Raw genomic sequence first — 72089 nt, 5'->3', positions numbered from 1 at the left:
GCCTCTGCTCCAAGGACAGCTCTCTGCGGCGACGTTTCCAATACTCAAGGATGGTTTTCAGCACTCCCTAAGTCTTCCCTTCCTCTGGCTCAGCTTCCCTCCTTCTTTCAACTGCTCCTGAATGATGAGGGCTGCAGTCCTCTCCCCATCCAGGTCACCCTTTACTGGATGCCTTCAAGTTGGTCTCCATCCTTCAAAATAACATGGCATCAGCAGCAGCTTCCAGCTGTGGGCTGACCAGGGCCAAGTACAGCCAACCCACTCATTTTTTCGTTCTTTACACAGCCTAGGAGAGCAGGAACTCATCTGGCAGCCCACAGGGAACTAGTCCAGCTAGAACCACAACCTCCCTAGAACTCTCAGATCTTCTTGGAGCCCAACTTTAGCAACAACCTAAGGCAAGGGCTAGACTGAGGCAAAGAACTTCAATGAAAATGATCCTGTGCGTGGATGGGAGATACTATTAAGCATTAATAAGCACAGCTTTAGACAAACCTGCTCACTTCAGATAAAAGAGGTAAGAGAGTTCTACCCAGAAAAACACAAGACACTGGAGGTTAAATGCTTTCCTTTAAAAGCCTGGGTAACAATAAAATCCCTCAACAACAAATAAAATTTAAAACCACCACATAATTTTCACCATCTCTTTCCCCTCTACCAATCCCCTCCCCTATACAGACAGACAGACACAGACACAGAGACACACACACACACACACACACACACACACACACAAGACTGATGGATGTGGACACCCATGAAAGGCTTCTCCCTCCTCCCTGTAACATCTCAAAGACAGTCTGTACCTGCATCACTCTGAAGGCACATTTCTTGTTCTGATAGGACCCCAGCAGGGTCAGAGAACTCCACAACTTCACAAGGCCACTGCAGAAAAGTCAGATCATGTCAGAAAGACAGGAAGATGTATTTCTGCTATGCTTCCAGCATCCTTAGGTCTGTGTGTCTGTCCTAGCAAGCGCTTCTGCCAAAAACTGTCTTAATTTGAAATGCTAAATCTTAAAAGAAGAAGAATGGTGCACACACACATATCTATCTATCTATCTATCTATCTATCTATATCTATATATATATATAACATGAAAAAATTTAAACTCAACTAGTTTCTAAAACATTTATATGTATATTTAGACATTTCTAAGTTTGCAAAATGGGCCTTGTATTAGAAATAATACCCAATTCAAATGTCATTAGTTTCACTCCCCTTAAAATACATGCTCCTAGTGGAGAGAAATGAAGCATCACCCTTCTTATGCCTACTACAATGTTCTTAATAGATACTTGAAGATGACAATGAGGAACACCTTCCTTCCAGCCTCAGGTAAAGTACCACCTTTTGCAAAACACCTAGCTCAGTCCTCCTTTTCCCTTTGTGACTAGCCCTTGCTGTTCATATGAAGTTGTTTTCATGTTACCTCCCCAACTACACTGTAAGCAAGCTTAGGGCAAGGGCTGTCTTTTGCCTTTCCTCGAGCTTATCACAATGTCTGGAACACAGCAGGCACTGGACTGACTTGCTTGCGGTTCTGAAAAGTGCATTATGAGGGGAGAGTTCACCCTAATTCCCCACCACTCACTCTGTTCCAGAGTCTACATGTTTTTAAAAGGCTAAGTGGTTAATACCTGCTACAGATTCTCAGGATAGCTGACAAGGTCTTTTCTTCATATGTCAATACATCAAAGGGTAAGGCAGCACCAACCTATACACAGAAATGATGCTCTTATTAGACAATTACTAATCCCCATTAGGAAATATTTTCAACATTCACATTTTATCAACCACTGGGAACACTCTTGTTAATGGTGAAAGAAGACTAGATTCCAAGTTAACAATTAACTAGAAATTGCGATATTCAGCTTTTACTTTTTCCTTGCAACATTCTATGAAGAGAAATGGGGACAAATCAAGAATACTTCAGCGCCAATTTTCAGTATTAAAAAAAGTAAGTCATGGAATAATATCAAGAGATATCTTCTCTGGAGTACCTTCCAAAATCCTAGAAGCATTAAATGGATTAAAAAATCGAAGACTCACATACCTCTCCAAACAAGTCCCTCAGGGCCAAAACAATCAATTGTTTGAACTGTGCATCAGTTAATCTAAATCCGTGATCTTGAAATTCACTATAAAGAAAAGCAGGCATTTAAAAAAATCCTATTGTTCATCTTCAGATCTTTAAGGAACAAATGTAAAAGAGTAGTTAGAAAAATGAACTTACAGTTGGACTTTCATGTAATGGTACTCAGAGGGATTTTTATATACGATTCTTTCAAATGTGGCAGGTGAAGGCAACTTGTTTTTACTCAAGTGTTTCATAGTATTGATTAAACCTAAAGAAAGAGAATCAAAAGTATTCATTTCTGAGTTTTGAATTATTTCCAAAGCTTTATTTTGAATGCTAATTTTTGTGGCCACCCAGTACTTTTCATGGGTCAGAGACATAAGCCGATAGGTCATTCCCTCTACCACCAGCCTTAACCCTTCTTTTCATCAACAGACTGGGAGCCAACTGTGGCAATGAATCTCTCCAAACTTAAGGAGGCTGGTTCTGGGACAAAGGACAGAATGGAAGCAATCTTCCCAGCCAGGTGGAACCCAACACATGTTCCAGAAGCACAAGCTTGAAGAACCCAGGGTCACCTGGCAGACTTGTCTGAACTGACACAGAGGGAAGTGAACAGAACCAGGAGAGCAATTCATGGAAGAACACTGTAAAGAAACATAATTTTGAAAGACTTAAAAACTCTGACAAGTACCAACCAACCCCAACTCCAAAGGCCTGATGACCCATTTCCAGAGATGTGACTGACTCAGGGTGCAGGAGATGCACAAGATGTATATTTTTGTTTTACTTGACTATACTTTTGTTGCAAGGGTTGTATTTTTGTTTTACTTTTTCCAAGAGAGGGGAGGGGCACAGAAAAAAAGTGGGAAGCTAATAATAGAGCTCCCAAAATCAAAAGAACTTTAAAAAAGAAAGGCACAAAGACAGAAGGCAAGAAGGCAATACACACGATCAGAAAAGCTTATTAACTTATACAGTGGATTACTATACACTTAAAAAGGAAAGCAACAGGTCCACAAAAAAGAAATTTTGTTTCCCGTACACGCCACTTTTCTATTCTTCATATATAGAAACGTTTAACTTATTTGACGTTTAAGTTCGGGGGGGGGGGAGTTTTCTTTATCTAAAAAATGAAAAACAAACAGAGCCCAGAGTGACCAGCAATGCCGGGATGAGGCATGCTGAGCAGGGCTTGGGGCCCTCCCAGGGCCTTAGCCTGAGAGCTGGAAGGGACCCCACTCACGGCCTCTGAGGAAGGAGGGTCGGCCCTGGGTTCAAATGCTGACTCCGACCCTCTGATGCCTTTTACCATCTATGCAGCGCCTACTGCATGGCGCCCGGGCCGCTGGCTTGTGGCCTCCTGAGTCCTGAGACGCGGGCTCCCGCATTCATTCATTCCACACGCATTTATGAAAAGCTGACTGTGTGCCAGGCCCTGGGGATACATGGCCAAACGGAACCCTGCCTGCCCTCGGGGCCTCAGTTTCCCCCTTGGAGAAACTCGCGCGGGGAAAGCGCTTCCAACACTTCAAAGGGCCACGGGCACTCCCGCGGCCCCCACGAGCGTTCCTCACCCGCACAACGGCCGCAGACTCACGCGTACTCTGAGCCCCGCGGAGCGAAAGAGGGGGCGGGACGAACCACCCCAGGAGCCCACAGAACCCCAGCAGCCCAAAAACGCAGCTGCCGCTCCAGGTTCTGTGCCACTGCGCCTGCGCGCTGGACAGCTGCGCGAGCTAGACGGAGCGCCTGCGCCGTAGCGAGCTTGTGCGCGCGCAAGAGAAGGTGCGCCTGCGCAAGAGAAGGCGCGCCTGAGCCAGAAAGCGTGCGCGCCTGATTCGGAGGACACGCCTGCGCAATGAAAGACGTGCGTGAGAAAGCGAGCCTGCGCGCTAGACGGTGCAGCATGCTCTTCCGGTTCTCCTTAACGCAGGGCACCACGAGCTTAGCGGCCAACCGTGCTGTACACCTGGAGTCCCCACGTTTAGCTCCTCTCCCTAGAAGACAGAGAATCTCAGCCGAAAGACCCGCTACGAGCCTTTGTTGTTATTCCCCTACTTGTGACTGACGCTTCTGCGATTGAGGATGACCCAGTGATTCTCACGAAACTCACGGTTCGCAGTTTTTCAGCCAGACCGCCCTAGCGCTCTTCCGGAAGCACGGCGAGGAGGCAGGATGTGACGTCACCGCGCCCCGGCGTCTGTCTCTTACCTTCCGGGTTAAAGAGGAAGTGAGCCTGGGCTTGAGAATGTACGAAGGTCGCGGTGGGGAGAGAGCCTGCACCGCCACCAGGGGGCGCCTCCGTTGGGACCTGGAGAGAGAGAAAGGGCTTCTGACCTCGGCCATCCCATCCGTGGACAAATCGGTCTCACCAGCTGTTAAAGGGGAACAATAAACAGGGCGGGGAAAGGGCGGCGCCCCCCCAACTTACCCTCTCTGGAAGCCTCAGTTTCCTCATCAGTCAAATGGGCCTAATAAGACCCAGAGATGTTGTGAGGCTCAGATGATACGTGTGCACAAGCAGATAGCCACCCCTCTGTAATTTATAGCCCTGAGGTTCAGAGGTAAAGTGACTTGCCGGTGGTCACCCGGGACGGATCTGAACCCAGGTCTTCTTGGCTCCAAATCCTGCCTCTGAGGAGTCCCGGGGCCAACCTGCCTTGCCCGAGATAGGCTCCCATTTAATCCCGTCCGTGGCTCGTGGGTACCAGGTTGTTTGCATTAGACTGTAAGCTCCCCGAGGGCAGGGGTTGTCTTCTGCCTTTCTTTGTGTCTCTGGCGCTGAGCCCCGAGCTGGGCTCTTCGCGGGCGCTGAATAAATGCCTTTTCATCTCGGACCACATGTCCTCCCTCCCAGCCGTGCCTTGTAACCAAAGCCCCCTGCGTTACACAGAACTCGGTTGTCCTTGCCCTTTCCTTCACATAAGTTTTCTCATCCTTCCCGACTTCTTCACATTCGTTATTTCATTAATACTCCGACTCCTTTAGCCGTTCTCCGATGCACTGAACTGCTACTTTGTTTCCTCTTTGCTGCTACAGAAAGGGCTCCTCTGAATATGGTGTGTTGTGTGAGGCGTTTGTTTCTGTCTTTGATCTCCTTAGAGGAATAATCCTAGCAATAGGATTTCTGGGGCATCTTCATCGCTTTTTTTTTAAAAGCATAATTCCAAATTTCTTTTCGGAATGGTTGGACAATTTCACAACTCCACTAACTTTGTCTTAAAGTGCCTGTCTTTCCACAGCCCCTCCAACATTGACTAATTTTCTACCTTTGATCATTTCTACCGATTCAGTCAGCACGAAGTACAGCTTCACTTATTTTTATTTTAATGCTCTATTATTGGTAATGATGAGGGCAGATTAGCTTTAGCATTCAGCTCTGTTCAGTTCAGCAAACAGCCTTGTGAGGATCAATAAGATCATACTTAGGAAAGTCTTGAAAACCTTAAAACTCTCCATAAATGGTAACTATCATTATTATATATACTCGGCAAAACAATATTATTGCTATGTGCCAAGCACCGTGCTAAATGCTGAAGATACAAAGATGCCTGGAATGCACTTGCTCCTTAACGCAGCCTTACAAAGTCCTCCTCCTTTAAGAGGAAACTCAGCAGCCTTGGATTTAACTACTTTGTACACAGTATATCTGTGTTTATTCACTTTAGGTGATACTCTGTAAATATTTATATATATACAAGCTAGCTGCCAGATAAAATGTAAGTACCTTTAAAGTAGGAATTGTTACATTCTTCTTTCATCCTCTGGGCCTCAGTTTTCTCATCTGTAAATTAATGGGTTCCAACTAGAAAGCTTCTAAAAGTCCTATCCAGCTCTGAGTGTGTGATCATAAAGAGCCAGTGAGGCATAAGAGCTGAATGTGCCTGCTGATAGAGGTGGACAGGTGGCAGAAATCCTGTATTTGAGACAGAGGTTCTAGGCTGGAATGCCAGCCTGCCATTCACTTGTGTGACTTTGGTAAAGTCACTTTCCCTCTCTGTGACTCAGTTTCCTTATCTGTAAAATAAAGGAGTTAGTGACCTCTGAGGACCCTGCCAGCTCTCAATCTATGATCCTCTTTATTTGCCTAAAATGCGCTTTTAATTATAAGGGTGGGACTGACTGGTACTTCCTCAAATCACCCCACTTCACCTAAAGGAGGCAATAAATTGTTCCATAAATCTCCATTCATTTAGGTTTTTAAAATTTATGCTTTAGACTAAATGCAAAAAATCTTTGAAAGCCATTGGATCAAATGAAATAAGACCGGATGTTGGCTGAGGGATTTTGTTCCCCTTTATATGGGTGGATGGGAGGAAACAAGCATTTATTGAGCACCTACCATAGGCCAGCGTATGTGCTAAGCACTTTACAAACATTATTGCATTTGCTATAAGCATGTAGGTACCCGAATTGTCCAAGAATTAGCCCAAAAGTATCCAGCTACTCTGTCTAGACTGATAATCATTTAAGATCAATTGAGCCTCAATAAGGGCCAAAAACCTGAACTAATCTTTTCTTCCTAAGTGAGCTAAGAATGCCCCTTCCTGGGTCAACAGCTAAAGCTGACCAAGAGCATTCTTGTGTTTATGACCACTAAGGTACCTTTAACCCAGACACTACTTTGATGGTGGTAAAAGAAACACAGATATCCCGGAGCTGACATTTGCCTATCTTATTTAAATTTCCTCTCATGCTCTGGTTAAACATATGGAGACCATAAAACTGAGTAACACAGACATCCTGAGTCAGAGTTTAGATGTCCTCCAAAAACTGCTTGATTCAGTCAGAGTTAAAGCTCTGGCTCCATGTAATATGTCACTAACTTATGGAATAAAGCAATATGGATTTACTTGTCACCTAGCTTGTTGTCTCTTTAACCAACTTTCAGATTGACAAGACCTTAGTTATTTACATGTTATCTCTCATTAAAATGGGATGTCCTTGAGTTTGGGGACCTTTTTTCAAGTGGGGAGGATGCTTTCTTTGTATCCATAGTGTGTAGCACAGTGCCTAGCACATAGTATTTAATAAATGGGTTTGGGTTTTGTTTTTGTTTTTTGCCAACTGACTGGCTTCCAGACTCTGAATTGCCCAGGACCCTCTGGAACACACTACACAGGTAGTTCGTGAAGTCAGCTGAAAAGTTCCTCCATGAGTACTTAAAAGGTGTTTGAGAGGGGCAGCTAGGTAGATAGAGCACTGGCCCTGGAGTCAGGAGGACCTGAGTTCAAATCAGACCTCAGACACAACTAGCTGTGTGACCCTGGGCAAGTCACTTAACCCCAATTGCCTCCCCCCCAAAAAAAAGGGTCTGAGAAAGGAAAAGTGTGCAGTGCAAACCTTTGTAGGAATTAAAATTAGGCTTGAGCTACAGGAAGCCACTGGACCTCAGAGGCTCTGCTCCTGTCTTCAAATGTATTATCTCTCTGTGTCCTAAGGAAGACAAAAGTCCTCATTTGTTCCAACTCAATGTCCTCTCCACAGTGGCATATGATAGATGGCTTTACCTAAGTACAAGTAGTTTTCTGGGTTTGGGGAAGACAGGATTATTTAATGGAAATACAAGGAGTGGGAACACGATCTTGGGCAACAAATCTGGAGCTGAAAGGTAAGAGGAGGCTCCTGGCCCCTGTCTGCTGGCTGTGTAACCTTGGCGTGGGGCCTATCCCCTCCCTGACCTGGTCCCTTGGTCTGTAAAAAGGGGGCAATAGAAAAAAATTGAAATGAGGACGCTGCCCAGGGTTGTTGTGAGGATTAATTAATAGAGGTGGACCTGACTGTGCCCATATCATGTGGTAGGGGTATGATTCTACCAACAGATAGAATGGAAGATAAGGTGAAGTCATTCCTTTGAGCATTATCTCCAAATTGGCAGCTTCAAAGGATACACAGACACAGAACCGTGGCAGGGTTTCATGAGTCAAGGTGATGGACAGACCCAAGCTCTGTGCCTTTGCAGGAAACCCCATACAGAACAGACAGCTGGGCAGGTGAGGGAGAGGAAGGAGTTCTAATCTGTTGCTGCTAACCTTAAGGATCTTATGCATGCAGTTTCTTCCAAGATGAAGTTGTGAGGACCATCCCTTCTCCTTGGGCACACACCCTTCAGTCTGCCCTATTGTGACATCTTTTTTTCCCCCATCTTCCTTTCAAAGCTACCCTGGATGTTTTAAAAATCTGATTTTACCTGGATGAAAATGTTGAGTTAAGGAGCACAACAAACCTCCCCACCTCCTGAACAGGATTATTTTCCTACCATGACCCTCATTCATTTTGGAGGAAAAAAAAGAAGAGTGAAACCTGCCTTTCTACTGTGAGCTCTGTGAAGGCAAGGACCTTCAAGGAGAACTAGGCAGTGAAATCTCTTAGGGTTTCACACTGCACGATGAGTTTTCAAAATGGGAAATACTAAATCTAGGAATGTCAAATATTTGCTACACACATTTGCAGGTTGGATGAGGCTGGAAAGCTTATTAATGGGGAACTCTGGGCCCCAGAGAGGAGGATGAAGTCATGAGGTCCAGAAAAGTCTTATTCCCCCAGCTATGACCCAGTGCCACAAGCACTTTTATCCTTAGTCCTTGCACTTAGATCTTGCTTGTCTTACCTTGTTAACAAGAGGACCAGCAATCACACAGAAGCGTAGAGCTTTCATATCTTTAAACAGATCTGTTGTCTCAGTGACTCAGGAGGTCCCTCCAGTGAAGTATAGATTGGACCCATTCAGGTTTTCTCATCTGATGGACAGTGATCTTACTGCTTTCAAACACATGATCTTATTTGACCATCACAACCCTACTGTGAACATAGAATAAAGCCAACTCTTTGAAGAGTAATTCAGTTCAACAAAGTCCCAGCTAAAATCCCACCTTCTGCAAGAAGCCTTTCCTGACCCACCTCAATGGCAGTGCCTTTCCCCTGGGATTATCACCAATGTATCCTTTCTACATAGTTGTTTGCATGTTGCCTTCCCCCCCCCCCCCGCCTTAGACTGAGCTTCTTAGGGGCAGGGAATGTTTTCCACTTTTTTTTTTTGGTATCTCGATGTTATAGGACAATTTCTGGAACACAGTAGGTGCTTAATATTACTCTTCTTGACTTGTTTACTGGAAGTAAACCACAAGTATTTGCTGGGGGAATGCTCTCTGCCCTCAAAGAGGGTACATTTACTGGGAAAATTGAGTGGTGATGGAGAGGGATACCACAAGTACCCAAATAAGAAAGTACAAAGTATATACAAAGTAATACAGAGTCATTTCAAGAAAGTGAGAGCACTAGTGTAGCATAGGAGATGGCACAAGAACTGGGCTTTCAGCAAAGCAAGAGGTGCTACAAGGTGGAGGTGAAGACTGAGTGCATTCCAGACAGGAGCCCACTGCAGACTTTTCATTTCAACTGAAATCTCACCTTCATGGAGATTGCCCCAGCCTAAGTCATCGGACCTCCTCAGTACCCTCAGTTGCCTCTCCTCTCTGATGGGAGAATGCAATGAACTCCTTCCAAAGCCTTGATTTATTGAGGGCTCAAAATTTCCAGCCAATTCTTCATTTACGTCCAGCTGCTCTGCTTGGGTTTCCACCCCCTAACATCCTATACCCCTCCTCTGGCTACCTCCTTCCTGCTTTTCATTGGATTGAAAGCTCTTTCGAGGCAGAGACTGTCTTTTTCTTATTTGTATTTCCAGTACTTAGCACAGTGCTTGGCACATAGTAGGAGCTTAAGTAAATGTTTACAGACTGTTGGCTAGTTGATGGAAATAAAGTTGGTAGTAGAGCTTGAGTTCAAGGCCAAGTCAATCACACTGTCTTCCAGGTCCTAGAAAGCAAAGGCCAAAGTTTTGTGATATGTCTGGGGTCAGGGTCTCGATTACAATAAGGGTCCTCTCAAATGACAAAACTTAGATTCACAGATTTAGAGCTGGGAGGGACCTTAGAAGCCAGTGAGTCCACTTCCACTCATTTTACAAATGAGTAAACTGAGTCCCAAAAAGGTTCAGTGATTTGCTTCAGTTCACGCAGGTGGCAACAAAGGCAGGATTTGACCCCATGTCCTCTAATGTCAAAGACCTTTCCACTAAAAAGAAACTGCCCTAGCCCAGCATCACTTTTGGGGTGGGGGGAGAGTTGAGGACAGGGAGACTCAGTCTTCCTAGCTTGCCCAGGTCAGAAGTGAAGCAGCTGCTTATGGGCCCCATCCCACTGCTGATCATCACAGAAACTGTCCTGCTCTATTTCCAACTGGGCAGGTTCACTCTTAGGTTGCTTGGTAACTATATGCACTACCCCCTCCACACTTCTCCCAGGGCTCAGAACTTCATAGCTCAAGCCATCCACCTTCTTAGTAGCAGAGATCGTAAGTGTGGGCCACCCCACCACCACTTTATAAAAAGAGAGGATCATAGAATCACAGCTGTAAGGAATGTTAGAGGTTATCTATCCAAAGCCCTCATGCATCAGATGAGGAAACAGATCTCAAGTGGTTAAGCAGTCACACTAGGGATAAGTGGCTGAGTTGGGATTTAAACTCTGGTCTTCTAAAGACTTCGATCTCAAAAGAGAGTTGGTTAAGGGCTCTATGAGAGGGAACTAATAGGACCAGGAAATGTTATCATCCTGTCCTTAAACTTGATCATAGCCCCCAAAAGACTAGGATTCCAATAAATAGTCAAAAGCTGGAAGCCATTCCTGCAACCATGTCTGTCATGTCCACAAGAGGGTAATGTTTTCCAGTTTTTGCTTGTTTAAACCCTGGCACTGCAGACCATCCATGAGTAAAAAAATTGAAAATAAATTATTGTTAAGGAGTCAGTTTTCCACGGCAATGATGTGAAATAGAGAGAGTGTGGGAAGAATTTAGGTTCAAGTCCCGCCTCTGGCTGTGTGTTCCTGGGCAAGTCATTCCACCTCTCGATCTAGACAACTCTCTAAGACTCTAATGTGCAGAGAAGGTGCCATTCTGCATTGACTTGGGAATTCCCTACACCAATAAGATCATAGGTCGAGCCCCTATTCCTATCCCTAAGGAAATGGTAGGAAAGTACCCAGATGTATCCCCACAGTACAACCCTGATTTTGAGATGCTCCTTGAGAAGTCTTCTGTGGAGATGTTTAAGAAAACAATAAAGGGCAGCTAGGTGGTGCCCGGGATAGAGCACTGGCCCTGGAGTCAGGAGGACCTGAGATCAAATCTAGCCTCAGACACTTGACACTTCCTAGCTGTGTGACCCTGGGCAAGTCACTTAACCCTAACTGCCTCACAAAAAGAAAAGTATAAATAATTAGGTTTTCAAAAATGATTCCAGATTAGTTTCATATTAGATCAGCAGTTGTTCACTTCTTGTATGTCATGGGCCCTTTGGGCTGTGTGATGAAGACTATGGACCCTTCCCCCTTTCTCAGAATAAGGTTTTTGATTACAAAGGAAGCCAATTATGTTGAAATACAGTTATCAATATTTTTTTAAGTTCACAGATTCCAGATTGAGAATGGACCAGAACTCTCTAGGTCCTTTCCATCCTTTCTGCTTGGATTTCAAACCAGGAGATTGAGCTTGGCATCCCTTGTGATTCCAGAACCCTATCCCTCCTTCCTGCTGTGTCCTGTCCCACTATGTTTCCAACACTCTCAGTAGGGTAGTCAAGAGCAGATTTCATCCAGCCCTTTGGTCCTCTTTCAAGGACTTGCTGTATTATGGAAAGCTGTGCTTCAGAACATGCTTAAGAGACAAGGGCTTAGCTAAGATGAGGTCACTGCCCTATAAATCAGGAAAGAGATATCGGGGGCTAATGCAACATCAAAGTCCAAAGTAGAGAATCACCTTAATCTAGAATACCACAACCCTGTCAGTCCTGCCTTGGGGCACACATACAGATTCTGGCAGTCAGTAAGTGGTCAGATCCTGGCCACAGATGTCACTGCTGCTACTCGTCAGTTACTTATGTTGACATTTGTCACACAAAGAACTTATGAAATTGTATTTGCCCAGACCTGACTCAATGCAATCCTTTCTGAATTCAGACTTTTTTGTCTCTGGCCTTCTAAGCATTCATGGCTGTTCAGAAAGAAATCCGATATTTCCAAACTGGACCATGGCAATTAGACTGTGCTATTTGTATACTGGCAGTACAAGAATATCCAAGAACTGAATTCTCCCCACCCCGGCAGTCTCTGCACAGCAAGAAAGCTCCAACGATTTATAGGCCCTGAGAAGTCCATGGAAGGAGTTGAGCATCTATACTAGACCAGGAAGTAATCCCCACTCAAATCCTCACACATCAGCAAAGGTATCTACAGAAATGCAGTGAGCATCAGTGAAGGAAGAAATCCACAGAACTCCATTTCCAAAGATACTTGGGCCTCAGAGATCATCCCTTATTGGGAAACTTCTTAGCACTCCATTTCCCATGAGACGGTGTGACTGGATACAAGGTGATGGTATCACAAGGTAAGGATTCTGTTTGGTGTAAATGTCTTCTGAGAGGCAGGAAGTTTAAAAGTGGAGAGGCTGGGACTTGGGAGATACAAATTACAGTGTGTATGAGCCAGGAATGTAGTTCTGGCAGAATCCTGATGACCCCACGAACCAAGGCAAAGCAAAGACCTGTGTAACAGGGGACGACAAAGGAAGGACTTGAGGAGACTTTCATGTCAACCACTGGGAGCAGAGATGAGCCAGGAGAACTGAAAAGAGTTTTCTACCTGTGACATGCGGTAGATGACAGAGCACAGGTCTCAGAGGCAGGAAGACCTAAGTTCCAATTCTGCTTATGACACTACCTTTATCTCCCTGGGCAAGCCATTTTACTTTCTCTGTGGCTTAGTTTCCTCATCTGCGAAATAGGCATATTAGGATCACCGACCTCATAAAGTTCTTGTAAGGATCAAATGAGTTAATGTACGTAAAGCACTTTACAAATCCTAACGTGTGATATAAATACACAGTATAAATAAAACACTGCTGCTTATCACCATTTCTTATTCAGCACATAGTCTGTAGGAGAATGTATTGCTTTAGGGAATGGCTGCTGAGAATGTTTTTAATGTCTTTTATTACCTTATTGTGCTTTTGTTGTTCTGGGCCTATAATTTCACCAGTATAGGGAGCTTCCTGATATGGAAAATCTCTCCACCTGTGCAGATTGTTACCTGCCCTGCAATGGCTAGTCTTCCAGGTTTCCTTAGAGGAGCACTGGGAGGGGTAAATCACTTGCCCATGATGGTACAGAGGGTCTGTGTGCATCAGAGGCAACCCCGAACCATGCTTGTCTTGGAGGCCAGCCCTCTATCCTCCATGCCAGTGGGATCAATTCAAATAGAAGGTCGGGGAGTCACCAAACCATGCCTAAGGATCCCTGCAGGCTGCACATTGACTTAGAAAAGGTCAAATACTAAAGCTGAAGCTTAAATACTTTGGCCACATAACGAGAAGATAGGACTCACTGGAAAAAACCCTCATGTTGGGAAAGATTGAAGGCAAAAGGAAAAGGGGATGGCAGAGGATGAGATGGATAGAGAGTGTCATGGAAACAATGAACAGGAACTTGGACAGCCTTGGAGACACGGTGGAGGATAGAAGGGCCTGGTGTGCTTCATGGCATCATGAAGAGTTGGACACAACTGAACAACAAGAAGATATTTATTTTGTGAAATATTTCCCAATTGTCACAGACGCCTGTGTCCATGGCAGTGTTTATTTTCCGGTCGAGTATGAGAGAGAGAAAGACACATGTGGGCCAGGTGGGAGGCATAGAGAACAGACTCCATTTATTGATCTGAGGTTTAGGGTTTTTATACCCCATTCATGGGAACAGAACCCAGAGTAGCAAAGGCAAAAGTATCAACAGTAACCAGGGGGAGTCCCCCCCGAACCGTCTCCTCGCTTCCCAATTATCTTTCAAGGTCCTTATGTTCTCAAGAGAAAGACGGAGCAAGGAAGGGGTTGGAGAGCCTACATTCTGACTTAGGCAGCGCTCGGACAAAGGACACGCAACAGGTAAAACCCGGCATGGCCTACATCCTCAGACTCATCGGTGCGAGCCCTCTACACCCCATTATATTTTAATCTGGTTCGGGCAGCATGAGGGAGTGTTGTGGGCCCCCTGAGGCCCACCATCTGTGTGTTTGACACCTCTCCTTTATGTTAGGCTATCTCCCATTTTCCCTTTTCTATTCTGATAACATGCTGGGTTTTTGGTTTGTTTGGTTTTTTTTGGTGAGGCAATCTGGGTTAAGTGACTTGCCAACAGTCACACAGTTAGTAAGTGTCAAGTGTCTGAGGCTGGATTTGAATTCAGGTCCTCCTGACTCCAAGGCCAGAGCTCTATTGACTTTGCCACCTAGCTGCCCCGCCACCCCATGACATGCTTTCACTGATTCTGTGCTACTCTTTGACTGGATTTTTGTTAGCATTGCATTAACTGTGTATCTAGTTGAATAAGAAGTTCCCTGTTACACAGGAAGTACACGGTTTGTGAGGACCTAGTGCTAGCTGGCGCATGGGGCACAGAAAGTTTTCCAGGCCCTCTATATTACCTGTGAAATATTTGGCCCCTCTAAGCACAATATCAGGGGAGGAGCCCTGGGTCATTTGAATAACCATATCCAAAAAGCCCCAGGTAGATGTGATGGGTTGGGGAGACGATTTGAGGGAATATGGAAGTGGCTGGTCAAGCTTCTGTGCCCACCAAGGAAGTACAGAGGCAAGCAGCATGAACCCCAGCCCTGGACTAAGAAAGGGGAACATCAGACTGGGGATTCACTGTGACCCAACCTGATGTCAATGACAGAATAGTTGGAAGAGGAGACACAAGGCCACCCTTGTGTTCCTGAGCACAGGTAAAATTTGATGACGTCAGAAGCTCTAGAGGGCAATAATGAAAGAGGAAGTAGAGGCTCTCCAGTCTGGCTTGGCATCCCCTCTTTCACACTGCAAAGGGTCCCCCTTTCCTTTGGACTGCGGTTGGGAACCTGCGGCCTCATGTAGGTCCTCAAATGTGGCTGACATTTGGATTCAGTTAAAGGGTTGCACTCAAGGACCTAGAGGCCAAAGTTTCCCCACCCCTGCTTTGGACAAAGGATATAGACACCCCCCCCACCCCAGAACAATAAAGAACAATAGAGAGGGTGATAAAGGGAACCTTCACAGCTGGAGAACAGCAGAAGGAATGATGACTGACACCACCACCTGGAAGCCTTTCCAAATTCCATCCCAAAGAACTTGGAGATGCGATTCCTGAACCACTGTGGATAATCTCCAGTGAATCAGGAAGAATGAAAGAAGTCCTGGGCTGGACACAGGCAACATTACAATGATTTTCTGAAAAGAGAATAATAATAGCATAGCTAATATTTAAATAATATTTTTCAGTCTGCAAAGCACTTTACCTATGTGATATCATTTGATTTGATCCTCAAAACAGCCCAATGAAGTAGGTCATTATTATTATTATTATTATTATTCCCATTTTACAGATGAGGAAACTAAGGCTGAGAGAGGGAAAGTGAGTTGCTCAAGATTATACAACTAGTAAATTGAGGGAATATTCAGACATAAGCCTTCCCTGGCTTCTTCAGGTTTTCTGGACTCCAAGTTTGGCCTTCTAAACTATAAATCCTTCAAACTATAGTTGATTCCTGGCAAAAATTCCTGGCCCAGGCTGGCAGTGGCCTTTCTTGAGCATTCTCACCCAGCACTGCCAACTACTTCATGCACTAAGGCCCAGAGGAGATCCAGACCCGCTGAGATCAGTCTAGGCTCTCATGATGCTCACTGTCCTGGAGTTACCAGCATTGCTGCTAGGAGGTGACCCTCAAACCTGAGTCACTTTAATCTGCTTCTCTCCTCCCAGCTATTTGGCCAGCATGGGTGTGTGTGTGTGTGTGTGTGTGTGTGTGAGATTTGGCATGGTCCCACCCAGGTGGTATTTTCTCCTTGTCATCCAGGTGCTGACACCACCAGCTTTTCTGAGAGGGGACCCCACCCACCCTGCCCCCTCTAAGGGCTCCATTTGTCTCTTCACAACTTTCACCTAGGGTTCCTAGGTCAGCCCCTTGGGGTCAAGCAGAGCGAGCCTGGCCCATCTTCCTTGTGACAGCCCTTCAGACCCTTGATAAATCTATTGTGGACCCCCAACTTTTCTCCAGGCTAAATAACCCTAATTCCTTCCATAGATCTTTATTTGGCTTGAAAGAGAGTTCCTTCACCATCAGTTTACAGCTGGACAAGATCATAGAGGTCATTTAGTCTGGTCTTTCATTTTACAGATGAGAAAATTGAGGCCAAAGAAGTAAAGTGATTTGCCACCCTGATCACCTTCTTCTGGACGTTCTTCAACTGATCAATGTCCTTTTGTGGAACCTAGACCCAAACCCGATAGTCCAGATGTCATATGATCAGGGCTGACTACAGATGGACTATCACTGGCTTTGTCAGTGTTGCTGAAGGCCACTCTTGCATTCTTGGCTACTATAACATACAGCTACTGATGCAAAGGGATTTTTCTGAATTTAAAACTTTTTCAGATGAATTGCTATCTAGCCACATCTCCCCTATCTTGTAGCTGGGCAATTGATTTTTGTTTGTTTGTTTGTTAGGCAATTGGAGTTAAGTGACTTGCCCAGGGTCACACAGCTAGTAAGTGTCAAGTGTTTGGTTTGAGGCTGGATTTGAACTCAGGTCCTCCTAACTTCAGGACCAGTGCTCCATCCACTGTGGCCACCTAGCTGCCCCTGGGTAATTGATTTTTTGAATGCAAGTGTAGACTTTACATTTCTCCCTCCCCTCTTATTTGTTCTAATAGCCCAAATGTTTCTGAATACTGATTGACATCCAGTAAGTTAACCACCCTTCCCAGCTTTGAGTTAACTGCAAATCTGATAGAAATGCCATCCATATACCCGAGACATTGACAAAACCATTAAATAGCACAGGGCCAAGCACAAATCCTTGGGGCACACCACTAGATTACTCCTTCCAAGTTGACATCAAACTGTTTGTAACAACTCTTTGAATCCAACCACTTAACTAGTTCCAGATCCATCTAGAGGTATCATGACCTAATCTGCATCTCTCCATCTTTTCCATTCTTCCATAAGAATAGCATGGGAGACTAAACTGAATGCTTTGCTACACATCTAGATATATTATCTCTACAGCATTCCCTTGATTTGCCATGTTTTTATGTTTTTCTTCATTTCTTAGGGTTCAGAAACCCTGAATCCTCCAATTAGGCATGTTCTCATAGAACATTCCCATGGAGATCAAGGGAGAATGAATGTAGGTTACTAAAAAGAGAGCCAAAATTATCTCTCTCCCTCTCCCTTCCCCTAGGACAAAACAGTCAATGATATCAACTGGTCCATCAGCTTTCCCACACAGGACAAAGAATCTTACTACTCTAGCAAGTGCTTGCCTTCTAGAAATGAGGTCACTCTTTGATTTTAAGATTTGTACCATGGGAGAAGACCAATCTAAGCAAAACTGTGAATCAATCAACCAATCAACAGATGTTTATTTAGTGCCTACTCCTGTTCAGTATTAGGCAAGAAGAGAGCACGGAGTGAGACATCACTTTGGACATTGCTATTGCAATCTAGCCTGAAATGGTAATAGTGATGGTGGTAAGAATGGAAAGAAAGATGAATGAATTGAGATCGCTGCCACATTACCCATTGGGGGAATAGGTCATACTCTCACATAAGTGGACAAGGGTGGTGGCAGAGGAACTGGGAAGGAAAAACTTGCAGACTTGGAATTTGGAGAAATGAAGAAGAAAAAATCAAAGATGAGTCCACTTACAAATTTTGAATGTGAATGAACTGAAGGATAATTGTGCTATTAACATACATGGAAACTGGGGAGGCAATGGCTGATCAAGTGGAGAAAACAGGTATAGCTATTAATTTTACACCCAGAACAACCAAAATAAATTGCCCAAGGCAAGTGGCAGGAAACATCTTTATTTGAGATACGTTTGTGTGGAATGGACCCATGGCAGGGAGACTCTGGGTCACCAGTCTAAGACTAATGCTGTGGAAACCTGTGACAGGGGAAAACAGAGTTCATATAGGCTCAATTAAATTTGCCCCAGGGACTGGGGTGGTTTAGGTTCAAATTAGGTTTGCCCCAGGGAGTGGGGCACTTTAGGATTAAGTTTTGGTTTTTAGATTACTTTTTTCCCCAGGAGTTGTGAAGAAGGATGGCTTCCAGCAATAATAAGATGCCTGTGGGTGGTCCCTTGAATAGACTTTCTGATAGCATAGGACCAGAGGATGCTCCCAACAGTTACCTAGACTAGATAGCACACCATTGAATTACGTGACATCTAACATAAATCTGCAAGAGATTCAGCTGATAATTTGTTTGGGTTAATTCAGCTCTTTTAACTATTGCAAATTGAAACAAAATCAAGGCTGGCAAGCATATTTTTGTGGTATCATTTTGTCTGTGTTTTTCGGGGAAATTTCTTGTATTGTTTAGTATTGTTTGTAGATTCTGTTACCTTGGAAGATTTCTAAAGAGAAAACGCAGCCAGCCAGAAAACCTGCTAAAAGGCTGTAGCCAAAGAGTGCAGTGTGCTGGGGAAGACTGAGGAAGTGTCATACCTGCAGCAGGGCGAACTGCCATTTTAGGCTTTCAGTGGGAGACTGGGTTTTAAAAAAGTGCTTAAAAACATCTCACTAGATTCGGGAGGTTTGGAGATTAATCATTTTAAGATGGCAGGGGAGAACTCCTGGGACTTTGGGTCATTCCAGGAATGCATCCCCTTCTGAAATATCTTAATGAGCTTTGGGCTATCACGCTGTAGAATTTGTTCTAAGGAAAATAAGACTTAAATTCTATTAAAAAAAATTTAAGGGTAAATAGCACTTAGATCACTTATCCTCAGAAGATTGATAGAGCTATTATTTTAGTGGAAGGAAGACAGCTAGTTTGAGAACAATCTCAAAGTGAAGGGAAAAAAATGGCATGCAGTTTGTAGTTTAAATTTACCTAGTACTTAACCTGTCCTTGACCAAGAAAAGATTATTTAAATCAGGGATGCCCAAAGCCCCCCATTCCAGCTCAGAGACCCTCTTCTGACCTCCATCCCAGATCAGACTCCATCCTTCATCCCAGTTCAGTTGACCCCTATCCCAGCAGAGATTCCTCTCTGTCTCACCCAGTTCAGAGACCCTCCCTCTCTGACTGTTAACCCCTCATCTCAGATCAGGTTCCCAAATGAAGGTGTTGAGGGGCAGCTAGGTGGTGCAGGGGATAGAGCACTGGCCCTAGAGTCAAGAGGACCTGAGATCAAATCTAGCCTCAGACACTTGACACTTCCTAGCTGTGTGACCTTGGGCAAGTCACTTAACCCCAATTGCCTTAAAAAAAAAAGCTGTCCAAATAAAGGTGTTGGACATCAATAACAAAAAAAAAGTTGCAAAAATGCAGGGAAACCTGAGTTACATTCTGGCCTCAGAAATTTAGTAGCTGTGCTTAAGATCAGGCAGTTACCTTAAGCAAGTTATCTTATCTCTTATCTCTGTTTGCCTTGGCCCCCCCCCCCCCGGGGTTGTCATGTCATTCAAATGATATGATTGTGAAGTGCTTACCAGAGTGACTGGTATACGGTAAGCACTATCTAAATGTTGACTATTGCTATTATTACTATTTCTTTAATTGAATGTAATCACTCCATACTTGATAACTCTCCACTAGACTTTAGATGTGATTAGTATAAAATACCAAAGATAATAAGATTAATGATTTCTATGGAGGATAATTTGGAAATGTATTCAATGAATTGATGTTACCTGACTGGTAATGTGTTTTGTTCTAGGTTTTCAATATATGGTAATGTAAATGTTGTTTTATTGTATTTCTAAATTCTTTTATACCGTGAATTTTGAGAGACCATTGTATCAGAAATGTTGTTAGAAAAACACTTTTTTAAAAAAATCTGGATGCTGTTAGATTATGAGTTAAGTGTTTAAAAGAATGTTGATATATAAATATTTGAAAACTATTAAATATTTGATGGGGCATATTTTGTTTTAAAGCAGAAAATAATAATATATTTACTATCGATAGTGAGCTTTCATTTGACAATTTTTACCTAACTCTTATAAAGATTATAAAAATGTATAGGGTGGTTTAAAGATGTAACTTCAGTATATTAAAATGAGTCAACTATCAGGAATTTGCTGTATTCTGAAACCAGAATATGGTTAGCTTTAATTGAAAAGCAAAGGATAAATGAAATGTAACTGTTACAGAAGTATGAGAAAATGAATAATATTCGAGCCTTAAGTTGTGATTAATTTGCCATTTGAGGTAAAAGTTACTGGGACCATAATTTGCTATTGTTTTGAGTTTTGATAACAGAGATGGTTGTCTGAATTGTCATGAAGCCAATCATAGAAAATGACATGTGCTACAGTCTGAGAACTGTGCCCGGGAGAAGTTTTGGGGACCAACCTTCCATGCATCCTCTTGACTCAGTTTTTCCATTGTGCTATTTCCTTTCTGAATAGGAAATTTCCTCACCTGGTTAATCCTGAGCTTGGCTTTTGATACCCAGTTTCTACACAATTGACTGTCAAATATGACTCATGACTGGAATCAAACAGAGCTAAGGGAGTTTTTCCCTTGTTATGGTGGTCAGGCTCTGCCCTTGAGGGGACGTGTCTTGACGTTGTTAGAGCTAAGTCCCTCCTTTTCCTTTCATAGCAAATTTCTATAATCAGGGCAGGTGAGCAGTAGAATCACTATATTAGGTATAGGGGACATGGAAATTGGGGATAGGATGGCTAATTCAGGGGAAGGCAAGGCTGTAGCTCTTAATGTTTGCACCCTGAGCAACCCAAACAAATTGCCCTGGGCAAGTGGCAGAAAACACGGCTCTATCTGAGGTGCATTTGTGTGGGTGGATAGAGAGACAATGGTGGTACAGTGGACAGAGTTGATTTCAAAGCTAAGAACTGAGTTCAAAGACCACCTCTGACACATACTGATCCTGGGCAAGTCTCTGAAGCTCTGAATGCTCTAGGTAGTTATGCAGAGAAGGTGGTGCCCTGCAGTAGGACGTGGGAGTTTTCTCACTTGAGAGTCTCCCTATACCAGTGACATCATAGATCGAATTCCTAGCACTTTCTCCTGCCCTCATAGAGCTTACAGGCTAGTGTTTAGCAGTGAGGCCACTGGAGATTTCAAGAGTGCACCATATTGCAGAGTGTTCAGGCAATAGTCGTTTGTAGGGAAATGGAGACCATGAGTGTAGGTAACTGCTTCCAGAAAATTGGCAGTGAATGGAATGTGGAAAAATAGGATGAATGCAGTAACAGGGCATACCTGCCTAGGCACGTTTGCAGATAGAGAAGCTTGTCTTCAGTCTTTTCATCCTTGATTATTTGTGTCACTATCACTACTCACAAACTGCTCCCCACATGACCCCCTCTCCCTATAGCTGCATCTTCAAATAGCATTTTCCCCCTGATTTTATTTACACTCTCTGCCCTGTTCACAAAAATAATAAAAGGTTATTGGTTAGCCTCTGCACTAGATGAGTTCTTTCTTCTCTGAGCAAATATATACGTTCCTTTATTTGTCAGTCAATCAGTAAACATTTATTATGCACCTACTATGTGCCCGGCACTGTGTTAAACACTGGGGATTCAAAGAAAGGCACAAGACAGTTCCTGCCCTCCCAGGGCACATAGTCCAATATGCCAACAACTCTGTACAAATAAAATATACATAGGGTAAATTGGAGATCAGCAGAGGAAAGGCACTAATATTAAGGGAAATACAAAAAAACTGAATACTCTGTGTCTGCAAGAAACTTATACGTTCTAAATCTACTCAGATAAGGGCAAAAAGAATTGGAAGAAATATCCCATCCACCACCGATCAAGCTACGAAACTGCTTTTTTCCCTGGGGTCCTTTGAAGGCTATGTCTTGGACTACTAGTTGACCATCGAGATGCCTTCCAACTCCAAAATTCTGTCACTTTCCATGAAGCTTTATCAGGCTCCAGCATAACGTTTCTCAGAAGGGCCTTTGTAAGTTGCTCTCTTCCACATCCCCTCCCCCAACTTCCAACGGCTTTTGAAATCACAGAGATATGAAGGTGGGATCTGTCCATGCCTCATTCTTCTAGACACAACAGGGCCAGAACTGAAGGTAAATGGAGACCTTTGAAAGCCCCTCTTGGAGCTTTGTCCTAAAGTGTTTCCCAACCACTCTGTTCATGTGTTTAATCACAAGAACAGCATAGCAGGGCTGAAGGCTGTTCCCTGTGGAATTTGTTTACCATTTAAGACTTGAGAGAGCCATGCTTGAATTAGTTGTATTATGGGTATAGTTTGGGCAATGATTAGATATGACAGATTTTTAACTCAATTTGGATGTTAACAATCCCTACGCTAACGACGTTTCAGATTTGTAGGATTTATCCAGGAGGATATGGAGTTGTGTCTAGGACTGTGATCGCCAGCTTCCCCTGGTGTGAAGAGTCCCAAAGAAAATTCTGTCAAACCTTGCAAACTTACAGAAGCCTAATCTGTTGGAAAGCCGCTGTCGGAAGATATGAGTGAAGTGAGGCAAGAGTGAAGGATGAAAAACCACGTAGGTGTCGTCTTCCCCAATTAGAATGCAAGCTTCTTGAGGGCAGGAACTGTTTTTGCCTTTCTTTGTATCCCGGCACACCAATAAATGCTTGCTGATTTACTGACTGACAGAACGATATCCACAATGAAAGCAATAATGTGAACAAGTAAAATGAAAGACGGCTGAACTCAGATGAATCGCAGCAATCTTGGTCCTAGAGAGCAGATGCTGGAACTGCTGGCCATCGCACAGTAAAGAGGTGGGGGGCCTGGGGGACACGTACTGTCAGACCGAGGTGCTTTTACCTATCTGTTCTTAGTGAAATGATACAAGGAAGGGTTCTGTGGTCTTTGCTACCCACTACACCGTGCTGTGGTAAAGGTATGATAATGTTTTAAAGCAAAATCTGTGCATTGGACAGACCAAGCTAAACCAACAAGACTTTTCTTGGAGCGTAAGGTTCAAAGCTGTGGCGTCAAACCCAAACAGAACCAGGCCATTAAACCATCCGTAAGTATCCCTACAGGCAGCACATTGACTCAGAAAACCACATATTAACAGTATCTATATTCTATCATATTTTTATCTATTCTGTTAAATATTTACCAATTACATTTTAATCTGGTTTGAGCAGCATTCAGGAGTGTTGCCCAGGCCAGGGTTCGAGTCTGGTCTAAAATGATGAGCCTCGCTCTGGACAAGCCAGCCTGTGGACAGCCCTTATCGCGTGGACAATATGATTCAGCACCCAGCTACGCTGTTGGAACTGGAGGAAAGAGGATCCTTAGCAATTGAGGGGCCCAGGATAGCTGGGAGTGTGGTCTAGCAGTAGTACTGGTTCTGGAATCAAAAGACCCCAAAGTCAAATTCTGTCCCTGACATTTATTACTTGTGTGAGCTTGGACAACTCTCCTAACCTCCTGCTTCCTCCCATGTGGGGGAGGGGGATGTTGACTGGTGACTGAGCACTAGATCTATGATGCTAAGGGTCAGAGTCCAACACAACCACGAAGGACCCTTGCCCTAGGCCAAGCTTTTGTTGTGTAATGTTTTAGAAAAGATTTCATCACGGTCTGGGAAAGACAGCTGGGTTAGCCAAGGGCTCTGCATGGAGCAAGAGGCCAAGTGAAAGACCTTCTGTGGCTCTTGCCATTTCCCCTATCTGTTTTCTCTAACACTAGTTAGTGGTTTGTTTTTTGTCTGTTTGTTTTTTTGGCTAGGCAGTGGGATTAAGTGACTTGCCCAGGGTCACACAGCTAGTAAGTGTTTCGTGTGGGAGGCCACATTTGAACTCAGGTCCTCCTGACTTCAGGGCCAGTGCTCTATCCACTGCACCACCTAGCAGCCCCACTAGTTAGTGTCAAGGAAACAGAGAGCCATATCCAATGGGAAAAAAGAGGCGGGTTTAGAATCAAGAGAACCTCAGTGCGAATCCTGCCACTGCCTCTTAACACCTGGTGTGAACTTGCTTCCTTATCTGTAAAATAGAGGACTTGGTCTGGATCGTAGCTCGTCCTTTGGTCCCCTTTCTCGAGAGGACCGGTGACATCAGGAGGATACATCTTGACATGCAGGTGAATTGAAGTGAGGGAGGGCTGAACCAGTGATCTCCAAAAGGAAGGGTCAGGGCTTGACCTCAAAAAAGCCAGTGTAGGCTGACCCCAGCCCTATGTGATCAACTGAAGGAAAGGTGAAAAGATGGGAGACTAATCCCAAGAACACTCGGGGCAGAGGTTTAAACTGCAGCAAAAACACCAAGGTTTTACCTATTTCAAAGCAACCTACAGAAGATGTGCTCCTGGGAGGGTTGCTGGAAGTGAGACCAAGGAAGGCAATTTAGTGATTGAATGAGGGAACCAGAATCAGGAATCACAAGGTCCTAGATAGATTGAGAGCTAGAAGGAATCTTGGAGATTGGCTGGCCCAGACCTCTCATTTTATGGACGGGAAAACGGAGCCCCAGAGGTAGAAAGTGGAAGAATTGGGATTTGAGCCCAGGGCCTCTCACTCCAAAGCCTGTGCTATCTCTCCACCGGCCCACACAGCTCCCCCCTGCCTCTGGTGCTTACATGCTATGTGACCATGGGCCAGTCATTTCAACTCCCCCTGACTCCCCCCCCTCCTCAGGCATCTGTCTAAAACTCAGTGTAGAGACCAGGTGGTGCTCTGTACCAGTGAAGGGGAGCTTCCATACCTCTTCTATCATCAATCTTCAATGTATTAATGAGAGCATGGAAAGACAGGTCAGAATTAGCATTTACAGGCAACAGAAGAGGCCACAAGGAACATTTTGACCAGACTTGTTCTTTACTCCAGACAGACCATTTCAGTCAGCTACAAATTACAAACAGGATACAAAATGAGACTTAGAAATCACCCAGACTGGCCACCCACCTTTTCTATAAACATACTCATTTCCCTCGATTTAACAAACACATGAGCTCACTTAGGAGTCTGAAAACAGAACCACCTATGCGGTCTTGAATGATTTCAGATTTGCTTTGTCATTTCAGGAAAATCTTAACGGCTGTTACCCTTGTCATCAATTCCATGACTGTGCAGAGAATTCATAGAATTCAGTAATATAAATGCATTAGTGACACCCAAGGATTTTCAGCAGCACGGGTTAATAGGAAAGAAGCAAGTCCCTTGTTTGTGTGTGATGGAACCTTAATGTGATCATTCACATTATTACCTAGAGTATTATTGCTTAATTTGCTGAGTAGGCCCCGATTCTTTAAAAATGAATGATTCCAGGGACATGTCTGGCAACCGGGTCTTCATTACCCTCCAACCTGTCTGTTCTCTGCTGCTGACCTGTGCCCACTGCCAAGACAAGCACCATTAGAGCTGATCCCAAGCTTATATCTCTCTCCTCTCCAGCCACTGTAAACATTTTAGATTAGAAAGTCCCGGGGCTTCAGCTCACAAATGGCTCTCCTGTCTAAGTCTCCACATACAGCGTCAATGAATTAGATACAAGCAGGAGTAAGTGTTTCACTGAGACGTCTCCTACCACAACAGGTTATCGTGCAAGGTGAAAGGTTCTAACAGAAATAGTGTGATGTCTCAGTCAGTAAGGAAGGTCTCTTGGGCTTGATATGGACTTGAAGGTTACGGTCCACTATGGGTCGGCTGTCACAAAACTGGCCCTGCGTCATCACCTGGATGAATGTAAAGATTTCTCTATCTATTCCATGGCTCGACTTCTTTTATCCCACCTGATTTTTGACTTTGACAAAAAACATTACGGAAGCAGAGTGCCATAGTGCTAATGATTTCGAAAGAGGTCATGATTCTGGTTTCCACAGGGACTTTGGCACTTCACCTGTGTGTTGGGTACAGGATCCCTGAGAAGCGAACAGAGCATCAGATTTCTGAAATCTGAGCAGATCCTAGGGAGGGGCTGGATCCCAAAGGAAGCTCAGTCTTGCTTCTTGCTGTTGGCTGCACTGTGCAGGGAAGATAAGAACTCCACGATGAGCTTGGCCGTCTTTCGGGGCCGCTCCATCACCACAGAGTGGCCACAGTTTTCCAAAAGTTCCACCTGACAGTTGGAGATTCCCTTGGCTAACAAGTCGGCTCCGGACACATCCAGGACCTGAACAGAGAAAGAACTCAGGATTATGGGGAGATCTCATTACATTCTCACTAGTCTAAGAGTTATAAGACCTGGATTCAAGTCTTCCCTATGACAATCTACTGGCTGCCTCACCTGGGAAAAGTCATTTAACTTTACAGGGCTTTAAACAACTTTCTCATAATATAAATTATAGGGAAGATGCTGGTCTGCATTGATAGATGGAGTTTCCTCACTGGGACTTCCTTACACCAAAGACATCAATCACAGCTTTGAGGAATACCATACCATTCAGAGCAGATCTCATTGCCTCTTAAATCAACAGTTTCTAATACCAGTGAAATAATAAAAACAAACGGAAAAAAAAAAACAACCCAGAAAAGAACAAAGAGCAAAACTCTCGTGACAGAAGGTTTTGAAACGGGATCCCAGATCTAGAGGTAGAAGGGACCACAAAGGTCATCTAGTTCAACACTCTCTTTTTACAAATAAGGAAACGGAGGTAGAGAGAACTGAAGTGACTTGCTTAAAACCACCAAGGGTAAGCAGGATATGAACCTGAGATCTCTAACCCCAAAGCCAATGAACAGAAGAGTTGTTTTCCTTCTTCTTGAGGTTTTTCTTGCTACTAATCACATTCTACTTAATTTTTGTCACAAACATTCTTTTTTTTTTTTTTTTTTTTTGGCAGTTGGGGTTAAGTGACTTGCCTGGGGTCACAGCTAGTGTCAAGTGTTTGGTCTGAGGCTGGATTTGAAATCAGGTCCTCCTGACTTCAGAGCCAGTGCTTTATCCACTGCACAAACATTCTTTTTCTGAACTAGATTAAAGATTACTTCTACTCTCTGAAGGTCCTTGGTCCTGCCCTCATTTCAGACAAGACAGCCATTGTCTATATCTCAGAAGGCAAAAATCAATCCCACCCTCAACCCAAGATCCTTAACAGATCTCAGATTTAGAGCTAGAAGTAACTTCAGAGGTCATCTAGTCCAGCCTGCTCTTTTTACAGGGGAGGAAACTGAGGCACAGAGAGTTAAAATGGTTTGCCCAATGTCCTCCAGGTTATAAAGATAAGGAGTAGGATTTGAACTCAGGTCCTCTGACTCCACAGTCAGCACTCTTTCCACTATACCAATGAAATCATTACAGCAGAAGCTGCTCTAAAAAGAATGCAATGTCAAGCCAAGACATTGGGGCACAAAATACTGGTTTTATGGCTTTCATTCTCAGAGAGAATGAAAAACACAAGGCAGAAGTAATTAGAGAAACATGGCATAATGCTCAGGACTAGGTGGTCCTGTTGCATGGGACCACGTCTGGAATGTTGTGCCCAATTCTGGAGGAGGCCAATCACAATCATGAAAGGACTGGATCAGGCCATATGAGGACCAGTTGAAGGAACTGGTATGTTTAGCCCAGAGAAGATAAGATTGTGAGGGATGGGGAAGAGGACACAATAGCTGTCTTCCAGGCAAGAAGGGGTATCCCATGAAAGAGAATTTAGACTTGTTCTGCTTGGTCTCACAGGGCAGAACATGATGCAAGATTCAAGAGTTGTAAAGAGACAAATTTGGTCTCTGTATTAGGAACAATCATTAAACTTATTCAAGAGTGGAATGGAAAAATGAAAGGCTACCCAAAAAATCCATTATAATTCAGGAGACTGAAAAAAAAAGATATGAAGGATATGCAACAAATCACGATCTCAGATGAGACAAAATTAATCAAGTAACTGATCAAAGTAGAAATCGATCAAGTCAAGAAAGACAGGAAAATTATATTATGCTTAAGGTATCATAGACAACAAAAAATTAAATTTATATGCAACAGATAAGAAAGCAGCTGAGTTAGTAAGAGAAAAGTTAGGAGAACTGCAAAAAAGATACTGATGGTAATAATAGTAGGAAGCTTCATATTCCTTTCTCAGTGCTAGATAAATCTAAAAGATAAATAAAAAAAGAAACTGAATCTGGATGAAATATGAGACAGGATAAATTTGACTGAGCTATTAAAGAATACACATTTTTTAGCAGGCCTTAGTACATTTAAAAACACTGATCAAAATCATTAATAAAAATGGAATGGATCTGCCTGGGGAGGTAATGACTCCCTTTCCAGTAGAGGTCTTCATACAAAGCTGGATGACCTCTTGGATATTCCATTCAATCCAGCAAATATTTTTAAAAGTTAATTATGTGCCAGGCACTGGACTAGATGCAGATACATCATGATATAGGAGAGATTCTTATTCAGAACTAGATGGGAAGGGAGGTCTCGTCCATCTCTTTGATTCTGTGATTTTCTTAACAGTATATTATATGATCTATCACAGATATTACACTGATAATTTCCATGACAATGCTCATCTGAAACTGACCTAGTGAAGACATTCTCTCCCGAATCATCTCTTTGTCAATAATATTCAAATGATCCAAGGTCCAATAAACTGTTTGCCTGAGATTGCTAAGGTTTTTCAAGTTCTCTTAGGCACTAGTCCTACTACTACTGATAACATGACACCTACTATGTGCCAGGCATTGTGCTAAAAGCCTTACAAATAGCATCCCATTAGATATCACAGAAAACCAGACAGGTAGGTGCTATTAATTATCCTCATTTTACAGCTGAGGAAACTGAGACAAACAGAAGTTAAGGGACTTGGCAAACTCACACAGCTAGTATGTGTCTGAGGGGGGATTTGAGCTCAGCTCTTCCTGACTCCTGACCTATCTCTCTCTCTCTCTCTCCACTGAGCCACCTGGCTATCTCTCCTTTGGCTTATTTCCTTCCTCTTAAGATGTACTTTGTGAATATCTTAAGTAAAAGACCCTTAAAGAAACTTCCAGCAAAAGAGCAAAGAGATGGCTGGGTAGGGAGGGGAAGAACACCATATTTCCATCTCCCATACCTACTCTTGATACAAATTCTGAATTATGACATGGGGCCATTCTGCTTCTGCCCCACAAGAAATAAAAATGAGGGATTATTTTACAATAAATAACCACCCATGCCTAAAAGAATATTTCCCTCAATGAAATTAATAGAAATGATGTCAACCCGACTCGAACACTGACACATAGGAAGACGTACCTGATCTTGCTTTCCCCAGATGATCTGTGTTGGGACTTGGATCTTTTCCATGTTTTCTTGAAGTGAGTATCTCGACTTTTCACTTACGATTTCCAAAAACACTTCTCAGAAAAGGAAAAACAAATTAACATGCTTTTGGGCAGCAAGAGACGCTTATTCTGGGAGGTGTCAAGGCAGCCTTACAGGGGTATTTTTGCACAGTGGTCCAACAAAAAGTTTTCCAACCAACATCAGACACTTAGCAAAACAAGAGCCCACAACCCATAACTTCAACTTTAACAAGAGCAGCGTTACTTACACTTCCGGTAGAAATCATTATGTGGAATGCGAACGTCAACAAGGCCCTGTAGAAGCTAAATTGGAAAAACTATATTTATTTATTTATCGAAAAACAATGATTTTAATATCTTCACTGATGTAGGCCTTTGAAATGAAACTGAGCTGAGTAATAAGAATAATAATAATAGGCAGCATTTACATAACACTTCAAGATGTACAAAATGCTTTGTAAATATTTTCTCATTATATTTTATCCTCACAACAATCCTGGGAGGTAGGTATTAGTATCCCCATTTTATGTGAGGAAACTGAGGCAAAAGTTAAATGACTAGCCCAGGGTCACATAGTAAGTGTTGAAAGCTCTACTTTTAATGAAATTGAATCATTCAGGTCCAATAATGTGCTAGTAACATAATTAGGAGTTTAGTCTCTAAAAGATGCCTTTTATGCCAAAGTGATTTTATTAGTGTTCTCAATCTGTGACTCTTTCCGGTAACCCTACCAAACCCTTAAGGTATCATTCATCTTGATAAAAGATTACATCCAATGGCCAGCCTTCCTTAACTTAATTGCACTACTCGTTTTCTATTAACAATAAAGCCTACTGCAGACCTTTAAGATGATGCTTGAACCCCCAAAATAGCAAAACAAGATTTTCGTTATCATTTGGGAGTTTGGGTCTTTCAGAAACCTAAATTATACGCTTTTGACAAGTCCCTGAAATGAATTTTCTTAGGTCTCTTCATCTAATGTTTCATCTAATCTCAATAAGCATTTCCCTGGTTATCCTAAGGCAAGGCTCTTCACCTTCATCTAAAAGGACATTTTAGGTATTTTTATGATTTTTTTTATCTTTACATCATAGTCATTGCAACCACACCTGGTCTCTTTCTTCCCATTCATGGAACCTTCCTGTGATAAAAGAAAACAAGTAAAACATCTAATATGGTGACCAGAGTGGACAGTGCCTCAGGTGACCCCCACTCTTCATCTCAGTTTGAAATGTAAGTGCATTTAGTAGAGCTGTTGGGGCCCCTCATCTCCACTCCTGAAGTCTGGCTCCATTCGAGGTGCTCAGAACACTTGCCAAGCTAGAGGAGGCAAGGTTCCATGATAGCAAGAGAACCGAGCCGGGGGCTCAAAGCCCGTACAATCTTAATCAAGTCACTTGACCTCAAAGGGACTCCTCTGTTGAGCATACAAGCTCCTAGAGGCCAGGTCCCATCCTTTACCTTTCTTTTATCCCTAGCACTTAGCTCATCACACTTGGTGCCTGGCACGTAGTGATGGGTGCTTGATAAATGCTCGTTGACTTGGTGACCAGGGGATTTCCAAGTCCTTTTCCAACTCTGCCTTGAAGGAGGGACAGACTGATTCAGGAAGACTCCAGTACAAGTACCATCCTGGGCACTTATTTTGGCTGTATAAACCTGGCCAAGTTACTTAATCACTCTATGCCTCAATTTCCTCATCTGTAAAATGGCGGTAATAACGGCACCTCCCTCACAGGGTTGGTGTGAGGATCAAATGAGGTAACCTTTGGTCTGCAAATCATACATTGCCATATAATGCTAGCTAGTGTTGTTACTACTATTTTTATTATTGTTGTTATTACTACAAATGCTGCACCCGGGTTCCAGGCATAAATGCCCTACTTATGAAGGCTAAGATCGGAAATTTTAAAACCGTATTAGTCTAGCATATTGTCCACCTCCAGATGGGGAGATGAGGGCCTCAGAAAGAAAACGGAAGCATTTTTGGAGGGGACATGGCCAATAAATTTGTTTTGCATGACTACACATGTTTGCAGCAGGTTTTATTTTTGTCGCTTTCTCAACAGAGGGGAGGAGGAAGTGGGAGGGAGAGAATTTGAAGCCACAAAATTAATAAAATTGAATTTTAAAAATTCATTGGTTTGACCGTTGTCTGTTAACTGAAAAAATAAAACTTAATTAAGAAACTAGAAAAGTATTTGTTTATAGCTTTAAAGTTAGCCCCGTTTTATGTTTTCACATAAAACCTATTTTTTATTTGTCTTTGTTTTTAACTATTTTTTAAATCAACAAAAATCTGCCTTCTCTCTCCCTGACCTTTTCTCCCTGTCCTCAACTGAGGAAGAAAGGAAAACAAAACTCTTATTACAAATACGAATAGTCAGATGAAACTGATCCCCCCCCACTGGCCTCATCTGAAAATAACATGTCCCAGTATGCCATTGGTGAGGAGTATGTAGCATGTTTCATCATGAGTCCTCTGCAATCATGTTTGGTCACCAAACAAATCAGAGTTCTAAAAGCTATTTGTCTTTACGATAATGTCATCATACAAATTGATCTCCTGATTCCACTCCCTCCACTTTGTATCGGGTCATCTAAGTCTTCCTAGGTTTTTCTGAAATCATCCCCCTTGCCATTTCTTACAGCACAAGAATATTTCAACACATCCACATACCATTACTTGTTCAACCATTTCCTAATCAATGGGGAACCTCTTCAGTGTACAATTCTTTATCACATACCTTTCATGTTTTCAAAGGTGCCTTCTATGCTTGTATATGGATAGAGTGCTAGGCCTGGAGTCAGGAAGACCTGTGCTCAAATCCAGCCTCAGACTCTTATGCTAGGAAGCCTGGGCGAGTCGCTTTACCCTGTTTGCCTCAGTTACTCATCTGTAAAATGAGCAGGCAAACCAGTCCAGGATCTTGCCAAGAAAACCCCACCTGGAGTCACAAAGAGTTGGCCACAGCTGAAAACTACTAAACAGCCCTTTGCCTCTATCAAAATCATTGAGAAAATATTGATGAAAATGTCAATCGACACCAGGCTAAGAACAGATCCTTGGTAGTCCCTCTTGCTTAGCTTGGTACCAATGAAGATTTTAATGAAATTAAATTTTTTAACGAATTTTTGTTATTTTTTCCCCTAAGTAATCAGCATTTTAAAAATTAATCTGGTCTTCCTACTAGCTTCCACCCTCACTGAGCAAACAAAACAAATCCCTCAAAGCACACCTTCCTAGTCTAGCAAGACAAATGCCCACATTTAAATTTTTTAAAATGTTTTCACTCAGTAATTTTTTTTCTAGAAACGATATATACCAACCCCTCCAGGGGTCTCTAAGATGCTGGCTGGTTTGCTCGGGTTGGCTGCAGTAGGCCTGTAAAAAGCACGGACATGCCAAAGAGGCCAAGGCTGAAAAGGACCCTGGGTGTGTGTAGAGTCTGGCCTCCAACCCAGGGAGGTAGGAATGGGGTTTCCTCACTGGGAGTCTTCTAGGCCAGAAAAAAAAAGACTGATCAAGTAACATGTGGACCTCGGAGGTCCTTTCCAACTCTAAGACCGGACCCCCCAGCTGGGAGGCCCCCCAGAGGCCTCCGTCCAATTCCCCCCATTTTATAGAGGAGGACACTGAGTCACTGACCAGTCAGGTCCCGGGGGGGGGCAGGGGGTCTGAACTCTTGCTCTAGAAACAGCTTCCCTAATTGATGCTGAGACTCTAGGATTCTGCTGTGCTTCGTCTCACAATGGAAGCAGCCCTGTCCCCGAGCTCTCACCTGATGCGGCACTTTGAACCGGACATAGGAGCAGAGCTTCAGCATGTTGGCCATTTCTTCCGGGGTTGACGGGATTAAGGGGATCTTATCCACGGCAGACATTTCCTGCAGCATCTTGAGATTCTGCACGAAGGCATTGTCGGTGGTGATATGCAAGCCTGGGAAAGCCAAGCCAAAAGATTTCAGTGAGCCTTGTGCAGCCTGTGCCCAGCACCTGCTGTTCCCAGCTCCCTATCACCTCCAGGCAAACTGCCAGCCCACACTGGGATGCTGTAATCCGCTTAGCTCCTGAACCCTGCACATGCTTCTTGGTTTCTTCTCAATTTTGTCTTATTCTTATTCATGTCTTCTCTTTTTATCACCCTGTCCCCAAATATTTCTCCCCCTCCACGCTACCCAACAAGTCATCATCCCTTGTAACAGAGATGGAAAAAGACAGAGAGACAAAGCCGATCAGTAAAAGTAACCCACAGAAGGTCTGAGAGTCAATGCTGTGTTCTGTACCCACCATCCCCCTCCTCTCTGATGGAGGGAGTTACCTGGGACTTTTTCTGAGATGCAGACAACTACTGAGAGTCATCTCAGAGGCAGGCCCTGGAAGGGGCAGGCGGCATTGGGAAGGATCCCTTCAGAAGGCAGTTCTACTCGGTTAGACCCGTGTCACCTATCCCTTATTTAAAGAATCAGTAAGGCCCAGCGAATAAGGTGCTGGACTTGGAGTCAGGAAGATCTGGGTTCCAATCAGGAATGCCCAGTGAGGAAACTCTCTTACCATTGCAACACCAGTTCACAGTTTTAGAAAGTTGCCTGGGGCCACTGGGAAGGGTCACCCAGATAATTTGTGTTCAATACAGGACTTCAACATAGGTCTTTCTAACTCTCAAGATCAGCCTTCTATCCACTATTCCGTGCTGAATGAATGAATGAAAAACATCTAAGTGTACAGTATCAATGCTGTGGATACATATACCCACCCATCCCCCAAAAAAACCACAGTCCATGACTTCACGGTACTTCCATGCTAATTGGGTAGACAATCCAATTAATGGTGAGCAGTGGCCAGAGAAGGGACTCATGATATGCAAGTCACAAAGATATTATACTTAATATTGCAAAGTTGAACTGAGGGGTAATAGATAAGGAATGAGAAAAAAAACAAGGAGGAAGAGATTCAAGAGGCAATAAGATGGAGAGGTAAGAGCATAGGAAAGCTGGGCTCAAGATGGAGACTTTGCCACCAATGAGCTGTGTTACTTGGGACAAGTCACTTTGCGACTCTGGGTTTCAAATTCTTATTAATAAAATGGAGTTGGACATGGTGACCCCTTCCAAATCTTCTTTCTTTTTATCTGCTTTTCACCATCAATTCAATTCAACCACAAATGTTTTTTAAATACATGCTGAGAATAAAGCAACAAAGCGCTGGGGAGGGTTTACAGTTTAGCCAAGAAAGAATCTCTGCCCTCATGGAACTTAGCACCATACATATGGAGCTGGAAGGGAACTTAGAAATCACCAAGACCATACCCCTCATTTTAAAAATGAGGAAACTGAGAATGGTGAAATGACTTGCTCAAGGTCACACAGCTTCTAAGTGTCTTAGTTGGGTGACCAGGATGACTGGATTTCAAATCCTGCCTTTGACACTTGTCTAAAAGAACAATCAGAATTTCTTCAAAGAAATGATAGAAGAGTTGGTTTTTTTTTTAACAATATTATAAAAAGAAATGAGGGCTATGGAGGAGAGATTTGAAAAAGGGATCAACGACTTAACAGAAATACAAAACCTCACCCTAATAACAAATTCCTTAAAAATCAGAATAGATCAAATAGTAATTAATGACTTTAGGAGACAACAAGAATTCTTAAAACAAAGTAAAGAGAATGAGAAAGTAGAGGAAAATGTAAGATGCCTCATATAAACAAAATAACTCATCTGGAAAACAGATCTAGGAGACATAACTCAAGAATCATAGAATTACTTGAAACCCACGACCAAAAAAAAAAAAGAAAGACAAATATCATTTCAAGAAATCATTAAAGAAAATTGCCACCAAACAAGAGATAGAGAGCATTATGAAATGCAGAATGGATGATTTTGGTTACATTAAATTAAAAAGGTTTCACACAAACAAAACCAATGCAACCAAGATTAGAAGGAAAGCAGAAAGCTGGGAAATTTTTGTAGCAGGTATCTCTCATAAAAGCCTCATTTCTCACATATATAGAGAACTGCCTCAAATTTATAAGAATGCAAGTCATTCCCCAACTGGTAAACGGTCAAAGAATATGAAGAGACAGTTTTCAGATGAGGAAATTAAAGCTATCTATAATCATATGAAAAAAATGCTCTAAATCACTATTGATTAAAAAGATGCAAATTAAAACAATTCTGAGGTACCAACTCAGATCTGTCTGATTGGCTAATATGACAGAAAAGGAAAATGATAAATGTTGAAGATGTGGGAAAATTGGGACACTAATACATTGTTGGTGGAGTTGTGAACTGATCCATTCTGGAGATCAATTTGGAACTATGCCCAAAGGGCTATAAAACTGTACATATCCTTTACTCCAGCAAGACCACTACTAGGTCTGTATCCCAAAGAGTTCATAAAAAAGGGAAAAGAACCCACATGTACAAAAATATTTGTAGCAGCACTTTTTTGTTGGCAAAGAAAAGGAAATTGAGGGAATGCCCATCAATTCGGGAAAAGCTGAACAAGTTCTGATATATAAATGTAATGGAATACTATTGTGCTATAAGAAATGATGAACAGGTAGCTTTCAGAAAAACGTGGAAAGACTTGTATGGACTGATGCTGAGTGAAGTGAGCAGAACCAGGAGAACATTGTACACCACAACAGCAACACTGTGCAATGATCAACTATGACTGACTTAGTTCCTCTCAGCAATACAACAATCTAAGACAACTCCAAAAGACTCATGAGAGAAAATACTCATCACGTCCAGAGAAAGAACTGTGGAGTCTAAATGCAGATGGAAGCAGACTACTTTCACTTTTTTTGGTTGTTGTTGGTGGTGTTTTTTTTGTTTTTGGGGGGGTTTTTGGCCTTTCCCATTTGTTCCATTTCTTCTTTCACAACATGACTAACATGGAAATATATTTAACAAGATTGCACCTATATAACCTATACCAGATTGTTTACCATCTCGAGGAGGAGGAAGGGGAAGGAGAGAGGAAGAAAAATTTGGAACTCAAAATCTTATAAAAAATGAATGTTGGAAACTATCTATACATGTAATTAGAAAAAAATAAAATTCCATTAAAAAAAAATAAAATTTCCCAGATGTATTAGAGCAAGAAGTCATTGTCAAAAGAGAAAGAATCCACTTCTGGAAAGAAACCCAAAATAAAAACTTCCAGGAATGTCTCCTTACCAAAATCCAGAGCTTCAAGACAAAAGGAAAAAATATTTCAAGCAGCCAGAACAAAAGAATTCAAATAGTAAGTAACCACAATAAGAATTACACAAGATTTAACAACTATCAGTATAAAGGAGCAGAGAACACAGAATGAGATACTATATTCCAATAAGCAAGAGGTAAAGGTTTATAACCAAGAAGAATTTACTCAGCAAAAATGAATATAATCCTATGAAGAAAAAAATTAATCTTCAATGAAATAGAGGACTTACAAATATTCCTTATGAAAAAACTGGCTGAAAAGAAACTGAAATACAAACATAAGAGTGAAAAGAAAATTTAAAAAGGTAAACATAAGTGAATAAATTGAAAAGGCTTTATAAGAATGACCAGTTTGTTTCTTTGTGGGGTTTTTTGGGGGGTTTCTTTTTCCCTTTTGTTCCATTTTGTCTTTCACAACATGACTAATGTAGAAATTTTTACATGATTACATGGAAAGTTTTACATGATTGCACATATATAATCTATATCACCTTGCTTGCCATCTTAGGGAGGGGTGAGGGCAGGGAGAGAGAGGGAGAGAGACAGAGAGAGAGAGAAATTTGGAACTCAAAATCGTTTAAAAATTGAATTTTGAAAATTGTCTTTATATGTAATTAGAAAAAAATACCATTTACATTAAAAAAACCATTTTCTTTAAAAAAAAAAACAACAGTTCATGTTCTAATGGAGGCAGTGTTAATAGGATTTCAGAATCCTAATGTCACAAAGGGTCATAGAGATTGTCAAATGAATCAGAAGACCTATAATTAGTTTTATTGTATTTTGAAGATACTGTAATAAGAAGAAAAGGGAGGGGCAAGGAAGGCTACACTAGGACAAATGAGAGGAAAGATTGAGGAATTTATTAGCATACATAATAGTGTTCCATAAGTAGAACCATATACAAACATGGAAGGAATGGGGGAGAGCAGGCCATCACTTGAAACTCGCCTCTAGCTAAACTGGTCAAAGGAGGGCAGAACACACACCTACACACACACACACACACACACACACACACACACACACACACACACACACACACACACCCCTACACACAGAGTTTGTTGCAGCAATATATTAAACTCAGCAAGAATTCAGATAGGAACAAGAAAAGGAGAAAATGAAATATAAGAAGCAGAGTAGATTCAGAGAGGGATAAATTAGAAGTAAAGCAAACTCAACCTTGGAGAAGAGATAATTAAGAAAAGGTTAAATTTTTTTAAAAAGGTTAACAACTTGAAATAAACCAGAAGTGAGAATAGAGAAGGAAAAAACATTTGGACAATAGGATGGAGAGAAATAAACAATTAACTGTCTTAACTGTGACTGTGAATGGGATAAACTCAGCCATGAACATGGATAAGGTTAGCAGAATGGATTAGCAAGTGAAATCCAATAATATGTTGCTTACAAGAAACACATATGAAGCCTAAAAATTCACAGAGTTAAAATAAGAGACTGGGGCAAAATCTACTATATCTCAGCTGAATACAAAAAAATCAGAGGTAGTAATTATTATTTCAGACAAGACAACAGCAATAACAGACTTAATTAAAGGAGATAAAGGCTTATTTAAAGGAGATTTTACTTAGAGTCATAGACAATGAATTGATTTCAATTAACATATGTACACTGAGTAGCATAGTTTCAAAACACTCAAATGAAAAATTAAATCAATTATAAGCAGCAGTAAATAGTAATATGTTTTGCACGTCTGTACATGTATAACCTATATCAAATTGCTTCCCTTCTCAGTGAGGGTGGAGGAGAGGAAAGGAAGGAAGGGAGGAGATTTGGAACTCAAAAATTTAAAAAAAGAATGTTAAAATTATTTTTACAAGTAACTGTCAAAAACATTTAAAAAACAGTAAATAGTAAAATTATAACAAGGGGGGGGAGGTCCTCAATTTGCCTCTATCAGCCCTAGATAAATTTGACCACAAAATAAACAAAAAAAGAAGTTAAAGATCAAGGTAGAGCCCAAATGGATATATGATCTAAATATAAAAGGTCACATCATTAACAAATTAGAGAAACAAGAAAAAAAGTTACCTATAAGACCTATGGATAGGAGAAAAGTTCATGATCACAGAAAGGATAAAGAAGAACACTGAAGACAAAACAGATAATTTTGATTTCACATAATTTGGAAGTTTTTGCACAAAACAGATCTAATAAAGATAAGATTAAATAACTGGGAAAAGATTCTTTGTAGCAAGTTTCTCTGATAAAGGCATCTTTTCCAAGATATTTAAGGAACTGATTTAAATTTATAAGAGCCATTGATAATTCATAAAGATAAAGAAATATAACTCATAAATACATGTTCATAAAGAAATGACTAACCAGTTCTGAAGAGGAGGAACCAAAACTTTATCCATATAAAAATACACCAAATCATTACTGATTAGAGAAATGTAAATTAAGACAACTTTGAAGTTCTACCTTATACTCTCAGATTGACAAAGATAGCAAAAAAAAAAAAGCAAAATGATCAAAGTTTAAGGGACTGTGGGAAAACAGGCAAACGGATGCACTGTTGGTGGACCTGTGAAGGATCCGACCATTCTGGAAAACAGTTTGGAATTTTTCACAAAAAGTTACTCAATGTATGCCCTTTGACTCATCTATACCACTACTGAGCCTATACCCTAAAGAGATCAGAGAGGAAAAGGTCTTATATGTTTGAACATATTCATAGCAAGTCTTTTTGTGGTGTCAAAAAAACAGGACACTAAAGGGATGTCCATTAATTGGGGAGTGGTTGAACAAATTGTGGTATAAGAATGGGATAATGTAAGAAATGAGGAAATAGATGATTTTAAAAAGACAAAGAAAAGCTCATGTGAACCGATGCAGAATAAAGTGAGCAGAACCCAGAGAATAATATGCTATCACATCAATATTATAATTCTGAGGACTCTTTTAAACTGATAAAGGATGAAATGAGCAGAATTAGGAGAACGAGGTATACAATAATAACACTGTAAAAAACAAACACCTTTGCAAGCTGTAAGAACTAGTACCAGTACAATGACTACCCATGATTCCAAAGGCCTTATGGTGACACTCGGGATGTTATTACAGACAGGTGAGATTTAGAATGCAGAATGAGATGGACAGAAAGATACAGATACACAAACACACATAAATGAATAGATATATAGATATAGATATGGATATAGATATAGATATAGATACACACACATGTGTGTATATATAGATAGATAGATGGATAGACAGACAGATCGACGGATGGATAATAGCCATTGGGGGAATTTGTTTTGTTTTACTATGCATATTTCTTACAAGGAATTTGTTTTTCTTTTTGTCAATGGGGCAGGGATGGGAGGGAAAGAAAACAGATGCTACAGATGTGGAATGTTTCACACTCATTCTTATGAAGTCACTGTATTGTTAGATTTGCTTAATTGACTTCTCATGGAGTAGAGTTCCCCTCTGTATAGTGTAAAAACAAAACATGTCAATAAACTATATTTTTGAAGTTCTAAGTTCTAGTTCTTTTTTTTAATTTAATTTAATTTAATTTTATTTTATTTTATTTTTTCCATATGCTTTTGAGTTGAAAATTTTTTCTCCCTTTTTCTCCACCCCCCACCCTCCCCAAGATGGCGCACAATCTGACATAAACTTTACATTTACATACCCATTAAACATATTTTCACATTAGTGAAGTTGTAAGTAAAAATTAAAACAATAGGAGGAACCATCAGAAAGATGAAACAAACTTCACTAAGTTCTAGTTCTAAAGACATCTAAAGGCCTTCGTAGAAAGACCTTCAATGAAGTTCAACTTTGTTCTCCCAAGTTTGGAAGTTGAAGGAAGGCCTGAAGCAATCACTAGGTTTCAATGAAAGGGGTTTTCTCTGGGGGGGGGGTGATTGAGTCATAGTTATTTCTGGATCAGAAAAAAAAATCTGATCTAGCACAACACAGAAATGAGATTTCATACAGAAGGTGCTCTAAAAGTAGGCACACAGTAGGCATCCAATACACGCTCTGTCTGTCTGGGTGCTTATTAAATGCTTTTTGACTGCTTGGTTAAGTCTCACTCAGGAATGGCCTCCAGCCCAGATTTCAGACACACTGACTAGGGTGATTTACCCCTGGGACTCACCAGCAGGACACACCAGTGTCAGACTGCAGACATCCGATGGATAATAGGCAGCATATACCCCTGCAACATGGCCCCCCATGGAAGTACCCACCAGGTGGAAAGGCTTCTTGTTTAGCTTGATGCTTTCCACAAACTGCAAAAAAGAAGCAAGAGAAGAGGCTGGCGAGAGAACTGAAACCATTCCCTGTGGAGGCAACTAAAAATAGCCACTGGGGAGAGAAAAGCTTCCCACCATTCAGCAGGGTCCTGCCCTTGTAGCAAACCCTTTGACTCTCTTGTCTTCCTTCCCCTCTGGCATCAGGGTGGAAAACTGAGTGGAGAGTCCCAAGGCAACATGAAATGACCATTCCTCTTTGACTGAGCTTGATTGAACAAAGCTGTTTGCCTGTGGTCTTCCCCATTAAAATGTGAACTCCTTGAGGGCAGGGACTGCATTTTTGCCTCCCTTTGTAGCCCTCCCTCTTAGCATAGTGCCTGGCAACAGTAAGAGATTAAGAAATGTTTGCAGATTGATTTGCTGACTTGAGCTCTAAGGGCCTTAGGCAACTCTCTTAAGACAGTAAGTCACAGAAAAGGTGCCTGCCTACACTGGTAGAGAGTTCCCTATGCCAGTGAAATCAAGATTCGATCCCTATCCCTATCCCTCCAACTCCAAACCCAGTGATTTTCCACTTTACCATGCTGAATCTTGGGTATCACATTTTCAAATAGACAAGAAACTACACCAGGCAACAGGTAGGTACTTAATAAATGCATGCTGATATACTGATGGATTGATGGTGGTTCAGACGTTCCCTTTCAATGAGATAAGGGAAGCTTCCCAAATCAGATTCTTCAGATGCACCCTAAATAAATTAAGAATAAAGCAGATTTCAAAGAGTCTAACCTCCACCTAATCAAAAGCCATCTTTGATTGCCTGACATTTTCAAACACAACTTACAGAGAAAATGCATTCATTCACTGCTGGTCCATAGGCCAACATAAACCACCTGCCCACTCATCATTTTGAAGAGAGGAAGGGTAGGGGATTGTCAAGTCCTTTTAATGACAGGGTTCCATCACCTACCTGGTGTATCCTTTTCACTTGTCCATCGATTGACAAGTCGTCTAAGGAGGATCGGGTGGTGCCCTCGTGGCCGGGCATGTCGACACATATCAGATGAAGGTTCTTCGGGAGGAACTAAGGGGACACACACACACACACACACACACACACACACACACACACACAGACTCATTAGTAAAGACAGTGGTGTATGCCAACCAGGCCAGTTGAGAGGAGAAAGCTCATCTGGAAAAGAGGCATAGAATCCCAAGAGCCTACATCTGGAGCTGGAAGGGAGCTCAGAGACCGTCTCGTCTAGCCTCCCCATTTTACAGATGAGGAAAGTGAGGACCAGAGAGGTAAACAGGTGACCTTACTCAAGGTCACACATGGGATCAGAGGTCTAGAGCTGGGAAGAGTCATAAGAGTCAGAGGCTACCAAGCCCATTTCAGGGCGAAGGCAGCCGGTAGCACCAGGCCTAGAGTCAGGAAGACCTGAATTCAAATCTGGTCTCAGATACTCACTAGCTGTGGGACTCCAGGCAAGTTATTTAACCTCAGTTCCTTCATCTATAAACTGGGGATAATAACAGCATCTCCTTCCCAGGGTTGTTGTGAAGGTCAAATGAGACAACAGCTGTAAAGCACTTAGCACATAGTAGGTGCTATATAAATGTTAGGTATTAGCTACCATTATGAGATTCCACCTCCCAACAACTGCACGCAGGTAAATGTAATTAAAATTATCCAGGGCCACCTCAAAAGAGGAGATGTCACAAAAGTGACATACATAGTATGATTAGGCGTGAGAAGGTGAGTCAGCAGCCAAGCCCGAGGAACACGCCCAGGTGGCATATTTCTAGTCTTTCCTGGCCCAGCTGGTTGGTGCCACCATCTTCAGTTCTCACTCCTCCACCCATGGCAGCCACACAGAACCACATCCACCTCAAGGATAAGAGCCAGTGGGCAATGTCGGCAACCAGGTTTTCAAGGGATGACCCTTAAGGCAGGGAGACCTGCATTTAAATTCTGTCCCTAATAGTCATCACCTGAGTGACTATGGTCAAATCACTTAACTTTTTGAGCCTCTATTTCATCTCTCCTAAGCGTGGCATAATCAGATCTGCAAACTATAAAGTACTATATCAATGCTAGCTATGATTGTTATTGTTATTATTATTTATCACTGTCCTGTAATGCTCTATATTCACAGTCTCTGTGTTGGTCGTTACTAGACTGTAAGTTTCATGAGGGTAGGATCCATCTTAACTAAGCTTTGGCTAGTACATTGCTCTATGCATACCAGGCACTTAAAAAATGTTTGATGTCTGATAGGTTGTTGAGAAATTCTCTTCTCTAAAGATAGATTCACTTTCTTTAAAAATTTTAATTTTAGTTATTTAATTTTATTCATACGTATTTTATATCACCTTAATTTCTAAATATGTCCTCTCCTGACCCTCAGCAGGTGAAAAAAAAAAGGATTGAAAAGTTAAAAAAAAAAAGGTTCAGCAACGCTGACTAACCCATCACAGAATCCACCAGTTAATGCAATTAAAGGTAGATTCTTAATTAGGATGATTTGGCTCCTGGCTAGAAGCCAGACTAGATAAGCTCCCATAGTCCTGCTAGCCTCCCCCTCTTCCCCCTTGACCTTGACCTCTTAGCTTCATGGTTTATCCAACTAACCAAAGGGGCCGGCTAGAGGCTCAGAATAAGGCCCTGGAGGGGGTTTCATAGAGCTGCAAGAACAAATGACTATGAAGAATAATTTTTTAAATGGGGGGGGCAGAAATCCCAATTTAAAAGGATAAACAAATATGATTGAAAACCCCTAAATCCCAACCTTGGCATTGATGGTTGTTATGGACAAAGCCTCTGTTTACTCCAGGGGAAGTGTGAGTCATGCCTCCCCTCTCCCTGCGCCCCCCCCCCGCAACCATTACTAAGCACTAGAGGCTTGTCCCACAACATAAATACCTACATGACAGTGAAATTCTATGGCACCAAAAATATGTGTATTCCTCCTTTCCACAGAGAGGATTTGAACCCAGGTCCTTAGACTCCAAATCCAAGTCTCTTTCCACTGTACCAGGTTGCCTTTGAAATCATACAGTTCAACTCACTTGGAGTAAAAGGCTGGATCTGTCCCCTGGATTCAGTTTTATGGACCTGCAAGAACACAGACTGACCCTTTTCCTTGACAGTCTTAATAATAACTAACATTAATACAAGGTGTCCCGAGGTGCTTTCCATATGTTATCTCATTTGATCTTGGCCACAGCTCTGTGAGGTGGGTGCTATTATTATCCCCATTTTACAGATGAGGAAACTGAGGCTGAGCAAGGTTGAGTGACTTACCTGGGGTCACACAGCAGGTAAGCGTCTGAGGCTCTGGGCCACCAGATCTTAGCATCTCGTTATAAAAGGAAAAGCTGGCTGCCTACCTTGACTACATTAAGCCACATGTCTTTATGGGCAGAGAAGCCGTGCAGCATCAGAAGGGAAGGTTTGGCTCCGGGCCTGCCCCGGCAGGAATAGCAGAACTGGTAGTCATTATGGGTGACGTAGCGAACCTGCAAGCCCAGGGTCCGACGCCAGTACCTAGAGGGTGGAGGTGCACGTGGCAGACAGCAAGAGGGAAGGGAGAGCCAGAGCCAAAAAGACAGGGACAGAGACAGAGAGACAGAGACAGAGACAGAGAGACAGAGATGGGGATAGAGAGAAAGAAAAAAAAATTAGCATGATACTACAAAGAGACAAGGGGGCAGGGCAATGAACATGTTAATGAGGGCCTACTTCGAGTTAGCACAAAGCTGGCCTTCCTCCAGAATGGATGCATTTTGCAGAGCACACCATATGCAAAGATTTTTCCAGAGCTTTAGCCTCTGGGTGCACTTCAGTAAGGGCCTCATTGGTGCCAATCAAGCCCCTACTCACTGAGGGTTCAGTCAGGAAGAACAATAGGTAATTTAACGGATGCATCTGGTGTGTTTTGCTAAGCACCATGTCTAGGGGGGAAAAAAATCTTCCTTAAAGAGGCCTGTCAGATTGTACACAGTAACAGCAATGTTGCCATGGGAAAGACTTAGCTTTTCTTACCAAGACAACGTCCCAAGGCAGTTCCAAAGGACCCATGATGAAAAATGCCATCCACCTCTAGAGAGAACTGATGAACTCTGAGTGCAGTCTGAGTGCAGACTGAAGCATAATTTTCTCACTTTCTTCATGTCTCTTGCTTATTATTATTAGACACATTACTAACATGGAAATGTTTTGCATGACTTCACATGTATAACTGATACCATATTGCTTGCCTTCTCAATAGGTAGGACAGGAGGGAGAGAGAGAACTTGAAAAAAATTTAAATGAATGTTAAATAAGTTAAAAAATTAAAAGAGGCACATCAGGTGTCATTTTCTTAAAATAAATCTAGAGACCTTAGCTCTAGATAATTTCCTGTTTGGCAAGGGCAGTGTTATTTCCTATTGAGATCTGGTTTTATTGAAGGTCACAGGATGACATATCTGAAGATGGAGGACCTTACGAGACCATTTAGTCTAACTCTAATTCTACAGTTGAGGAAACTGAGGCCCAGGGAAGTGAGGTGAATTGCTCAAGGTCACCGACACCCTGACTCAAGTCAATATTCTTTCCACTGTCCTAAAATCCTTTTAAAAAATACATTTTTATTGATCTTTTCTTTTTACATCACCCACATTTTCTATCCCTCCTCCAATCTGTCTCCCAGCGAGCAAAAAAGAAGCAGGAGAACAGCTTAGCAAAATTAACCAAGACACCCTCCAAGTCTGACATCATATGCAGTGTCCCCTACCCATAATTCCTCACCTCTGCATATGACAAAGTTTTTAAGCAGCAAGTTCTAAGCTGTCTCCTATACTAGTTTACTTTGGGGTGAGCAGCATTGGTCTTAGCTCCAAACTAGTTGCTAAGAGGACGTTCCTCTCCGGATCAAACTTTCCCCTGCAGTTTCCTATCATTGTCCTTTGCATGGAGCAGGCAAACAACAAATGGAAACAAGTGAAAGTGACCTTGGCTGCATCACCAACTGTTTTCATGGCCAACACTGGCTTCTGAGTCTTATAAGAATAAATGCAAGCCCGTGTGCTGTCTACAGAGATTATGGACCATCCAGATTAGAAACTTGGCTCACAAGAGAGGGATGGTAAAATAAAAATTGTGGTATTGTTGTAAATCTTTTTTTTTTAACCCTAGTGATTTCTACTCCAAGTTTTATATTTTCTTTAATGTTTCCCTTTTTCCTTTCATCACACAGAGCCTGACCACATGAATATCTGTATTCCTTTATTTGTGTTCATGCTATATCCCCCCCACAGAATGTAAACTCTTTGAGGGCAGGGATTATTTCATAGGATCATAGATATGAAGCTCTGTAAAGAGACCTTGGAGATCTCCTCATCTAATCCTTTCATGTTCCAGATGAGGAAAGAGGTTGAGAGAGGTGCCCAGGATCACACAGATGCCAGGATTTGAACAGGTCCTCTAACTCCAGGGCAGCTGGGTGGCATCATGGTGCATAGAGTGCTGGACCTGGAGTGAGGAAGACTCATCTTCCTGAGTTTAAATCTGCCCTCAGAAGCTTACTAGCTGTGTGACCCTGGGCAAGTCACTTAACCCTGTTTGCCTCAGTTTCCTCATCTGTAAAATGAGCTGGAGAAGGAAATGGCAAACCACTCCAGTATCTTTGCCAAGAAAACTCCAAATGGGATCACAACTGAAACAACTGAACAGCAACCTTCAACTCCAATTCTGAACTTTTTTCTTTTTTTAAAATTAATTTATTTTGATTTATCAACAATCACTTCCATATGCTTTTGAGTTGAAAATTTTTCTCTCCCTTCCTCCCCACCACCCTCCCCAAGACGGCCCACAATCTGATATAGGCTATACATATACATTCCTATTAAAAATATTTTCACATTAGTGATGTTATAAGGAAGAATTAGAACCAACAGGAGGAACCACCAGAAAAAGGAAAGAAAACACAACAGAAGAGAAAAAAATAGCAATTCAACTACCATAGTTCTTTCTTTGGATGTGGATAGCATTTTCCATCACGAGGTCTCTGGAGATGTCTTAGATCCTTGTATTGTTGGGAAGGGTTAAGTTTATCAATATTAGTCACTGTACAACATGGCTCTTATTGTGTACAACGTTCTCCTGGTTCTGTTCACTTCACTCATCATCAGACCATATGAGTCTTTCCAGGTTTTTCTGAAGTCAGCCTGTTCATCATTTCTTATAGCACAATAGTATTCCATTACATTCACATATCACAACTTGCTCAGCCACTCCCCAGCTGATGGGCATCCTCTCAATTTCCAATTCTTTGCCACCACAAAAACAGCTGCTATGAATATTTTTGTACATGTGGGTCCTTTTCCCATTTGTATGATCTCTTTGGGATATAGTCCTAGAAGTGCTATTTCTGGGTCAAAGGGTATGCACATTTTTATCGCTCTTTGGGCATAGTTCCAAATTGCTCTTCAAAATGATTGGATCATTTCACAACTCCACTAACAATGCGTTAGTGTTCCAATTTTCCCACATCTTCTCCAACATTTATCATTTTCCTGTTTTGTCATGTTGGCCAATCTGATAGGTGTGTTGTGGCACCTCAGAGTTGTTTTGATTTGCATTTCTCTAATCAATAATGATTTAGAGCATTTTTTCATATGACTATAGACGGCTTTAATTTCTTCATCTGAGAACTGTCTGTTCATATCCTTTGACCATTTATCAACTGGGGAATGGCTTGTATTCTTATAAATTTGACTTAATTCTCTGTATGTTTTAGAAATGAGGCCCCTTATCAGAGAGACCGGTTATAAAAATTCTTTCCCAATTTTCTACCTTCTTTCTAATCTTAGTTGCATTGGCTTTGTTTGTGCACAAACTTTTCAATTTAATGTAATCAAAATCATCCATTTTGCTTTTTGTAATGTTCTCTGTCTCCTGTTTGGTCATGAATTCTTCTGTTCTCCATAAATCTGATAGGTAAACTATTCCTTGCTCTCCCAGTTTGCTTATAGTATCAGCCTTTATATCTAAATCATGAACCCATTTTGACTTTATTTTGGTATATGGTGTGAGATTCTGGTCTATGCCTAGTTTCTGTCGCACTTTTTTCCAGTTTTCCCAGCAGTTATTTTTTTTTTCAAGGAGTGGGTTCTTACCCCAGAAGCTGGGGTCTTTGGGTTTATCAAATAATAGATTACTATAGTCATTGACTACTGTGTCTTGCATATTTAATCTATTCCACTGATCCACCACTCTATTTCTCAGCCAGTACCAAGCAGTTTTGATGATTGCTGCTTTACAATACAATTTAAGATCTGGAATGGCTAGGCCACCTTCCCCTGCATTCCTTTTCATTAGTTCCCTTGATATTCTGGACCTTCTGTTCTTCCAAATGAATCCTGTTACTATTTTTTCTGACTCTATAAAATAATTTTCAGTAGCTTGATTGATACGGCCAACTCCAAACGTTTCATGCTGGCCCATGATGCCTTTCTGTTTCAGTTTTGGTCTTTGTACCTCTCTAGGACCTATTATGATGTCTGGCACACACTAGATGCTCAACAATATTTTTCGAGTTGAATTGAGTGTGGTTTCCATAGTTTCTGTTAAGAGAGCAGAGCCTCAACTCAATTCCACTTGAGAAACTTCCTAAAATCAACCACAGGGCCATCCTTTGGCCACCTCAGCTGGCTGTACAGTAGTTTTCATTGAAAAAATGAGTCTATTCCTCCAAGACCTCTGAGACATACATCAGATTGTGATCTGTGTATTTATCTCATTCGTAACAGCAAGGTTGGGAGGCAGGGTAACATGGAGGACAGAGTATAAAATTTGGTGAAGTGGATACAGCACTAGGCCTAGAGTCATGAAGATCTGAGTTCAAATCCTGCCTCATTCACTAGCTACATGACCCTGGGAAAGTCATTTAAGCTCAGCTTGCCTCAGTTTCCTCATCTGTAAAATGGGGATGATAATTGTACCTCCCTCCTAAGGTTGTTAAGAGGATCAAATGAGACAGTATTTGTAAAGTACTTTGCAAACTATAAAAATGCTAGTTATTATTATTATTATTATTATAGTTAGATAACTTTATAAAGTACTTGAAATGAGAAGTTTTAGAAATAAGCTACTTCTAAAACAATTCTACTTTATTTTTAAATTGCTAATTATAAACTTATTAAATGTCAAGAGAATTAATTATATATGCTTTGTAATCACTTACAATTAGATAAATAAAATGTCATAACTCCTTTTTGGTTTCTCCTTCAAAGTCTATTAGGGTTCTTCATCCATTCCTCTTTCACTTTTTCTTACTCTTTCATGGTTCTTATTCTTCTGGTTAGGCATTTTTCACTTTCAAAGCTACTCTCAACAGAGAATTAATGTTTTCTCTAACAATCCAGCACTTTGCACTAAGGTGCTTTACACATATTATCTCATCTAATCTTCCTTTCAACAACCCTAAGAGGTAGGTGCTATTTTATCCCTGTGTTACAGATGAGGAAACTGAGACAGAGGTTAAATGACTTGCTCAGGGTCACACAGCCAGTAAATGTCTGAGGCAGGATTTGAACTCACTGTTTCCATTTCTGTTTCCAAGTCCGTCACTCTATCCACTGCACCACCCCGATGCCTTCCTATTTCTATCCCAAAATGAAAGGGACAAGACTATGTAACCATTCTTTCTGGTAAGGTTGTAAGGTTTCCCCCTGAGATCTGCCTCCTTCAAAACTAAGGAGGAAAAAATGGCCCACATGGAAGATGATATCCTCTCTAAGATTCTTATCGTGGGTTATTGTGGGCTAAGTGACTGGTTCCCAATCTATTTGACCCTTTTTAAGAGATCCACTCTTTACTTATTTGTCTCACTTTGTGAGATCCTTGTTGTTGTTCATTTGTTTCCATTGTGTCTGACTCTTTCTGACCCCATTTGGGGTTTTCTGGCAAAGATGCTGGAGTGGTTTGCCATGTCCTTTTCTAGCTCATTTTACAGATGAGGCAACTGAGGCAAACAGGGTTAAGTGACTTGTCTGAGGCTGGATTTGAGCTCACAAAAGTGAGTTTCCTGATTCCAAGCCCAGTGTTCTATCCACTGCATTTACTATTCATATCCACTCACTGAGAAAATATGGGACAAAATAGCTATAAATACTGCCACTTCTACTAGCCATAATAGCTGACATCTACACAGCTCTTTACAGTTTGCCAAGTTTTACAAACATCTCATTTGAGCCTCAAGCCAATGCTATGAGAAGGGTGTTAAAGCTAGGACTATGCCCATTTTATAGATGAGGAATCAGAGGCTCAGAGAGGGTATGACTTGCCCAGGGTCTTGAAGAGCTAGTAAATGTCTGAAGCAAGACTCAAATCCGAGTCTTCCTGACTCCAGATCCAGTCCTCTAGCCATAATGCCAAATTCAGAAACATTTGTCAATCAATGGAAATTCACTTTTACCTTTATTTTGGGAATCACAGCCATTGAACTCTATGAATCTTCCCCTCCCAGTTCAATTTTTTTTTTTATTAAAAGGGCCATCCCTTGACTCACTGCTTAAAGAGGCTTATTCACTGAATAAGTATTGCGCCTCACTCAAAGTGAGAACTTGAAAAGACCTTAGCTTAAAAGGGCCAAGATCTCCCACAGCATCCTGAGCCATCTCCAGTAATCCTGATCAATATTTGGCCACTGGACCCAGATGGCTCTAGAGGAGAAAGTGAGGCTGGTGACCTTACACAGCCCTCCCTCACTCAAATCAAAGTCAACTGAAAGTCATGTCTTTATCTTCCTGATGTTTCGGTCCTCTTCAAGAATGAAGGACAAACCACTGAGCCACTACGGAAATGCCAGTTATAGTCACCTTTAAACATGCCTACCTCACTTAGAAACCCTTAGAGTACTATATATATAAAGATGAGTTTATACTGTCATTGAAAAATAGTAATACATGTACATGAGACATGTTATTTATTCAGTCCAGAGAAGATGTTTCTTTCTTTATTCTGCTAAGCCATTAAATGCGGAGTTGCACACCTTTGTCGAGAATGCCTTAGCTCCCCAGGGGACCACAGACCACACACTGGGCACCTCTGCTTCATTTGTAAGTATTATGAACCAGGAGAGAAAAAATTAGCTAAAAGGTTACAGAGAAGAAACACAAAGTATGTAAACCTGTCTCTGGAAGAATGGGGCATTTTGTAGCAAACAAATCCCCTCTCGCAAATGCAGAGAGTATCTGATTTCCGGAATAACATTGACCAAAGTCCTAGTGACCTAAATAGCCAAGCTCATAAAAAAGCCACTGTGCGCCCTGTCAGAAGATATAAGTCAGCAGCCTGGGTTCCTTCCCATGCACGTGTTTTTTTTAAACTAGTTTCTCTTCCTTTGATATCATTTTTAAAGGAGCTGCATCCTTAGAAAACTCCTTATTTTATCCCCTTCTTCATCACCCATCTTAGCTCTCTTAAAAAATAAAACCTACATAGAAAAATGCAGCTAGGTGGAACAGGGGATAGAGCACCGGGCTTGGAATCTGAGAGACTCATCTTCATGAGTTCAAATCCAGCCTCAGACACTTACTAGCTGTGTGACCCTGGGCAAGTCACTTAACCCTGTTTGCCTCAGTCTCCTTATCTGTAAAATGAGCTAGAAAAGGAAACGGCAAGCCACTCCAGTATCTTTGCCAAGAAAACTCAAAAATAGGGTCACAAAGAGTCAGAAATGACTGAAACAACTCAAAAATTTTGAGAACTGTCAACATCTTGCAATATACTCTATATTCTGCTGCTTCAACTCAATAAAAATCAGCTCTCCATTTCTTTCATCTGACGTAAAAGACTGAACTACCTAAGAGCTCACTCCCTGTAGTCTAATATACTAAGAAATCTTCAGCATCAGCCTTGCCCATCAACATGTTAATGAAAATGGGCTGGACACATTTCAAGGATGCTGAGAACCATGGACAGATGCTCTGAGAGCAGCACCAGAGATGTGTGAAGAAGAGCAAGGTAACACTTACCAGCTGTGTGACCCTGGGCAAGTCACTTAACCTTGACTGCCTCACCAAAAAAAAAATAGCAAGGTGACCAGTGTTACTGAGTTGCAGAGGCAGAGTATGTGGATGGGAAGGTGTAAGAAGACTGGAAAGGTAAGAAAGGACGAGGTTTGAAGGGCTGACAAAGTCAGAGGATTTTATATTTTATCCTGGAGACATTGAGGTTTATTGAATGGGGATGTGTATGTCAAGGGAAGTGTTGAGAGACAGACAGAGACAGAGAGAGATCTGGTCAGATCTGGTCTTTAGGAAGATCAATCTGACAGCAGGATGAGTGGAGAATAGACTGGAGAAGGACAAGGTGTAGAGTAGGCAATAGCCCCAGGTGTACATAGTTGAGGGCCTGAACCAAGTAGTTGCAGTGTCAGAGGAGAGAAGAGGGAGTCTATAAGAGAGATCACCAAGGCCAAACACATAGGATTTGGCATCTGATTGGCTATGGGAAATGAGAGAAAGTGAGGAGTCAAGAACGAGACCTAGGATTTGAGCCTGGGTGACTGGGAGGGTGATGCTACCTTCAACAATGATAGGGAAGTTAGGAAAAGAGGAGGATTCGGGGTCGGGGAGAAGATAATGAATTCAGTTGTACAGCTGAGTTAAAAACAGCAGTTCTATGTTCAGGAGATGGCATCCTGCCATGTTGTTGCTGTCTTGTAGGGCACTCTTTCTACTCTGTTTTCTAATGGGATTCTAAGCTGTCTGCTGTCCTTACTTGATTTTCATATAAGATCACAGACCTAGAGTTGGCAGGGTCCTTAAAGACTGTCTAGCCCAGCACTTCTTAAACTATGGGTCTCGACCCCATATGGGGTCGCAAAAAATTTGTCAACAGTAAGAGGTTTCTGAACATGCAATGACCAAAAATGAATTCAAAATCAAACTCACAATGAACCCAAGGTGTTTCTGGCAGCACTTGCCGATGCTGCATCGCGTGACTTCACTGTAGGTTTGGTTATGACCACACAACATGCGAACTTTGCACTGCGCATGCAGTCATGCCACGCACAGCCAGAAACACCTCGGCTCAGATTCCAGACTATTGTCTTTAATAAATGAATTGTTTTTAAATAAATAAACTTATTTAAATTAAATACATTTTAAATAAATTTCTTTAAGATTTATTATCAGTAAATGTTTAATTTGTATACCTATTTTATATGCCTATACACTCAGGGTCACTTAAGAATTTCTCAGGCAAAAAAGGGTTTTGAGTGGAAAAAGTTTAAGAATCACTGATCTAGTTCAACTCCTTCATTTTACAGACAAGGAAACTGAGGCCCAGAAAGGCTGAGTTACCCAAATGGCAGAGTTGGGATTGGTACCCAGCTCTCTATGCAATGCTGCATCTTTGAGTCCATCTTCTTAGACTCACATACTGGTCTCCTAAAGCAATAATCCTACCTGCTGTGATCTGAAAAGCTCCCCTGGCTCTTGACCCTTACCATGAGCACAGCTCCTCCCCTTGATTGCTTCACTGAATCATGAATGGGTAGGCCCAATGTATCTGTGCTTAGAACAACTGGTCAGCCCACCAGGAAGGTTCCTCAGGGCCACAGGGACTCTGAGAATCACCTGCTTTCCTATTGTTAGCTTCATCAAAGAACAGAGATTCCATTCCATGGTGTCTTTGAGCAGGAATGAACTGATCTTAACGGGCTTTTCCATTCAACAGCCCCACGGTGGGAAACGAACAAAAAGTCTCTTCCCCCTGAAAAGCAGTGAGGAACATCTCCTGGGCTAGGATTCTGACTACTGCTAGGCAGCCTCAGTTTCCAAGGAGGTGGAGTCCCAACCGTCTCTGCAGTCATTCCTGGACTGAAAGGGCATGAAAAGCTCTCCTCCATCCCACTAACTTCTTTTCAAAGATTAGAGCCTTCCATGCCATTTAAATGAAAAAAAGCCAGTAAAGAAGGAAGCTGAAAGGGCCCAGATGTGACCTTCCCAGACTTCACTTCATCCCCAGTGGCAGTATTTCTCAATTCCTTAATTCTCTAGAAAACCTCTCTTTACTTGACTGTGGAAAACTGAAGGGTTTAGCCAAGTTAGTCATCATTATGTGAGTGAACAATTTTGGCATAAACCTAAAAAACATTTTCTCTCTCTTAAATGCCACCTGGGACAGCTTAATTGGATTCTTCTCCTTTGAAATACATGAATAAATTGCATTCTTGGACACTGAATGTCAACACAGCAACTGTGTTGACATTCAATGTCCAAGAATGCAATTTATTTATAAATTTCAAAGAAAAAGAATCTCTCTGCTTGTTATGAAGAAGAAGTCAATTCTGGGTGCTGAGGTGGGTGGTATACAGTCAGAAATAACTCTGATATAAAACCAAAAGGGCCCAATGAAGCTCAGTTACTTTATTTTATTTTTAAAGAGAGGGTCAGACTTGACTGCCTGAACTCACGATGATCTTTGTCCAAGATTTAACATGGTGACCCAGCACTTGGCATAGTAGGTACTTAATAAAAGTTCACTGATTGATTTGCTTGATGAGAGTCCAACTTGGAATCAGAAAGACCTAGGTTAAAATCCAACCTTTGCTTCTTAGTAGCTGCATGACCCCAGGCACTGCTCCTCAGCCTCAGTTTCCTCACGTGTAAAGTGGAGATGATAATAGCACTCACCTCTAAAGGTTGTTGCGAGGTTCAAATGAGATTATATCTGTAACATGCTTTACAAACCTCAAGGGGCCATATAAACATGTTACTACAATTATTAAAATAATAGTTATTATTGTTCCAGTCTTTCCCGGGACACATCTCAGCTGTTTGATCACGGCTAAATACTTCACTTAATCTCTTGATGCTGCCAGACAACTCTTGCCACTACAGGATGTCCCTACCCTGATAAAATCACATATCCAGACCAAAAGGGAAATATTTTGTCCTTCAAAGAAAAGTACTCTTTTCTTGCTAGAAACAGAAAGAGTATATGGATTTGGAAGTGTGGATGGCCTCATGGGAAAAAGAAAAGGCAATCAGCAACTTTGGAGAACAGTCCTGTAAGAACCTTCAATATGTTTTCCAACAATACTTTGAAAATAGAATAAATTCTAAAGGATTAATTACCCAGACGCAGTTATTTAGCACTTGTTAAATATCAGGCACCATGCTGGACAAGCAGGTCCAAGAGTGGTTCTATGTTCCCTTTTGAAATGTCAATTACAAACCTATTTTCTTACCAATAGTAGATTCTGATCAGCGCTGAGGGCCATAGGAGAAATGAAGCCACAAAAGCTAGGATGGGGATGGCCAAAGTCCCTCCAGCTATGACAAACATGTTCAGCACATGAAGATCCATTTTGTCTTTTTAAGGCTTGGTGTCACCTGTAAAGGTTAAAGAGGGAAAAAAATCTTTAAAACTGCATGTTGGGGGGAAAAACCCTAAATACACAAAGGAGAAGAGGAAAGAACTCCCAAGATCAGTTAGAAATCAGGTAGAAATAAAGGTTAAATGAGTGAATTTTTTCATTTTTACAAAGAAGCATCTGAAGAGTCTTTACAGATTTCCACTGTATCTTCCCTAGTCAGTTTCAGAGGCTCCAACAGTCCTAAGGGACATGGAAGAAGGCAGGATCCCGCTGGGGTTTGGCTCTGCTGTGTATACACTCGACAGTCAGTGTGGTACAAGGGAAAGGATGCGGGATATGGAGTCAAAAGACCAGAGTTCAAAGGAATCCTGTAACCTTAGGTAAGTCCTTTCTCTGGATCTCAGTATCCTCATCTGAAAAAACTGGGGAACAGGGCCTTCAATAATAGTTCTGAGGAAAAAAATAATAGAATATATTCTTCTCTAGGCAACAGGAAAGGGGACAGAGTACAAGGGAAATGGTACAATGCATTTTCAGGCAGTCACTGTAATATTTATTCTAGCTTAACTGTTTTTCTCTGTACAAAGAGAAGGTATGTTTTTTGTTTGCCTTGGCAGAAGGTACAGTAGTGTATATGTACGTGATCTTTTAAAAGTCTTTTATGTTTTTCTTTTTCATTTCTGTTTCACCAATTAGTAACAAGCACATATGCCTGGGGAGGAAGCCATGGTATGGCGGATAGAGAAGAGGCCTCAGAGTCATGAAGACTTGAGTTGGAATCTCATCTCTGACGCAAATTAGCTGAATGACTCAGGTAAATCACTTAATCTTTCAGTGTTCTAGACGATTCTCTAAAACTACGCATTGCAGTGAGGTGTGGGGAAATACTTGATTACATTGTTCAGAAAACCTTATTTATAAAAATTGTCTGAATCTAGCTTGATGTGGCTAGAAACTGGCTGACCGCAGAGACCAGCTGGATATTCTGCTGCAGAGAATGCCTGAATGCCACCGAGATCTGGGGTCAACCCAGTGCTTGTGTTTTGGGTGCCTGAAACTGAAAATGCTCAGGCTTACATCTTAGTCACCCTTCATTTGAATGTTCATGCTCCCTGATAGATATCTCCCTGGACCTTGCCTGGGAACTGCCCTCTCTACACAACAGCTTCACCACTATGTGTACGTATTCATGCAGGTCTCCTAGGAAACCCTATATAATGTAAACCTTTCAGAGACTGAGGAAGGAGCCTTCTTCCTGCTTTCCTCCTCTACCAAATGACCAAATCAATTTCTTTTTAAAACGATTTCAGATTTTGGGGTCTGTTCTCATGACTTCTTAACAGAAGGTCCTAATCTGCACTGGTAGAGAGAGTGTCCTCATCCAGGAGTTCTCTATATCATTGTCTACACTCTCCTACTGGGGATACAAATATTCAAGCTATCAAGGATCATTTATTAACCATTAACTACGCACCAGACACTTGGCTAGGTGCTGGGAATACAAAAACAAAAATGAAACAGTCCCTGCCCTCAAGGAGCTTACATTCTATTAGAAGGAGACAAAAGGAACATATTGAAATATACACAGAATATATATCAAGCCTTCAACAAACACTTATTGATTGGCAGCCACAGTGCTAAACACTAGATATAAGAGAGAGAGAAACAGTTCCTGCCCTCTCTAATGAAAGAACTTCAGTAGTTTGGGGAGGAAGGACTACCTAGGGGGTAGTCAGGAGAGCTTCATGTGAAAGGGATTTCCATTCTGTCAGCATGTTTGGTGCCTTCTGCTTTTCTTTTTGTAGACAGTACTCATTTTTCCCTTCTCTTACCCTCTAAAGGAGGGGTTCTTAACTAGGGGGTTCATGGAGCCCCAAGGTGTCCATGGATAGGTTTCAGGGGGGCTATGAACTTGGATGAGAAAGAGTAGCATCTTTACTTTCACTCATCTGTAACTGAAATTTATTTTTAAAATATTTTTGTACTACTGAAATTTGAAAAATATTGAATATTTTTATATTATTGAAATTTTAATTATTTTAAAACACGATTCTGAGAAGGGGTCCCTAGCCTTCACCAGATTGTAAGGGGGGGTCATGACACACCAAAAGGGTAAGATTCTCCCCACTCCCGTCTCCAAAGCCTGGCTCAGGCACCATCTCCCCTATACAATCCTCTTTCATTCCTCCAGTTGGAATCTTTCCTGACTTGGGATCTCATGTGACATTTTATCCGTTACCCTCTGACAAAAGTACCTTTTTGTACCTGTCATGTATTCACATGTCTCATAATTAGTTACATTTGTTTAGAGACAGAGTGATAGGGTAGTTAGAGCAGTGGGCTTAGAGTCAAGCAAGTCCTTGGCTCTAATTTTGTCAAGCAATGAGGTAGTATAATGGCTAAAGTGCTAGGCGTCATTTGAGTCCAAATGCTGCCTCAGACACTTATTAGCTGTGTGACTCTGGACAAATCATTTAACCTCTGTCTGCTTCAATTTTCCCAACCATAAAATGGGGGTAATAATAGCTCCTACCTCCCAAGGTTGTATTAAATGAGATAATATTTGTAGAGTGCTTAGCACATAGAAAAGCTTTTCCACTTCCTTCTCTGATACTTATTTATTTGGGTTGATTTATTTTGCTTAAGCCAAATTACAAAGGAGGACTCTAATGGGGAAAATGAGGGGTATTCTATTATGATAACAAGAGTGTTCTTGGGGAGTGACAATTTTTTAAAAAGTATCAATAAAATGTTTTATGAGCTCTTTCCATCACACCAATCACCTCTTAAGAGCCTGAGATCTTGAGAGTTACTGAGTTTTCCCAAGGTGCTAAGCATAAATGGTGTTTGCTATGCTCTTTGTACGAGAAAACAATCACTGGTAAGAGAATGAGGACTATTGATCTTTGCTAACCATGCCAGTCAGGCTTAGGAAAGCTGACCAGCATGGCTAAGCTTAAAAAAAACAACACTTCAACTCACTTTCAACGATTAATAGTGAGGTTGCCAATTGAGTCTTGTTAGGTATGATATAGAGGGGGATGGGGATGTAGTGAAGAGGCTATCAGGAAGACCCAAGTTCAGATCCTGCTGGATGAGCCTGGGCACCTATTTCAGCCTCAGTTTGCTCATCTGCAAAATGACAAAGTTGAACTCAACAACCTCTGAGGTCCCTGAGAGGCCATCTGGCCCAGGCCCCTCATTGTGCAGACAAGGAAGTGCCTTGCCTGGATCATCGAGGCCTGCAGTCTTCCCAAGCAGTACCCCGTATACATAGCAGCTGTGTGGCCTAAGGCAAGTCACTACTGGGCTGCCCATCTGTTAATGGGATAATAACAGCATCTACCTAGTGGGGTGGCTTCGAGGATCGAATAAAATAATAATGTGCGTACTTTGCAAATGGTAAAGCTCTATGTAAATGTCAGCTATTTTTTCTTTTAAAAACAGATTTTTCTACTTTCTGCCTTTACATCATCTATATTTCCACCTATATTCCTCCCTTCCCAGAAAGCCATCCCTCATAAGAAAGAATTTTAAAAAGAGAAAAAAAGCCAGCAAAACCAACCAACATAATGAAAAAGGCTGGGAATACGGAGTGCTTACCGGTTAGAAGAGGATACTGGCTTTGGACTCAGAGAACCTCAGCTGAACTTGGGCATTTTTCAACTAGTACATGTGTAACCTTTGGCAAGGGGCAGCTAGCTGGTACAGTGGATAGAATGCCAGGCCTGAAGTCAGGAAGATTCCTCTTCTTGAGTTCAAATCTGGCCTCATACACTTACTAGCTATGTGACCCTGGGCAAGTCACTTGCGTTTCCTCATCTGTAAAATGAGCTGGAGAAGGAAATAACTCCAGTATCTTTGCCAAGAAAACCCCAAATGGGGTCACGAAGAGTCAGACACAACTAAACAACAACAAACCAAACCTTGGGCAAGTCACTGGATTTCTCTGGGCCTCGGTTGGCTCATCTGTAAAATGAGAACGTTGGACTTTCAGTTCCACATCTAGGATCCTTTGATTCTAATTTTACTTCATCAGAACATCATTTAACATCATGTTACCCAGGCAACTAAATTTCAGCTTCTTCATAGTCAAAATAACATCCTCTTGGACAGTTTTTCACTAAAATATAATGGTGTGCTTCACGTAGGTGGGCTGGCTGCTTCCACCATCTTCAAGCTGCCAGGTGCCCCCTGGTCACCGCAACAATGCTGCCAAGATTCCCTGGGCTCTTTCCTTAATTTTGATCGTGGCAGTGGGCTGGGAGAGAAATCTCTTGCTAGAGCAGCAAACAGGCGTGTCCCTCAGAGAACTCCAAAGTCCTTTGCAACCAGGAAAAATCAGCTGATCTTTCAGGAGAATCCAAGACTTGGGTTCCGGGCCCTTTGCAGAATTTTTGAGAAGTCAAGTCTGTTTTGTTGCTTGTTTCTTGACAAGAATTGAGTCCAGCTCTGCTTCAGAAGGGAACAGACAACCTAACCCTTCTTAGAACAATAGAAGGGCAGAGGGCCAAAAAGACCACACCTAGCTTCTCACCATCTTGGAGGCCATTAAAGTAATGGGGATCACATAAAATACATTCTGGCCCAAGGTGGAAGAACACAGCCTTCTCCTTGAAGGTTCTACCCTAGGTCACACTAGGGGTGTCACTGAAGAGCCTTTGGCCAGACTTGGAAGGACAGTAAGATTATTACTCAATAAGGGGAGCTGCCCTGATCTATCCTCAAAGATGATAATTGAGGTCCTTGTACTTTGGCTCCACATGGAGCCTTCGCCCATTCCCTCGGTCACAGTCGCATCGGGGTCCCGTTGCCACATCTTCTCTCCCAGGCTGTGCTGTCACATAATGCTTTGTTACTTTGGCACCTTCTATTCCAGAATTCCATTTTCTCTCTGTGCTAGAAGTATCAGTTGTGGGGGGACAGCAGCAGGAGGAAGGGGATAGCAAACACTCTAGCTACCGAGCCACCTAGCAGCCCCAGAAGGACCCTTAAAAGTCATCTAGTTCAACCCATTCATTTTACAAATGAGAGAACTGAGGCAGAGTGGTGAAATGACTTGCCGATGGCCACAGTTAGTAACTAGAAAAGCCAAGATTTGAATGCAGGTCCTTTGACTCTCAATCCAGCAATCTTGCTACTGTATCATGCTGCCTATCAAGGGATGATTTTTTAAAAATTAACTAATTTATTTTTAATTTTCAACATGACTTCCATATGCTTTTAAGTTTTAAATTTTCTCCCCCTCCCTCCCCAAGATGGTGTGCACTCTGATATAGGCTCTACCTATACATTCCTATTAAACATATTTTCACATTAGTGATGTTGTAAGGAAGGATTAGAACCAATAGGAGGAATCATAAGAAAGAGGAAACAAAACAAAACAGAAGAAAAAAAAAGAGCAAATAGTATGCTTCGATCTGCATTTAAACTCCATAGTTCTTTCTCTTGATGTGGATGGCACTTTCCATCATGAGACCTTTGGAGATGTCTTAGATCCTTGTATTACTGAGAAGAGCTAAATATATCAAAGTTTGTCATTGCACAGTGTAGCTGTTACTGTCTACAATGTTCTCCTGGTTCTGCTCACTTCACTCAGCCTCAGTCCATACAAGTCTTTCCAGATTTTCCTGAAGTCTGCCTGCTCATCATTTCTCTTTTCTCTCTCTCTCTCTCTCTCTCTTTTTTTTAAAGGCACTTGGGGTTAAGTAACTTGCCCAGGGTCACACAGCTAGTAAGTGTCAAGTTTTTGGTCTGAGGCCGCATTTGAACTCAGGTCCTGCTGATGTCAGGGCCGGTGCTCTATCCACTGCACCACCTAGCTGCCCCATCTGCTCATCATTTCTTATAGCACATTAGTATTCCATTATATTCATAAACCACAACTTTTCCAGCCACTCCCCAATTGATGGGCATGCCCTCAATTTCTGATCTTGGCCACCACAGAAAGAGCTGCTATAAATATTTTTGTACATGTGGGTCCTTTTCCAAAGGATGATTTTTGAAAAGGTGAAGAAGATGGTAAGCTAGAAGATAAATGACGACCTAAGAAATCAAAAAAGACAGAACCAAAAAGAAAAAAAAAGACAAAGAATGTCCATAGCTACAAAATACAAAATGATTGATTGGAAGAACCCAGGCATTGTCTGTCCTCTGTGGCCTTGGTGGGTCCATCACGATGTTAACATGGGTTCACTTGACCCTGATGCCTCATTAAGGTATCACCTCTCCCTTTCCAAGCTAAACTCTTAGGAAGGTGTCCTGTTTGCCTCCATTTCTTAGCCTTCCATTCCCTTCTTAATCCCTAAATTACCTTATCATCTGGCTCAAAGGTTACCAATGATTTCTTAAGGCTCAATCCAAAGGCCTTTTCTTCGATCTTTGGGCCCTCTCATCACTGTTGCCTGTCCTCATGCCACCTGGATGCTCTCTCCTCCCTTGGCTTCTGTGACAACATTCTTGTTTCCCCTCCTCCCTGTTTAAATGCTCTTACTCATCTCTTTTCATCTTCCTACTCTTGCCCTCACCCTCCACACACATACTCAACAATCCTCAAAGGCTCCCTATTGCCTAAAGGCTAACCTGCCTATGCACCCGGTCTCTAAATGATGATTTTTAAGGTCCTCAAAAGCAATCTGGCCCCCATCTTCCTTTCTAATCTTATCTCATATTATTCCCCTGGCAAACAGACCTGCTAGCTAATCTCTGATCTTGACATCCCACCTCCTGCCTCCAGGTCTTTGCACAAGATTTCCCCGTACCTGGAATGATCTTCCTCATTACCTTAGAATCCCTTCAAAGCACAACTCCTATGCCAGTTCCTGCAGGGAGTCTTTCCTTTTCTGCTCAGGGCTGCCTTTCTCTTACAATTATATCAGCTAACTTGGTATTTTCTTAAGTGTGTACACATCATATCCCTCCCCCCTTCCTTCAACTCACCTCCTTGAGGGCAGGGACCATTCTTTATTTTGGCTTCTAGCCTCAGCACCTAGCATAGAAGTAGGTGCTTAATCAATATTTATTTAATTCAATTGAAAAGACTTAGGAGAACACAGTTACTACTTTAGTTATTTCACAGGGAGCCATGTGGAAAAGGGATTGGACTTACTCCATCTGATTGCAAAGGGCAGAACCAGGCACAGTGGGTAGAACCAAACAATACTTGTTTATTTCTCTTTATTCCCACCTCCTCCAAATTTCTTCAGCATCACTGAGTCATTCAGGTTTACAACATCAGTGCTGCCCTCGACTCCTTCCTCTCTCTCACTCCACATATCCACAAGTTGTGAAATCTTATCATCGCTGCCTCCACACTACCGCTCCAATATGTCCTCTACAGCCCCAATGGTACAGGCCACCATTTCTCTATGGTCTATTGAACTGGCTTCCTAATTGATCTCCCTGCCTCAAGTCTCTCCCCACTTCCATCCATCCTTTACTCCACTGCCCTAATAATTTTCCTAAAGTGCAGATCTGACCACATCACTTCCCTGATGAAGCAACTTCCTCTCATGGCTAGGATTAACCATGCAATCCTCTATTTGGCTTTTAAAGCACTTCCTATCTTATTACACATCTCTACCTTTCATGTACTTTGACCGGCCGTAATGACCTTCTTTTGGTTCTTCATATAAGACATTCCATCATCTCCCAGTTCTCTGTGCCTAGGACATACTCCCTTCTCCCTTCCACCTCTTAGGAGCCCTAGTTAAGAGTTTTCCCCAAGCCTCTCCTGACTTAGCACTTGACAATATGCCGTATTTTCTCAGATCAAAGATTCAAAAAGAAAGAGTATTAAAATTGTTTATATTTGATGTGCTATTCTTCCACAAGCCTTTGACACTGTTACTACTCTACAGCTGTTCTGGGTGGGTTGTTAATAAAGAAATTAGTGTTGATACTTGGAGGTTTCACCCAGCAAAAATGATAAAATATGGAAGTAGGTGATGTTGGAGAGGCTGTGGGAAAGCAGGCACAATAATAAAGTGCTGGTGGAACGCTGAAGTGGTAGAATTCTTTTGGAAAAAGTAATTGGGGATTACTCGAGGAAAGCCCCTAAAATGCTAACATTCTTTGGCTACTCACTGCAGGGTATATGCCATGAGGAGGTCAAAGACAGAAAGAAAGGCCTTTGTAAGAAATGGGGCAAAGTGTGCATAGCAGCCCTTTTTGTATTAGCAAATAAGCTGGAAAAGATGAATGCCATTGATTGGGAAGTGGTTAAATGAATCAGGGTACATAAGAAATGCTGAAAATGAGGAATTCAGAGAAGCATGGGAACATTTCCATGGAGTGATGCAGAGCCAGGAAAACAACAGAAAAGATGAGTAGATGGATGTTAAGTGTCTAAAAGGCAGCTAAACTCTAATTAACTATAATTATAACCAATCAAAACCTGGACAACAGGTAAGGAAACACATAATGGGAGCAAAATAGAATGTGAAAAGAGCATCAGCTCTGCTCTAAGTACCTGGGTTCAAATCCCACCTCAGACACATACTACTTGTATGACCTCGATTGAGCAAGCCCCTTAAATTCCCTGGGCCACAGTTTCCTTATTTGGAAAATCAAAGCATTAGACGAGATGGCCCCAACGTCTCTTCCAGTTCTAAATACAGGATCTGTGTTGAGCTCCCTCTTGAGGACTACCGGTAATAAGAATAACAATAATAAATAGCGCTATATGACAACAAGAGTGCTATGTAAGGCTATTTATAGTTAGCATTTACATAATGCTTTAAGATTTGCAGAGTGTTTTACATGTGCTACCTCATTCAATCCTGACAACAACCCTGGGAGGTAGGTGCTATTATTATCCTCATTTTACAGGTGAGGAAGCTGAGACTGAGAGGGGTTAAGTGACTGGTCCAGTGCCACCCAGCTAGTAAATACCTGAAGCAAGATTCAAACTGGGGTCTTCCTGACTCCAAGGCTAGCGCTCTACCCACTGAACCACCAAGGTGCTTCACAACAGTAGAGAACTCTTACAGCAATACAATGGAGTCAGTCAGTCAATCCATTAGTCAGTTTCCCTTTTCTGTTTTTCAAGAAGGGGTGGTGATGTTTATCAGGAAATGACCATAATGTAAAAACAAAAGACAAAGACATTAAAAAAATTTTTTTGAAAGAAATTAATACTTGTTTTTTTCTTCTCTATGTTTTCAACCCCAAACACTAACAAATGGGTCTTTTGATCCCCAGGACCTCACAAGGCCAGCCAAGCTGAACAGCTTGACTCTTGGCTCTGCCTTAGACACTTTGTTGTAGGTAGGAGAGGTCATGTCCTGTGCAAGGAATTTTCTCTTTATAGCTCCCAAACGGTCCCCTCAGTTTCCTGTAAACAAATTCTGACTCTATCTAGGTTATGAGTTTCTTGAAATTTCTTAGCTTCTTCTAGTATCTCCTACAGTAAACAGCTTACTTCTGGGCTCATAGGCACTACTACACTCAAGAAATGTTGGTCCTCATCCCACATAGAGGCCAAAGCTTCCTCTTTGTACATTCACAACATCATCTTGCATCTGATGGCTTCTCTCCACCCATTAAGCTACCACCTTAATTCCAGTCCTCATCACCTCTCACCTAGATTCTTGTTAATTGTTTCTTAATTGCTCTCCTAGCCTCAAGCCTCAACCTCCTCCGGTCCTTCTTTCGCACTGCCGCCAAAGTAATTTTCCTCCATCAAAGATCCGACCACGTAACCACCTCCAATGGTCCCCTCCTGCGGCCTCCAGCATCAAATACAAAGTCCTCCCTAGTTCTTCACAAGCTGGTCCCGGTCTCTCTCTCCAACCTCACTGGACGGTGCTTAGTCCTCTCACATGTCCAAATGGCCTTTCTTTCTGTTCCTCTGATCCGATCCTCCATCCCTAGTCTCTGTGCTTTTGTCCTGATCATGCCCCATGCCTGGAATAAATGATAAATACTAACAGACTGACTGACTGGATGTACCTTAGAGATCCAGCCTCTTTCTTTAAGAAGCTGCTCAAGCACCATGGTCTAGGTGAAGCCTCCCCCCAGTGCCCCATTACTAGTCTCCTCCATACTTGACTGCCTTGTATTGAGCTACTTTGTAGAGATGTATACTGATTAACTTTCTATTTATGCTGTATATATTTGTATATATAATTGTTCCCTTCCATCAGAATGTAAACTCCTGGAGAGCAGGGATTGTTTCATTGTTTCTACTCCAATCCTCAGGGCTTAGCACAGCGGAAGGCACACAAGAACACGCTAAATAAACATTTGTTGACTGAATGACTAACAGTGCTGGTGGAGTGTACCGAACAGTAGTCTTTATGAATGCCATAATGTGGGGAAAGGTGGGCGAAAAATCCATCTGGAATCCCTTTCACAAATGTATCCTACGGCAAGGTTTCTAAAAGCCTCAGAATAGTATTTTTCTGCCCATTGGTACACCACTTGCCCTCAGCATTTGTCAAGGGGTTAATTCATTACTAACACTTAATATTTCATTTGATGACCAGAAAGATCCTTCAGCTAATCTCAGATTTGCAGTTAAGCACACTCCAAATAAACTCCCTGGTGCTGAAGACAGAAGACTTGCGTTCAAATCCTGTTAAGCCCTTCACTTCTCAGGGATCCTGATCAGCTTGCTCATCTGTGAAACGAGGTGCTGGGACCAAGTCTAAATCTAAAATATTGTGATACTACGAACGGTCTGCGTGACCTTGGACAAATCACCTCTTACTTTCCCTGAGCCTCAGTTTCCTAATCTGTAAAATGAGCAGCTTGATCTAAATGACCTCTAGAGTTCCTTCTTCCAGCTCTAAATCCTAGGCGCAGGTGCCGCCGGGGATGGGCTCCAGTCTGAGGCTGCCTCTGCAGCAGCCTCGGTCCTCCAGACTTCCTTCCTACTCCGATGCCGAGCGCCACTCTCGGCTGCCCGACCAAAGTGGCAGGCACTAAGAAAGCCCGCCGAGAGGGGTGATCCTCGGAGATACGAAGCAGCTGCCGGTGCCAAAGAGCACGGAGTGCGGGTGGGGCGGGCTGGGGGTCCAGATCTTTCGAAAGCCCGGGGCTGAAGGCCTCCCTCCGGCAGCATCCTTGAGTTGGGATGAGCTGAGCCGCCAAGTTCAAGCGATGCCACAGCGCGGACCGGGCAGGACCCCCCTCTTCACCCCGCAGGGCCTCGGTCCGTTGGATGAAGAGGGACGCCCAGGGTGGGCAGCAGCCCGGCATCCGACGGGACCGGAGGTGGACAGAAAAGGCGACCCCCCTCCCAGGGCCCCCGCCCGCCACCCGGGGCAGAGGACATCTCCTGTGACGCCCCCGCCTCTCTCCAGGTGCAAGGCCACGGGCGCCCCCCTCCCAGCCGGGCCCCCGCTCACCTCCAGCAGGCGAGGGTCGCCCCCGATTGCCGCACTTCCCCTCGGCCGGCCTCCCTGGGTCGCTCGCTCGCTCGCTCGCAGCTGCGCTTGCACCTTAAAGGCGCCGCGGCAGCCGGCAGATTCCGTCTGCCGACAGAAAGTGGGAGGAAGCCCTCCCTCCCTGCCAGCCTGGACCCCTCCCCCCAGCTCAGGCTCCGCCCCGCTCTACCGGCCTCTGATAGCTGCCCTGGCACCCGCGCCGGGGCAGGTGGTCCGAGACGGCGGCCAGAGAGCCAGAGCTGGGGCCGCCCCCGCCTCTCTGGGCCTCACTTTGCCCACCTGCAAGATAGATAGCAAAGGGCAGGTCATACAGCACGAGAGGCGCAGGGAAGCGGACACCTTTATGGCTGGGCACGGAAGGAACTCTTGACCCCATCAGGGGTACAGACGATCGCAGAGAATAAAACGGACAATTTTAATCACATAAAGTCGGCGAGGGGCGGGGGAAACTTGAAGAAACAAAATCAATTCATCCAAAGTCATAAAGGAAAATGTTAAATGGGAAGGAGAATTTAGAAAAGAATAAAAGCTTTTGAAGACACCAAATCGAATTATAAAAGAAAGGGTAAAATGAGGGGAATCTTGGAAAACTGAACTCCTTTTGCATAAACAAAATCAGATTAGGAAAGAAAGGGTTAACTGGGGAAATCTCGAACTACTTTAGCAAAGACAAAATCAAATTATAAAGGAAGGGTTTAAATGGGGGAAACCTGAGGAAACAACTCCTTTTGCCCAAGCAAATTTGCATTATAAAGAAAAGGCGGGGGGGGGGGTGGATCTTGAAAAGCTTTTGCATAAATAAACTCTAAGAGTGTTAAATGGAAAACATTCTTTGTAGCGAATTTAGCTGACAAAGAGCTGAGTGCAAGATACACAGACTGAGAAAATATTCAAATGCATGAGAACAAAAACATCCTTAACAGATGTGAACAGGAAAATTGCAGAAGATGAAATTCAAGCTATCAATAATCATTGAAAAAGTGCTCAGATCCCACTAGCAAAAAGAGAAAGAAGGAAAGAAAAGGACATCAGTGAGATATTTTTATTTATTTTTCTGTTCGTGAGGCAATCCGGGTTAAGTGACTTGCCCAAGGTCACACAGCTAGTGCGCGGGTCAAGTGTTTGGTCTCAGGCTGGATTTGAACTCAGGTCCTCCTGACTTCAGGGTCGCTGCTCTATCCACTGTGCCACCTAGCTGCCCCAATGAGATATTTTTAAAATACACTAAAGGAAATGCAGAGAATGTCAGAGACAGGACAACTTTGGAACTAACATGGTGAATTTGTTATATACTTAAAAAAAGAAAAACAAGCTATATGTAACACGTGCAGTTTCATATTTAATCCTCTTATATTCTTCATGTATGAAAATGTTTGTATTTTTGAAATTCATAATAATAAAAAAAAAGGAATATTTAAATGAAGGATTTGGACTGGGAGACCTCTGACCTTCCTGATCTAATGTGTAATTCCCTTCAGTTTGAAGTCATGTTTCCTATGATTCTCTATGACAACCTATTTCATTTCTGTTCTCTAACTATATTTAAACCAGGCCTTATTTCAGTCCCTTTTGCCATAATTCCTTTTAATGAACAGCTTCTGAATTTTATCTGAGATAGACTTTCAGACCAAGGCTTCAGGATCTCCCAGGTTTTCTTATCTTTCCCCTCCAGGTATAGGGATAAGAGATCAGAGAATGTGTTTTCTATATATATGGTCATAGGTCACAAGACCTAGGAAACACTGGATGCTGAATTTCCTTGTTTTTTGGGGGAGGCAATCAGGGTTAGGTGACTTGCCCAGGCTCACACTGCTGGTAAGCATCAATTGTCTGAGGCCAGATTTGAACTCAGGTACTCCTGACTCCAGAGCCAGTGCTCTATCCACTGCACCACCTAGCTGCCCCCTGGATGCTGAATTTCAATGGTAACCTTAAAGTCAATTACAGGAAAACAAGCCTTTTCTTTGGGGGGACCGTTCCTGCAGTTATTTTCAGCCCCCAATAGATGGAGGTCATTTGCTGCTTTGTTATGGATCTCTTTCAACATCCAGAATTGTTCAGTCTGTGTCACTCATTTCCTGCAGCTCTCCTCAGGCACCAGCAGGTGAAGGTCATCCCTTTTCCCAGGGGACCAGCTTTCCTCCAGAATCTTTCACTTAAACAGTAGCCCAAAGCATAGCACTGTTTCTTCAGTCTTTTATTGGAGTTCCTATGATACCTGGACCAAAATCCAAAGATCTTCCAAGGATCTCAAGAAACCACAACACATCACATTTTATTGAGGGCAGAGATCTCTATCCTCAGTTCCATGTATGCTTGCGGTGACTTATTACAGTTTGATATTCTCTTCTGAAGAGAGCTAGATGGTTTAGTGGCTAGAGTTTTGGACCAAGAGTCAAGATAACATGAGTCCAAATCTTGCCTCACATGTTTACTACCTGCTGACTTTCTAGCACCTTTCACAGTGCGTGTGGCACAAAATAAGCACTCATGTTTATTGATTACTAGCTTGTGTGACCCTTGACAAATCACTCAACTCATTTCAGCCTCAGTTTCTTCATCTGTAAAATGAGGCTAATATCTACGTCACTGGGCTTGTTGTGGGGTTCAGATGAGATAAGATATGTAAAGTGCTTCGGAAAATTTCAAGTGCTATGTTAATGTTAGCTACCCTTAATATTCTCTCCATCATTCTCTCGTCTCCTGCCCACTGTAGCATTTCCCAGAGTTATTGACTCCAGAGTACCTTAGCCTCTCTGTAGCAATCTCAGACTTCACTAATGCTTTGTTGGGGTACCTGGGTGGGGTTATCTAAGTAACCTGGGCCTATTGCTGGAAACATTTTTTGGGGAAAGGAGGAGTCATGCATTTCTCTGGCATGACCCCACGTTGAGGAAAGGAAGACTGGCTATCCCTGCTACGCAGGGTTTTACAGTGAATGCTTATCTTGGAAGCCAGGTGGCCTATCACTGTTCAGCAAGCACTAGGTGTTCCCATTCAGTGTGTCTGGAATGCTTTCCACTCAGCCAAACCAAACTGAACCATTCCACCATCCACAGGCATTTGTATTGTTTCCACTTCACCACACTCCTGACAGGGACGCTTCAATTAGCCCTGTTTTTGCAAAGAAGGACATGAAGTTAAAAGAACTGAAAAAGCTTTCCCAAGATCATGTAGTAAGCTAGGCTGGGACCGGGGCACCAAGTCCTCCTACGAGTGAGTGCTAACCACTGGACCAAATAAGACAAGATTCTTGAAGCCAGGGACTCCTACCCAGTCTACTAAGAGAATCCCTACTGGGATACCTCTGGTAGTAACAGTATCCTCAAACGTTCAAGGGAGAACAGCTGTTTCCTTATCGGCTTTCATGTCTCAACTAGACACTGAAGTGGAAAGTTTTGAAATTATCAGATGCCAGGATATATATCAAGAAATTCCATGACGCTTGGTTACCTGGCTTATTTACGTTGTTCTAGTATTTCACTGGATGCATGAGCTCATGAGTATGGATATTTCCTTCAATGAAGAAGATCAGGACCCATCCACACCTGCCTATCCCATGTGACTCAGATAGATAGATAGATGGATAGATAGATGATTATAGATGACTGGAAAAACAGAGAGAGAGAGGAGAGAGACGGAGACAGAGACAGAGAGACAGAGAGACAGAGAGAAATTGATCAAGCATTTATTAAGTGCTTACAATGTGTCAGTTACTGTGCTAAGTACTACAAGTAAAAAGACAGTCCCTACCCTCAAGAAACTTACATTCTAAAGGGGGAAAACAATATATACAGGGGAGCTAGAAAGAGGAGGAAGATGGCATGATACAGAGATGGCTGGAAGAAGAGACCAGATTGGAGCAAGATAAGGCCAAAGCTTCCTACCAGCAACACATCTCAGGAGCAGAGTCCAAAGTTTCACTGGAGAGGAGATAGGGATAATAGCCAGGTTACAGAGAGTATGGTAGAGGGTCCAAGTCCACTCATGTACTAGGAGCTTTCCCTGTTTTCTTGGGACCTCTTTTTTTTTTAGTATAAATTTATTTATTTTTAGTTTTCAACATTCACTTCCACAAGTTTTTGAGTTTCAAATTTTCACCCCATCTCCCCCCTTCCCCTACCCCAAGATGGCATGCATTCTGAATATCCCTTCCCCTAATCTGTCCTCTCTTCTATCTCTCCCCCCTTCTCTGATCCCCTTCCCCTTCTATTTTCCTGTAGGGCAGGATAGATTTCTGTACCCCATTTCCTGTATTTATTTCCCAGTAGCATGTGAAAACATTTTTTTTAAACATACACTTTTAAAACTTTAGGTTTCAAATTTTCTCTCTTCCTCCCTCCCCACCCACCCTCATTGAAAAGGCAAGCCACTCAATATAGGTTGTACATGTGCAGTTATGCAAAACACATCCATAGTAGACATGTTGTGAAAAACTAACTCTATTTCCCTTAATCCTATCCTGCCCTCCCATTTATTCTATTCTTTCTTTTGACCCTGTCCTCCTCAGAAGTATTTACTTCTGATTACCCCTTTCCCAATCTGCCCTTCTCTATCATCCCCTGCTCTCTTGTCCCCTTCTCCCCCTATTTTCCTGTAGGGTAAGACAGATTTCCATACCCAATTGAATGTGTATGTTATTCCCTCCTTAAGCCAAATCCTATGAGAATAAGATTCACTCATTCCCTCTCACCTTCCCCTGTTTCCCCTCCACTGTAAGAGCTTTTCTTTTCTGTTTTTTTTTGTGAGATAATTTACCCCATTCTACCTCTCCCTTTCTTCTTCTCCTAGTATAATCCTCTCTCATCCCTTAATTTTATTCTCCAGATATGACCCCTTAATCTTCAACTCACCCTGTGCCCTCTATCTAGCTATCTACATATACATAACATACATATAATTTTTTTCCTCCAACTACCCTAACACTGACAAAGGTCTCATGAGTTATAAATATCATCTTTCCATGCAGGAATGTAAACAGTTCAACCTTAATAAGTCTCTTATGATTTCTCTTTCCTGTTTACCTCTTCATGTTCCACTTGAGTCCTGTATTTGAAAGTCAAATTTTCTATTCAGCTCTGGTCTTTTCATCAAGAATGCTTGAAAGTCCTCTATTTCACTGAATGACCATTTTTTCCCCTGAAGGATTATACTCAGTTTTGCTGGGTAGGTGATTCTTGGTTGTAATCCTGTCTCCTTTGCCCTCCGGAATATTCTATTCCATGCCCTGTGGTCCTTTAATGTAGAAGCTGCTAACTCTTGTGTTATCTTGATTGTGTTTCCACAGTACTTGAACTGTTTCCTTCTGGCAACTTGTAATATTTTCTCCTTGACCTGAGAACTCTGGAATTTGGCTACAATATTCCTAGGAGTTTTCCTTTGGGGATCTCTTTCAGGAGGAGATCTGTAGATTCTTTCAACTTCTATTTTGCCTTCTGGTTCTACTATATCAGGGCAGTTTTCTTTGATAATTT

General features: G+C 42.2%; 2 protein-coding genes across 7 annotated transcripts in view; both read right to left on the bottom strand.

Moving 5' to 3' along the window:
- The window catches only part of RPP14 (ribonuclease P/MRP subunit p14), a 5771-nt gene extending 1473 nt beyond the window's left edge, over positions 1-4298 (bottom strand). Inside the window, exons 1-6 of one of the 5 annotated variants that reach the window (XM_020969081.2) lie at positions 4198-4266; positions 3659-4081; positions 2238-2349; positions 2058-2142; positions 1642-1718; positions 807-885 (exon numbers count right to left, since the gene is read on the bottom strand). In XM_020969081.2, the coding sequence (XP_020824740.1) occupies positions 807-885; positions 1642-1718; positions 2058-2142; positions 2238-2335 (339 nt within the window). In that variant the 5' untranslated portion in view covers positions 2336-2349; positions 3659-4081; positions 4198-4266. The other 4 variants (XM_020969084.2, XM_020969083.2, XM_020969080.2 and 1 more) reach the window with 4 other exon arrangements.
- A 20660-nt stretch (positions 4299-24958) lies between these two features.
- On the bottom strand, positions 24959-66715 carry ABHD6 (abhydrolase domain containing 6, acylglycerol lipase). 2 transcript variants are annotated; one of them, XM_020968972.2, is made up of 10 exons: positions 66577-66715; positions 62165-62213; positions 55097-55241; positions 44241-44397; positions 41815-41928; positions 40748-40880; positions 33177-33334; positions 29643-29697; positions 29345-29445; positions 24959-26275 (listed from the first exon to the last, which is right to left on the bottom strand). In XM_020968972.2, the coding sequence occupies exons 3-10, from the start codon at positions 55213-55215 to the stop codon at positions 26099-26101; spliced, it is 1014 nt and encodes a 337-aa protein (XP_020824631.1). In that variant the 5' UTR covers positions 55216-55241; positions 62165-62213; positions 66577-66715; the 3' UTR covers positions 24959-26098. The 2 variants fall into 2 exon arrangements, with proteins under 2 accessions (XP_020824631.1, XP_020824630.1); XM_020968971.2 differs by lacking the exon at positions 62165-62213.
- Between the last annotated feature and the right edge of the window lie 5374 nt (positions 66716-72089).

This window comes from Phascolarctos cinereus, unplaced genomic scaffold (genome assembly GCF_003287225.1).
Source record: "Phascolarctos cinereus isolate Bilbo 61053 unplaced genomic scaffold, phaCin_HiC Scaffold_4;HRSCAF=312, whole genome shotgun sequence".
In the NCBI taxonomy this organism is placed as follows: domain Eukaryota; kingdom Metazoa; phylum Chordata; class Mammalia; order Diprotodontia; family Phascolarctidae; genus Phascolarctos; species Phascolarctos cinereus.
The sequence above is the reverse complement of the archived record's forward strand: the minus strand, read 5'-3'. Positions and strand labels throughout refer to the sequence as shown.

Coding starts and splice junctions, on each gene's coding strand:
- ABHD6 (XM_020968972.2), bottom strand. CDS start 55,215: ATGGATCTTCATGTGCTGAACATGTTTGTCATAGCTGGAGGGACTTTG. Junction 29,698..33,176: donor GGTTCAAAGTGCCGCATCAG/GTGAGAGCTCGG, acceptor TTTCCAATTTAG/CTTCTACAGGGCCTTGTTGA. Junction 26,276..29,344: donor TCTGGGGAAAGCAAGATCAG/GTACGTCTTCCT, acceptor TTCTCTGTTCAG/GTCCTGGATGTGTCCGGAGC.